General features: G+C 42.5%; 2 protein-coding genes across 2 annotated transcripts; both read right to left on the minus strand.

The window, feature by feature from the left end:
* Positions 1–6,078: 6,078 nt before the first annotated feature.
* On the minus strand, positions 6,079–13,788 carry LOC127550092 (uncharacterized). Its single transcript, XM_051978705.1, has one exon. The coding sequence runs from the start codon at positions 13,658–13,660 to the stop codon at positions 13,001–13,003; it is 660 nt and encodes a 219-aa protein (XP_051834665.1). The 5' UTR covers positions 13,661–13,788; the 3' UTR covers positions 6,079–13,000.
* Positions 13,789–17,979: 4,191 nt separating this feature from the next.
* Positions 17,980–58,308, minus strand: LOC127550093 (synaptopodin-like). Its single transcript, XM_051978707.1, is given in 3 exon segments — positions 17,980–21,893; positions 21,896–22,590; positions 58,180–58,308. Coding segments are annotated over 2 exon segments (2,109 nt in total). The 5' UTR covers positions 22,253–22,590; positions 58,180–58,308; the 3' UTR covers positions 17,980–20,141.
* Positions 58,309–72,089: the final 13,781 nt, after the last annotated feature.

Genomic DNA, 72,089 nt, shown 5'->3' on the forward strand with positions numbered 1-72,089 from the left:
AGCTGCAGGTGACACTCCTAAGATCAGCAGATGACATGGAAAAAATTTAGAAACTCATAAATGCATAAGATATATGTATGGCACAGCAACAACAAGATTATATGATGATCAATTCTGATGGCTGTAGCTCTCTTCAACAGTGAGATGATTCAAACCAGTTCCAGTTGTTCAGTGATGAAGAGAGCCACCTATACCCAGAGAGAATTGAGTATGGACCACAATGTAGCATTTTCACTCATTTTGTTGTTTGCAAACATTTTATTTTGTTTCTCTTTTTTTTAACTGGTTAGATTTGATTTATCTTGTGCAGTATGATAATTGTATATATGCATATATTGGATTTAACATATATTTATTTTTGATCCACATTTATTTATTATTTTTATATATTTTTTATTTTATTTTATAATAACTATATAATAATATAATTGACAGAATCCATGCCAGAGTAATTTTTTTTTTACAACATTATCCCTTGTACTCGCTTCTGTTTGGATTTTTTCCCCTCCCTCCCTCCACCCCCTCCCCTAGATGGCAAGTAGTCCTATATATGTTAGATATGTTGCAGTATGTCCTAAATACAATATATGTTTGCAGAACTGAACAGTTCTCTTGTTGCACAGGGAGAATTGGATTCAGAAGGTAAAAATAACCTGGGAAGAAAAACAAAAATGCAAATAGTTCACATTCATTTCCCAGTGTTCTTTCTTTGGATGTAGCTGCTTCTGTTCATCGTTTATCAATTGAAACTGAGTTAGGTCTCTTTGTCAAAGAAATCTACTTCCATCAGAATACGTCCTCGTACAATAACGTTGTTGAAGTCTATAATGATCTCCTGGTTCTGCTCATTTCACTTAGCATCAGTTCATGTGAGTCTCTCCAAGTCTCTCTGTATTCATCCTGCTGGTCATTTCTTACAGAACAATAATATTCCATAACATTCATATACCACAATTTACCCAGCCATTCTCCAATTGATGGTCATCCATTCAATTTCCAGTTTCTAGCCACTACAAACAGGGCTGCCACAAACATTTTGGCACAGGTCCCTTTCCCTTCTTTAGTATCTCTTTGGGATATAAGCCCAGAAGTACCACTGCTAGATCAAAGGGTATGCACAGTTTGATAACTTTTTGGGCATAATTCCAGATTGCTCTCCAGAATGGTTGGATTCATTCACAACTCCACCAACAATGCATCAGTGTCCCAGTTTTCCCGCATCCCCTCCAACATTCATCATTATTTTTTCCTGTCATCTTAGCCAATCTGACAGGTGTGTAGTGGTATCTCAGAGTTTTCTTAATTTTCATTTCTCTGATCAATAGTGATTTGGAACACTTCCATATGAGTGGTAATAGTTTCAATTTCATCATCTGAAAATTGTCTGTTTGACCATTTATCGATTGGAGAATGGCTTGATTTCTTATAAATTTGAGTCAGTTCTCTATATATTTTGGAAATGAGGCCTTTATCAGAACCTTTAACTGTGAAGATGTTTTCCCAGTTTGTTGCTTCCCTTCTAATCTTGTTTGCATAGTTTTGTTTGTACAAAGGCTTTTTAATTTGATATAATCAAAATTTTCTATTTTGTGATCAGTAATGGTCTCTAGTTCATCTTTGGTCACAAATTTATTTCTCCTCCACAAGTCTGAGAGATAAACTATCCTGTGTTCCTCTAATTTACTTATAATCTTGTTCTTTATGCCTAGCTCATGGACCCATTTTGATCTTATCTTGGTATATGGTGTTAAGTGTGGGTCCATGCCTAATTTCTGCCATACTAATTTCCAGTTATCCCAGCAGTTTTTATCAAATAATGAATTCTTATCCCAAAAGTTAGAATCTTTGGGTTTGTCAAACACTAGATTGCTATAGTTGACTATTCTGTCTTGTGAACCTAAGCTTTTCCACTGATCAACTAATCTATTTCTTAGCCAATACCAAATGGTTTTGGTGACTGCTGCTTTATAATATAATTTTAGATCAGGTACAGCTAGGCCACCTTCATTTGATTTTTTTTTTCATTAATTCCCTTGAGATTCTTGACTTTTTATTGTTCCATATGAATTTTGTTGTTATTTTTTCTAGATCATTAAAATATTTTCTTGGAAGTCTGATTGGTATAGCACTAAATAAATAGATTAGTTTAGGGAGTATTGCCATCTTTATTATATTCGCTTGGCCTATCCAAGAGCACTTAATATTTTTCCAATTATTTAAGTCTGACTTTATTTGTGTGGAAAGTTTTTTGTAATTTTGCTCATATAATTCCTGACTTTCCTTTGGTAGGTAGATTCCCAAATATTTTATGCTATCAACAGTTATTTTGAATGGAATTTTTCTTTGTATCTCTTGCTGTTGGCTTTTGTTGGTGATGTATAAAAATGCTGAGGATTTATGGGGATTTATTTTGTATCCTGCTACTTTGCTAAAATTTATGAATTATTTCTAATAGCTTTTTAGTAGAATCTCTGGGGTTCTCTAGGTATACCATCATATCATCTGCAAAGAGTGATAGTTTGGTTTCCTCATTGCCTACTCTAATTCCTTTAATCTCTTTCTCGACTCTTATTGCAGAGGCTAGTGTTTCTAATACAATATTGAATAATAATGGTGATAGTGGGCAACCTTGCTTCACTCCAGATCTTACTGGGAAAGGTTCCAGTTTTTCCCCATTGCATATGATGCTTACTGACGGTTTTAAATATATGCTCCTGACTATTTTAAGGAAAAGTCCATTTATTCCTATGCTCCCAAGTGTTTTTATTAGGAATCAATGTTGGATTTTATCAAATGCTTTTTCTGCATCTATTGAGATGATCATATGGTTTTTGTTTGTTTGGTTATTGATATAGTCAATTATGCTAATAGTTTTCCTAATATTGAACCAGCTCTGCATTCCTGGTATAAACCCTACTTGGTCATAGTGTATTATCCTGGGGATGATTCTCTATAATCTTTTTGCTAATATTTTATTTAAGATTTTAGCATTAATATTCATTAGGGAGATTGGTCTATAATTTTCTTTCTCTGTTTTCAACCTACCTGGTTTAGGTATCAGTACCATGTCTGTGTCATAAAAAGAGTTTGGTAGGACTCCTTCAATCCCTATTTTTTCAAATAGTTTATTTAGCATTGGAGTTAATTGTTCTTTAAATGTTTGGTAGAATTCACATGTAAATCCATCTAGTCCTGGGGATTTTTTCTTAGGGAGTTGGTTGATAGTTTGTTCTATTTCTTTTTCTGAGATGGGACTGTTTAGGATATTTACTTCTTCTTCTATTAGTTTGGGCAAGCTATATTTTTGGAGGTATTCTTCTATTTCATTTAAGTTGTCGAATTTATTGGCATAAAGTTGGGCAAAGTAACTCCTAATTATTGCTCTAATTTCTTCTTCGTTAGTGCCAAGTTCTCCTTTTTCATTTTTAAGACTAACAATTTGATTTTCTTCTTTCCTCTTTTTAATCAGATTTACTAAGATTTGTCTATTTTGTTGGTTTTTTCATAGAACCAACTCTTAGTTTTATTAATTAATTCAATAGTTTTTTTACTTTCAATTTTATTGATCTCTCCTTTTATTTTTAGAATTTCAAGTTTAGTGTTTGACTGGGGTTTTTTAATTTGTTCCTTTTCTAGCATTTTTAGTTGTAAGCCCAATTCATTGACCTTCTCTTTCTCTATTTTATGCAAATAGGCCTCTAGAGATATGAAATTTCCCTTTATTACCACTTTGGCTGCATCCCATACATTTTGGTATGATGTCTCATTATTATCGTTTTCTTGGGTGAAGTTATTAATTATGTCTATGATTTGCTGTTTCACCCAATCATTCTTTAGTATGAGATTATTTAGTTTCCAATTATTTTTTGGTCTACTTTCCCCTGGCTTTTTGTTGAATGTAATTTTCATTGCATTGTGGTCTGAAAAGGATGCATTTACTATTTCTGCCTTACTGCATTTGAGTTTGAGGTTTTTATGTCCTAATATATGGTCAATTTTTGTATAGGTTCCATGAACTGCTGAAAAGAAAGTGTACTCCTTTCTGTCTCCATTACATTTTCTCCAGAACATATGTTTATTTCTACCATGTTTAACATATATTGGACCACTTGCTATCTAGGAGAGGAGGGGGGGAAGGGGGGAAAATTGAAACACAAGTTTTGCAAGGGTTAATGTTGAAGAATTGTCCATGCATATATGTTTTGAAAAATAAAACTTTATTTTAAAAAAAGATATGTATATAGTATATCAATGCAAATTTTACAATAAGGTAAAGAAAGAAATAAAAAGAAAAAGAAAAAATTCAGACCTCTCTGATACGAATGGAGAGCCGGAATTTTTTAATGTTTTTCCCATATTGCAGGGGTGCTACATCCCTACCCCCCATTACATGGAAAGGATAACTATTATTCTGTTGTAGTTGATCATTTGGCTGACTAGCTGCCAGCAAATATTTCTAAATATCCTGTCACCCTAGGGAAATTTAAGAAAACTTAATTCCTGAAATAGTATAACTGAGATCCCAATCCTGGGCCTTAAGTTCTGTGAATGAAGACACCAACCCAGGGCAATTCTCTATCCTGATGCGTTATCCATATGTGCTTACACATCAGATGAGGTACAGATGTTAAAAAGCATCTAGGAGTGGGTTATTTTTTATAACTTTCTACTACTGGGTGACCCTAATAGAAGGGAAAAACCGGATGTGGAGTGAGAATGTAAGCTTGTGTGGTGAGGTTGCATCAGAACGGTCACTGTGTATGTGTTTCAAAGACAAAATGAAAAATAAATTTTGATTATCTGTTGTTTGGGATAATCCATGCCTCCATCACTTCCTGTCACCAAGCAAGGCACATGCGTGGGACCTCTGCCCCAGTAGATTGGCCCATATGATCAAACCCTGGACAGGCTAACAGGAGACCTGGCCTGAAGAATCTATACCTGATCCTTAAGCCATGTTGGTCTAAATCTGAATCCTAATGCACCAATTCCTCCTTTTAAAACTAGCCACTCTGCTAGAAACTGGAAAATGAATGGATGCCCATCAATTGGAGAATGGCTGGGTAAATTGTGGTATATGAATGTTATGGAGTATTATTGTTCTGTAAGAAATGAGCAGCAGGATGAATACAGAGAGTCTTGGGGAGACTCACATGAACTGATGCTAAGTGAAATGAGCAGAACCAGGAGATCATTATATACCTCAACAATGATACTATATGAGCATGTATTCTGATGGAAGTGGATTTCTTTGACAAAGAGACCTAACTCAGTTTCAATTGATCAATAATGGACAGAAGCAAAAGAAAAAACACTGGGAAATGAATGTAAACTATTTGCATTTTTGTTTTTCTTCCCTGGTTATTTTTACCTTCTGAATCCAATTCTCTCTGTACAGCAAGAGAACTCTTCGGTTCTGCACACATATATTGTATCTAGGATATACTGCAACATATTTAACATGTATAGGACTACTTGCCATCTAGGGGAGGGAGGGAAGGGAAAAATCAGAAGAGAAGTGAGTGCAAGGGATAATGCTGTAAAAAATTACCCTGGCATGGGTTCTGTCGATAAAAGTTATTATAAAAAAATATATTAAAAAAAAAAAAGAAAGAAAGAAACTAGCTACTCTGTAGTGGATAGAGCACCAGCCCTGAAGTCAGGAAGACCTGAGTTCAAATCCAACCTTAACACATCCTAGCTGTGTGACCCTGGGCAAGTCACTTACCCCCCAGTTGCCTCAGGGGAAAAACAAACAAGAAATTAGCCCCTCTTTGCGTCCCCAGACAAGCCAGGCCAGAAAGAGAAGTCATCATAGTCCCTGCTCCACACTGCTACTTCCAAACCCTCTCTCTGTCACCATCAATCAACAGGCCTGTCTTCCTTTGAAGTTCATACCATCCATTAATGCACTGTCCAGAACTTTGTTGTGGTCACCTATTAATCTCCACATTCACTCACTCTCTTCCCTCAATGGGTTCATGAGTTCAAACAGGGCTCTTTATTTCAAGTCCTGTTCTCTTCCCTCCACTTTCAGTATTCATAGAGCTTGGCTTTCCAGTTCATCAGTCTTCTCAATTCAGTTTGGCAAACATTTATTCAATGTGCACCGTGTACAAGGACTGGGTTTAAACAACAAAAACAAAACAGTCTCAGCTTTAAAGAAGCTTACATTCTACTGGTGTCAAACATAGAAACAAGTAAAATGCAAAATATAAATACAAATATGTAAATACAAATTATGAATACAAAAGCAATTTTAAGGAGACACTGAGGATAGTTCTGTGCTTTCAAGGAAGCTAGGGATTTACAAAGTAGAAATGAGCGGGAAGTGCATTATTTCAGACAGAGGAGACCACTTGAACAAAGGCTTAAGGTGAGAGACGGCCAATGGTGGGGAAGCAACAGCTAGCAAGTTCGTTTGAGTGTAAGAAGAGAAGCAATACCAAAGAAGACAAGAGAGGTAGATGGTATGGAAGATTGTGTAAAGCTTTAAAGTTAGGCTAAGAATTTTGTGTTTTATCCTAGCAGAAATTGCGAGGCATTGAAAATATGTAATTAAGGGGAATGACTTGATTAAATCTGAACTTCCATGACTTCTGTTCTCCACCACAGTCACATAGAGTTGTTACCCATTAGATCTCAACATTACCTAAAACTTTCCATCTCTAGTGTCTTGAACACTGAAATTCTGTTCTCTGATCACACACAATTTCCTATCCTCTTACCTCTCCATTATTCACCCTCCCAGTCTGTTACTCTCCTCCTATCTTTATTTGAGACCTTTCATAGTCTTTAATCCCTTATACCTTTGTGAACTTTGAGCCATCTCCACTCTGTGCATACTCCTGAACTACTGGAGATGTCATGAAACCGTGCAAATGTGTATCACAGATTCATGCTACCTAATCTTACCAATGCAAGCTGATCATTTTATTCATCTCTGACTGGTATCACTGATATCACACTACTATAGTGACTATTACAAACCTTCTCTTTACTCAATCCCCAACTCTACCGTGACCCACTTTCACAATAGAGGACATTATCACCTTATTGATAAATGAGACAATCAGATGTGATCTTCCTCATCTTCCTTCTGTCACATCTCAGAATCTCTTGCTCCCATCTCAGAATAAGGTGATCCTTCTTGCCAAGTCTAATCCTCCCCACCACACCTTCACACACTCATGTGCTTGATCTCATCACTTTCAGCAGTGCTGAGATCTGTTCTCTCCTTTTCGTCTCATATTACTCATACTTCCTTTACCTTCCTCTCATATAAAGAGGTAGCCCTTCTTGACAAGACCAGCCTCTGGATACATGTACAAAGTGATTCTGTTCCGTTCCATGTGTCCCCCATCCTTAAAACCCTCACTTGATCTGTCCACCCCAGTTAGCTGTCATCCCATAGCTCTATTCACTTCCATGGCTAAACTTGAAAAGGCTGTCTAAAAAAGGTAATTCCATTCCCTTTCCTCTCACTTAATTTTACAGTTTGGCTGCAGGGCTTAAAATCCAGCTGAAATTGTTTTCTCCAAAGTTTCCAATAATCTCTTAATTGCCAGATGTGATGGGCTCTTCTCAATCCTCATCCTTAACCTGGCTGCAGCCTTTGACACTGTAACTCATTCTAGGTGTCACTCTTTACTCCTCATTCTCTCATTCCCCCATATCCATTCTATTGCTAAGTCCTATCATTCTACCTTCAAACCACCTCTTATATACTTCTCCTTATCCCCTCTGAAACTGTCACCACCTTTATGATAGGCCTTCATCACCTCACACCTGGAGTATTGCCTCAAGTCCCCGCTCCAGTCAAACTTCCATTTAATTCCTAAGGTGATCTTCCTACTGATCATGTCATTCTTCCATTCAATAAATCTGTTACCTCCAAGAGCAAAAATAAAATCTTCAGTTTGGCTTTTAAAGTCTTCATAATCTGACCCCTTCCTACTTGTCCAGGCTTATAGCTTCTTCTCCACCTATTTTACAATCCAGTGATAATGGCATGTATTGTTACTCATACAGACTATTCCATCTCCTATCCCATCCATCCAACACTTGAAAATCTCTAATGAGGGAGTATTCACTAGCTCTTGAGGCAGCCCATTATGATTTTGGATAATTCTAATCATTAGGAAGCTTTTCCCAACATCAAGCTTAAATCTTTCTGTACCTTCCACCCATTGTTCCTATTTCTCTCTTCTGATATCAAACAGAATGTTTTTAAGCCTTAAGACTTTAAGCAGTCCTTGAAGGCAGCTGTCATGTACCACCTAAGTTTTCTGGAGGTTAAACATCACCATTTTCATTTAATTAAATGATTTAGTATAAATTTACTCTCAAAGATCAATTCATTTTATATTTATATTAATTTCAGTGAATGAAACATCATAAGTTTTCAATCACTCTAAATATTCATCTGGATTCTTTGTCCATTTCTTTTTATTTATTTTTCTCCTATGTGACCCTAAATGGTTTTTCTGGTTCTTAATTTTTCATTTTTCATTATTTCATAAAGTTCTTTTCCTATCTTTTATATTCCTCATGTATGTTTATTCAGTTACATTATATGATTCCATTATGCTAATGTTATCACCATTTATTTAACCATTTTCCTATTGTTAGATTTTTTTAGTTAATTTCCATTTTTTAAATGACATAATGCCACTGAAACTAATTTAACAAGGATTTTTGGTTATTTTTGATAACACTTCCAAAAACAAGATGTAATTATTTTTGTAAAGTTTACAATATATTACTAAAATGCTCTCCAAAAAGATCCTACAGGTTTGCAATTCCATTTGCAAGTACTATTTGGAATGAATAAGTACTATTTATTTCTTCACAACTCTACCAGCATTGCTTCATTCCTTTTAATTATTTTTGCCAATTTGACAGTTGTGAAATGCTACTTTAAACTTGTTTTAATTGGCATCTCAAAACTAGTGTGGTTGAGCATTTTAAGTGGTTATTAACAATTTGTTTTCTTTTTTGAAAATATTCAGTACATATTCTTTAACCATTTGTCCACTATGGACTGGAAAATTCACTTTTGTGAATTTTTAATAATTATATATACTTTAGATATCAAATTTTTATGTTATGTTCTACATTAACATTTTCAGAATCATTTTTCTCATTTTAGTTAAAATGTTATACAATTTTTTAATTTAATGTCATCAAGAATATCCATCCCGTTCCCAACATTTCTTCATGAGTAAAAAAAAAAAAATCCTCTAACCATCACATTTGAGATACATATTTTCTTCCTTTTTTAAGTGTTTTTTTAATGTATAATTCTGTCATCCAGCCAGAATTCAATAAGGTGTATATGTTTTTAAGATGTGAATCTAAACCCATTTCCATCCAAATTCTACCAACTTTCCCAACTCCATTTGTTAATTAATAAATTTTTCCCCAGTTTTAATTTTCTATAGCTTTATCAAAATATCTAATATTTTTTACTCATTTGGTTGGATTTTTAGCATATCTATTCTATTTCTTTGATCTTTTTTTCCTCATTTTCCCCCACACCAGATAGCTTTGATAATTAACTGTTTTGTAATATGTGCCATCTTTATTGGAAGGTTTTTTAGTGATCTAAAACTGCCCCAGGCATTGAGTCCCCAATTCAAGTCACCAAACCTATTAACCTTCCTAGTTCCTGAGCTTGCTTAGTTTTCTGGGTTCTGGCTCCACTTCATCCTTAATTACCTTTCCCATTCCATGGTCACAATTACTGAATGTTAAACTCATGCATGAGCCTTCTGTTCCTCTTCTCACTTTTCCCTCCATCTCCACACACTTGCGGATTATAAGAGTAAGTTTTCCAGTGTTTATTTACAAGAGAAAAGAATATACACTCTGAGAAATAATACACCGAAGTAAGAGGCGATTGGAAGAAAACTACCCAGTCTCAGACTGAGTGTCCCTTAAACTTACTGTGCTATTCTATACAGCTAAAGTTCCAGAACCCCATTTTGGCCCATGACCTTCAGCTCAGGAACCCCATATCAGGACATATGGTTCTCCTATGGCTCCAAAAAACTGACCTCTTTAGGTCTCATAGAAACTGACCACCTTTAGGTCACAAAATAACACACTGAAGTGATTGAGGCAATCAATCCTGGCTGACACCCCCAATTCCAAACAATCTGATTTATAAAGGGGGTGCATCAAACCCAGACTAGGAAGCTGCAACATTTTCTGATTGCTTTCTTTCCTCATCTGATTGGTAAAGAGCAAGATAATCCTTAAAAGGAGAATCTCAGGGGACCTGGACATGAGATAGATACCATGCCAGTATTCTAAGGAAACATACATTCCCACAATCCAGCATTCCCCAAATTCCTAGAATCCTGCAGGCTTCAGACCCCAGCATTCCAACCATCCCCAGGGCCTGTATGACATCCACTGATATCTAGCCAGTCAATCCACTTCTGAGCCTCAGTTTGCCAGAAAATTTTAGTCTCAGGGAAAAGACTTCCTCCCCAGGAGGGAGAGTCCTAACTCTCTGCTAGGTAGGCTGAAACCATATTGGATTTACCTACCTGGCTTGGAGGACCCAAATCCCCACCCTATTCCCACTTCTCCCTCTTTTTATTAACCCAACATTGAAATCAAAATAATCCCCTCTGGAAGCAATTCTTTTCTTGCCCCCAAAACTTCATAGACATAAAGTTTTAGGCCTGCAAGAGTTTAAATCGCTTACTTTGCAGATGGGAAAACTAAGGCCAAAAGAATTCATAGAGTTTACTCCCAGTCACACAAAGTTAGCGGAACCAGATCTCTTAATTCTCTCAATGTTTTTACAGTTCACCAAAATGTTAGGGTCAGCTAAGGGAGGCACTCACGGGCCAGAAAGCTTGTACTCCCGAGAGCCATCTCCCTCCATGCCTTTAGTCACACTGAAGGCAGCCAGAAGTATGCAAGTAAGACAACGTGCCTCCTCCAAGTCCCCCAGGCTGTCTCACCTGGCCCGAGCCCAGAGGAGCTGTAGTTCTTCCACCGGCCCTCCTGGACTCTGGGAATCTAGCAACAACCCAGAGGAAAAGCTAAGTCTTCCAGATGCAGCTATTAATTACACAGGAAGTGGCTGAGGTGATGCGAGTATTTATTTATTGAGCAGGTGAGAGCAAGACATGACAAGCCCAGGAGATAGGCAGAGGCATGGGATGGGGAGAGAGACTGGAGAGAACCAGAATACAGGGACAAATTTTCATCTCCTCATACCTTCTCAAAGGAACTCAGACCAGACTCACCTAACCCGTCTTTCCTCAGAGTCTTGGGGAAGGACAGACCCAGCTACCAGCACAAAGGAGAGAAAAGGCCCTGCTTCAGTGCCTTGTCTTGCCTCCCATTATCTGTCCTGGCCCCAGTGCCCTAATGTGCCCAGGGATTTCCAAAGCTTCCTCATTCCTGCTTTCTCTACAGGCTTTTGGGAGACCAGTGTCCTCCTAGGCTGGGTAGCCTCCAGGCAAGATGTTCCATGGTGCACCCACATCTTCCTCAGTTTGCTCTTCACCAGCTTCTGCCCCTCAAAAAAGCACCTGCCGTCCTTCCTGAGCAGGCCCCACCCATCCCTCTTAGCCTGCATCACTGGTATCCCACTACCCGAGTGGGAAGCCCTTGCAGTGGCCAGTTTATGCCCCCAGGAGGGGCCCTGGGCCTGGGTTTTCAAACCAACTGCTTCCTACCCTTGAAGGGCTCGGGGCCATACTGCTGGCACAGGATTTTGGATGCATGGGGCATCTGGCCCAGCGGGGTGGAAGAGAAACATGCCTGGGCTTACTGGGGCCAGATCTCCTGACAGGCAATCCCCAGGTGAATGCATCTCCCCACAGAGCAGAGTCAGGGGTGCACAGTTCCCTCCAAGGGGCATGAGACAGGGACTCACAGGGCAGAATGAGGCCTGAAGGAGAGAAGACCCAAAGAAGGGAAAGATACTCCTCATCTCTAGTCCTCTGCCCACCTTGATCTAAGGCCAATTGTCCCTTCACTCCCTCTTTAGCCTGTTAAGACTTGATTCTTTTGCTTAGGATGGGATAATGGGTATGCGGGTACTGAAGGGAAGGGTGGAGGTGTATGGGAGGTTTGGAGACCCTTTTGGGGTTAGACACTCTCTGATTTTATCTTCAATTCTCATGTTTTTGGTTTAAACTGCAGGGTTGGAAGGGGAAGTATGTTTTTCTTACACTGAGTGTGTCCATGCTGGAACTGGTACCCTACAGCATCTGGAAGGGAGCAGGTGGGCAGGGTACGCCAAACCCACCCAACAGTGCCCCGAGAAGGACCACTGTTCCTATCAATTTGGGAGGTTCCTACTTCTCCATTCTCCCTTCCCATGTCCCTTCACGGGTCTGCCGCAGCTCCAGAGCTCCAAGGGCAGGGTTTGGCACCTAAAGGACTAGCAGAAGCTAAGCTGCCTTTAAAGGTCACCGTGGTAAAAATAGAGGATGGGGTCATGGAGGGGATGGAAAACACCTGACACTGGCCAAACATGGCCCTGCCAAGCCCGCTGGCACCGCGTCCAGGAGCCACCTCAGCCTGGCTCCCCAGCTTCCCTGGGAGGGGCTGGCCCCCTTCACACTTGGCCCTTTGGGCTGCTAAGTTGTCTCCTGCCCTTCACACCTCCGGGTCTCTGAGGCCGGAGAGAAAGCGGGTGGGGGGGCAATGAATCTCAGTCCTTGGTCCCAAAGAGCCCAGAGTTGGCTTTTGGCGGGGACTAGCCAGGGACTGAGTGCTCCACTAGGTGGCAGAGTGATGGGAAAGAAACCCAGAAATACTTGGTTCTCCCCACTGGGGGTAATGGGTGCTGAGTCAGGAGTCCCCTCCCCAAAGGGGTTTAAAACTGGGGAAGCGGAGGATGCTCCCATGTTAGCTGTCCCCAGCTGTCCTCGGCCCCTTCCTGGGAAAGTATCCCACCCAGGCCGCCCACCCTGAAGCCCCCGACCCACCAGCATTTCTCCCTCTCCGCCCCCAGGCCAGGTGGCTCTTAGGAGGTACAGGAGGTCTCCGAAGGGAGGCTGCCTCTCTTGAGCCGCAGACTGCCCCCATTCCAGCCCCGGGGGCAGATGTTGTAGCCCCGGATACTGGGGGACTTGAGTCCAGAGTCCTCAGAGTCGACGTCAGAGTCCGTGGGGGAGCGGCTGATGTATGGCTTGGCAGGTGAGTGAGCCTGTGGGCCAGGGGAGGGCACCGGGCTCCTGAAGCCCAAGGGTCTGGTGGCACCGGGGCTCCTGGGGCTGGGGCAGGAGCCCCCCGCTGGAAGGAAGGGCTGGGGACCGTCCCCCAACGGGGGTGGGGGCGAGGTCAGGGGGCTCTTCAAGATGGGAGAGAAGGTACCACCAGGCAGGGAGGAAAGGCGATGGCCATCTCCCAGGGGGCTCTTCAGAGGAGGGCAGGGGCTGCCCAGCCCTCTGGGGCTGGCAGGGGGGAGGGCCTGCGTGGTGGAGAAGGGCCTCAGCCACTCTGACCCCGGAGATTTGGGGGAGGAGCAGCTCTTTCGGCGGGCCGCATTGATGATGTTCCTGGCTACCAGGGCCTGCATCTGGCGGCTGCTGACCTTGAGCTCGGCCTGCATTGGGGAAAAGAAGAGCTCGCTCCAGGAGGGGGACGTGGGTGGGGGTGGGGGAGGGCTGCTTGTGGTGACCATCGGGCAGAACTCTGAAGGGCCACGGCCCACCCAGCCGTCTAGGCTGCTGGCTGGCCTCGGCGAGCTGGGGGTCTCGGAAGGGGAGGTGGGGCGACATTCCCATCTTTCCTGGGGAGAAAGCAAAGGGAGCAGAGGCTTGTGTTAGTGTTGTTGCTCTCCAGGATCTGAGCTGGGGTCTGCTTACAAGCCCCGGGCAATACGATCGATCTATAGCCATAAAGTTTGTCAGACTTCCCCCACCCCATCCCTGGGAGTTTACTTTTTGTCCCAGTGGCAGAACCATATACAGTATTCGATTTAGAAGGGACCTTACGACTATTCACAGATGGTAAAACTGAGCTCTGGGCAGCTGGATGGTGCAGTGGATAGAACACCAGGCCTGGAGTCACATTGGGCAGGTCATCTAACCTCAGTTTCCTCCTCTGTCAAATGAGCTGGAGAAGGAAATGGCAAAGCCCTTCGTTGTCTTTACCAAGAAAACTGCCTGAATGGAGTCACAAGAGTCAGATACCACTAAAATGACTCCCAAAAAATATACCAAAAACCCTAAAGGAGGTAAGTTATCTTGCCCAATGTCACATATTGGTGTTACTCTACAAACTGTAATTCATCCCCAGCACCCCATTTCTCTTAATCCCTTGTCCTCCCCCGTAGTGCAGATGTTGATTAATAAAAGCTTCAAGTCTAATCTGACATAGCAAGAATGCTGAATTTGGAGTCCAGCTATTTTCTGCCCTGTGTGACCAGGAGGAGTCACTACCACGCTGAGCCTCAGGCTCCCCTTCCGTTTCTCAAACAATCACTAATGGTTTTTCTAGCTCTAAATCCCCTAGCCCTGGGCTATGCCTCTCAGGGGTGTCTGCATTTTAGAGCCCGTAAGAACTCACAGTACATCCTTGTTGGGGGAGACGTCAGGCACTAGGCTGGGCCTGCTCAGTATCCGTCCCGGCCCATAGCTTCCCCAGGCATTTTTAAGGGTAGGGAGAGAGGGAGGAGATGGAAGTGTAGTATGGGAGTAGCTGACATCCCTAGCATTCATATCTAAGGCCATGCCCACCAAATTCCTCTAGGCTTTAGTAAACATTGGGGAGGACTGGGTCTTTGGTGATATTAGATTTTTTTTTCTAAGGTTAAAGGGAGGGCCCAGCAGTGACCCAAGGTCCTAGACAATGTCCAGTGACTTCAGCTTCCTACCTATGAAAGAAATCAGGCACTCTCTCTCCCCTGCCCCCCCACACACACACCTCCAATTTCCACTGACATCATATTTTCCATCTTTTGAAGGACAATTTTATCCTTTCCTGCCCAGCCCTCCTCTATTGACCCAGTCACTTTGAGATCCAGGGGAAGATGAGAAAGGAGGGGCAGATCCTGAGCTGGCCTGTTCTTTTAAAAGCAAATGGGACTTGGGGTGGGATCATAATGGAACTGGAAGGGATCTTTGAGATCCTTAAGTTCAACCTAATTTTATAGATGTGGAAATTAAGGTCCTGAACGGCAAATCATTTGTCCAAGATCACCAGCGGACTAAGTAGGAAAGCCCTAACTCAGATATGGCATTGTAGCAGTGAGGGAAAAGGTAAACAGGACTGGATTATTTTTTCTGAGCAATGAGACACAACTCTTTCTTTTCATCCTCAGAGTCTATGACACCGTAGAAGCTTAATTGTTGCTTGATTGACTTCCCCTTCCTTTAAATGAGGGAGAAATTCCTGGTGACTGAGCAGGAATATGGATGATACCAAAAACTTCATCAGTAACCAAAAGGCTTCTTGATTGGCTGTGGCTGAATTTAGGACTATAGAGTGGATCAAACAGCTCAGGCCAAAACACTCAGTTAAGGGGATCTCGCATTGGAGTCTCCTCTGGAATAAAAGCTGTGATAGATGGAGACATGGGCCCTAATCATAGAGGCAAAGTAGCGAACTAGTGTACCATCCAATCCGTTCTAGGTTATCTTCTTTCATATTCACTCTCAACTACTTTCAGTCCTGTATCTGATGTTTTTGATAAGTATATTTTTCCAGCTCAAGGATAAACCTTAGAAAAGTCATGATTGTGATCTGGAGGGCATGATAGGTTAAAGAAAATAAAGGAGTAGTGCAAGAATAACTACCAAAATATGATGAGGTCAGATGGGCATAAAGTAATTAGGGGTCCAAGAGCACCTGATCTCTGACCAAGCAACTTCAGGAACAAAATGCTGGAATGAGGCAATTCCTAATCAGGAGAAGGCAAGAATAGAGAAAAATGGATAGTCTTAAGGGTCAACATTTTGCCACTAATCATTTCAGGTTATGGCTAAGAGCAAGACCTATACTATCATCCCTCACAATGTTTTGTAAAGCTACGAAGTACTAATTCTTGTGCTTTTGTTCAGTCACTTCAGTGGTATCCGACTTTTTGTGACCTCCTTTGGGGCTTTTCTTGACCAGTGATATTGGAGTGGATTGCTACTTCCTTTTCCAGCTCATCTGACAAATGAGGAAACTGAGGCAAATGGGGTTAAGTGACATAGCTAGTACATGAGTGGGGCTGGATTTGAACTCACAAAAATGAGTCTTCCTGATTCCAGGCCCAGTGATCTATCTGCTAAATATTATTAAGGATGATCATTCCTACCCCTGCCCTAACTCAACTACCATAGCACAGCCTGAGAAAACCCCAATCCTCAGGAGGAGGAGAATTTTGTACTAAGTGTGCTCCAATGCAACCCAATCAAACAAGAGCTGCCAGACCTTCAGCTTCTCACCCTATCAGGACCCAGTGGTGGAGGATATATTCAATTTTTTATGCAAAATTCAGGATCTGCCCCAAAATTGAATAGTCATAGATGAACCACAGAGGAGCTCTACTATTTAAGTACAGTACTGTTGACACAAGCCAAGTACTGAGGTTCCTCGGGGTTATGGCATTCAGGGTAGATAATAGTCTGGAAGAGATGACCTTAGTCACCTTAGGGCAGGAGCCCTGGGTCCTCCAGTCCAGCTTCTTGCTCTAATTCTCCCATTCCAGAGCAGCTGCTTCCCCAGAGCAGGGCTGCCTCCCTTTGGCTGCATGACTTCCCTGAGGCCGGAAAAAAGGATGCTCAGGAATATTTCTCCAGCAGTACCTTTAGTTACAAGCCTCTCCTGACTATAGAAAGGTCCTTAAGCAAGACTCACTTACACCCATGTGCTCACTTGGAGAACTGGAAGCTCCTTCTAGCCTCTGACTGGGAGCAGTCCCATGCAGCCATGCGGGCATGAGATGGAGGCTTCCATACTGAAGCGGGTATGGTTGGCACAGGGAGCACGGGGTACCTCTGACCTGGAATCCCCAGGGATTGCAGCGAGAGCTGGAGAATGCCTATGTCCTGAAGAACTCGGGGATCCTCCCTGAGCCGGTAACATGGATCACTCCCCGGGGGGCAGCCAGGGCGGTAAGAATTGAGTGCCAGAAAAAAGAGTGGGAGCATACAGGTCTGATTTGGCTCGCCTCCCAGAACAGGCAACCGCAGCGCTGCTGGGAGCTGAGAGGTGGATGCGGGAGGCCACCTACGGTATCTGAGGAGGCTCTGCCCGCGGGCAAGAATAGGCTGCCTGTGGGCTGGAGGTGTTTCTAGGAGTCCACAGACACATCCATAAAGCTCCGGGGCCTGCCTGGATGGGGAAGAGCACCAGGAGGGGAGAAGTGGATGGAGCCAGACCTCTCCTTTTAACCCAAGGACCTCAGAGCACTTACCTGCTCGGGTTCTCTTCCCCACCAATTCAAAGAGCTGCCCCGCTCCCCTATTGCACTTAGAGGGTCTAGCAATGCTACCTGGAGAGAGTGGGTCCCATTCAGTCCCGAGCCCTCCAACTTAGGGAACACAAAGCTCTGTGACCAGCTCAGTGCTTTGAGATCTTCAAGCATTCTCATGCTGAGAGCTCATGGATGAGACATAACCCTTTATAAAACTCTTTATAAAAGCCCTTACTCCAACACACACACACACACACACACACACACACACACACCATACAATACATGCATATTTCTTAGGACTCAGTTCAAGTGATGAGCTAGCTATTGGATTTTTCCCCTTGAGGCAATTGGGGTTCAGTGACTTGCCCAGGATCACACAGCAATTATTAAGTGTCTGAGGCCAGATTTGAACTCAGGTCCCCAGACTTCAGGGCTGGTGCCCTACCCACTGTACCACCCAGCTGCGCCTGGCTATTGGACTTGGATGTTTTGTTTTTCCTCCCCATCCTGAGCCCAATAAAGGTAGAACATGAGATAGTACTGGAAAGTCAGAAGAAAAGGGGACACTGAATCTACAGAAAATAGAGCAGAGGTGAGAAGTGAACCAGGTTTGAGATGTATTAAGAGGCAGAGGAGGAGGCCAACAGGAGCAGCACAAACCACAAAGCAAGTGTCTGTTCAGAGGGTGGGGGATACTTTGGATGGCTCCATGCCTGAAGTTCTAGGCAGGAAGACTTTCCATGGCAAGGTGGTCCTGTTCTCCATCCTGGAAGGGGCTGTGTGTATGTGCAGGGCCAGTGACAGGCTCTGAACCCTCTTCCCAGTTCTCTCTTTCCATTCCCTCAGTGGAATGAGCTCGTGAGGAAGGCACCCCCGGGTTCCCATAGAGACAGCTCAGGAAGCTCAGGCGTGGGCTCCCCAAGCTTTCAGGAGCCCAGACCTAGAGGAGGAGGGAGATTCTGCAGATATCCCTCCAGGTCATAACTCTGCCCTCCCAAAACTTCATTTGAGATAGACTCCCTAGGGGAGAGAACCATCCCCATGACACCGTCCCATCCAGGTCTTTGTGCACTAAAGCTCCATAAAATTATAGAATGAATTAGAATCATCTGCTCTATTTCCCTCCCATAAAAAATATTTAAGTTGGAAAACTCAAGCCCTAAGAAGGGAAGAAGTGGCTCCCAGTCACACTCAGGCTGAGGCAGCCCCCAAGTTTCCTGACTTCCTACCTGGCATCCCTACCGTTCCATTATCCTTCCTCCTGCATGCCCATGGAGCTGTCACTCCCCTGGAGAATCGGTAAGGCCACAGACGGCTTGCAGTAGTGTCTACTGTCTCCAAATCCCCTTGTCTCAGACACTTAAGCTTTCTACCTTCTTTGGCCAACAATGGACCCACCTACAATCTGGTCCCTAATCACCACATAGGGAAAAAAAGTTATGTGGCCATAATATCTCAGATTCCCACTAGCAAAGGCCATGAAGATCAGTGCCCTGGCTCCAGGCCTTAATTCAATCCATCCCAAAGACTAATGTCTGACTTGGACTTCTGGGCCCTTGAGGAACAAGACCATGTGACCTTCAGAAGCCAATTCCAGACCCTTCTTGTTTCAGAAAATACCCTCTGACTTCTAGCTTCAGTCCCTCTGATGGCAACATCCCTCTTCAACTCCTGCTGCCTCCTCAAGGGGCTCACCTTGCCCTGGGAATGTCTTTCTCCCAAGTTCCCAGCCCAACCTGGTCATCCTCCACCAGCTTCAGGCCCTCAAGCTGGATTGACTTGGCCACCCTTGCCTTGGGGGGCTTTGCCTACCACAAAGGAGTTGCTATTAGTTCCTACAGAGAAGATCCAGCTGAGCACACAGCTGGAAAAGCAGCTGAGATTTTGCCAGCAAAGTGCCCTTGGGAAATGAATGCCTGGGTTTCTCTTCCCCTTCTAACCACTCATTCACATCTGGCTCCTCCTCTGGATCCTTATCCCTGAGGCTTCCTTTAAGGGACCCACTGCTAGGGTAACATTTCATCCCAAGCTATAGGATGGGGACAGAGGCATGAAGAACACAGAGAGGATTCAAACTTGGGGAGAACTGGAGCATCACAGGTAGAGTCTTTAACATGCAGCTGAAGATGCCTCCCTTGCCTTCTGGCATTGTGCAGAGACAGTGTCCTAGAGGAGGGACGGATAAAGGGAAAGTCCCCCAGAAGAGAAAAGCCAGAGTTGCTCAGCCTCCCCTCTGTGGGAGAGGCAGCAGAGAAGAACAAGGCTGAGAAAACCAGAAGAGTTCTCCGAAGCTAACATGTAAACGGTTTCACAAAGCTAGAAGAGGAGAAGGCAGAAACAGGCCCCAGGAGGGGGGCCCAGCAGCAGCAGCAGCAGCAGCAGACAGGAAAGGCATCAGGACTTTCTGCTCCTTATCAGGTTCTTCCCACCGTCTGTCAGGCGATGTAGGACGACCCTGCCCCCACCCCCCTCGGTCTGCTGGCCCTCCGTGGGGAGGGGGGAACTGCCCAGCAGGCCCTAGCCGCTCCCTAAGCTTGGGGGTGCTAGCTTGTCTGTCTCCCAGCAAGACGCTGGCATGGGGCCTCCCCGAGACCCTGCATGCTCCCCGAACCCCCTCGGCTGGGGCGAGGCCTTCCCCTGCCGATTACTGGCTTTCCGGCCTCCAAACCGATTCATCTCCCTCATTCCTCCAGCACCCTTGATTGATGGTCTTGGTGGGTGGTGGGAACCCTACTCGGGCCCACAGCCAACCCCATTACTTGAAGCAAAAAGAAGGCTTCCACACCTGGGGCTCAATCCCCGCATTCCGTGTCGAGAAGGAGGGTCTGGGAGCTTGGCCCTTGGCTCTCGGAGACCATGCCCGGGAAGGAGACACCGGGGAGACTTCGCCTCCAAAGGTAGGGCTGCTTCCGCTCGTCTGGCTGACATCTTGGATGAGACCCACCGGCGAGGGGCACAGGCCAGGCGAAGAGCGGGCCGCCCGAGGCAGGGCAGGAGAAGAGCAGGGGGCCAGCCTCCCCACGGGTTCCAGATCGAGAGACACCGGCTTGGCGGGTGAGGCTGCTCTGGCCGGGGCCTTGGCCGGCTCCTTGGAGGGAGTGAGAACAAAGAGCGAGGACTGCAGCTGGTAAGGCTGCTGTTTGGGGGGCTCTGCCTCCCTGCGAGGAGTCCTGTTCTCCGGCAGGTAGCCGTGGTACAGAGATGCAGGGGGGGTCCGGGCTGGGCTCCGGCTCGCCACCCGGAAGCCCCCCGGGAACCCCGGAGCGTTGGAGTATTTCCAGGAGGGAGGCAGGGACATGGTGGGAGACGGGCAGCGGGCCAGCTCAGCGTGGCCTGGCGACTCGATCACGTATTTCTCCATCCGGGACTGACGCCGGGCGTACAGTTCGGCTCCCTTGCCCGTGGCCTCAGTGAGGTTTTGGTTCGGCTTTGGCTGGGGCTTGGCCCGGATGCTGGGGGACTTCAGGCATGAAGACCACTCTGGGAGGGCGTCCTCGGAGGTGGGGCTCGACCAGTCCCGGGGAGGGGGCTCGTTCTGAAAGTTGGACGCCTCAGCCCCAAGGGCAAACGGCTCCTCCTCGGGGCCCAGCTCCCCCTGGTCCCTCTGCTTCCGCTTCTCATCGGCCGTCTGCACCAAATCCAGGAGGTCCGGGTTGGGGGTGACTTTGGGCTTCTCCACGAAGGTGAACATGGACTTCCTGTTGCCCCGGCGGGCCATGGACTCCTCCAAGATGCCGGTCTTGGTCGCAGACGCGGATCGGCCCTCCCCGTAGCTCGGCCCCTTGAGAAGGGCCGGTTTGTGTTCGGTGCCGGGATACAGAACAGAGTACGAAGGGGGGGATCTACCCCTCGAGCCTGGAGCTGCCGTGGACAGGGTCTCCGCGTAGGTGGGGGGCGGAGTGAAGTTTGCCAGGGGACGCTTTTCTAGCACAGGACTTCTCTGGCCCATCCCAGGTCTCTCCATCCCCGGGCCCCTCTCCATGGCGGGGCTGCTCTCCCTCAGGGGCCTCCGCTCCACCATGGGGCTCCTCACCATCACAGTGTGCCTCTGCACCTGGGGGCTTCTCTGCGCGAGAGGGTGGGCCGGGGCTCTGGGGCCCCGCTCCCCCAGGGGGCGTCTCTCCAGCATGGGGCTGCGTTCCAGCTGGCTGTCGATCCCTTGGGACTGGACCCCGAACGGCCTGGCCGTCCTGTTGACCACCGACTGTGGCCTGGCCAGGGTGAGGTGGACTTCGCTGTGCTGCTTGGGGGCTGAGGCGCCAACAGCGGGTCCAGACGGCTCCGGCCCCGCTGCCGGGGCACTGGGCTTGACGTCAATGACCAAGATGCTGGACTTGACATCTGAGACGTTCGTGACGGGGCCGGGGAGGGCCTCAGAGTAGGGGCTGGCCCTGCTGTTGGGGGCCACGGCGCTCGGCTTTACTTCGTTAATCAGGGCACTGGGACTCGCGTCCGGGCTGCTGGGCGGGCTCTCTCGTCCCCGAGCAGAGCGCTGGGCTCCGAGTCGGCCACGGGGCTGTCCCGCGGGCCCCGGGCTTCGGACACGCCAGGCTGGGTGCCGCGGGCCGGGGCCTTCTGCCCCCCGTCCGTCACCGGGGGGTTCTGGTTCACATCACTCACCAGCGTGGTGGGTGCAGTCTCGGCCAGGGAAGGGTTCTGATTAACGTCCAGAGGGAGAGCGTTTGCCTCGGCTGCTGACGGCTCCTTCTGAGGCTCCTTGCTCTGGGAGAGGTGGAGCCCGTTGGCCGTGAGCAAGGCTGCGTTTTCCTTTAAGTAGACCACCAAAGGAATCTCTTCCTCCTCGCTGGCCACCTTCTCCAGGGGTCTCTGCGTCAGGACGTCTGCCTTCTCCCCAGGCCCCTCCATGGCGAAGCGAGGGTTCCCTGCCTGCGGGGCCCGGATTCCAAGGGGCGCAGAGGGGCTTGGGCGCGGGCTGTGTGTGGTGGGATTCAAGCAGAGTTCTGGAACATGGTCCGGACTCTCAGCAGGCAGGTTCAGGGAGTGGTGCCCGGGGAGAGGCGCCGGCCCCTGTTTCCCAATGCTCTCAAACGTGAACTCGTTCACTCTCTGCCGGCGCCTGTGGAAGAGCAGGACCCCTCGGGAGTTGGAGCTGGGAGGGGTGGTCAGCTGGGCAGCGATGCGCTGGCTCTGCGCCCTGGCCTCTGTCAGGTCCTTCTCTGTGAGACTGGTACTGCGACTCAAAGCTAGTCAAGAGGAGGAAAGAGAGAGCCCGGGTTAGTGCCCTCGTGGGCGAACAATCATTTATGAAACAGGCTATGGTAGAGTGTTGTGTTTGATCCTGGAGAAAACAATGGACGGAGAAGAAAAGGAATCCATTTTTACACTGACTTAAGGATTACAAGGCATTTTGCTCACTCAACAGGGGAGAGGAGGGAGGGAAGGGGGTGTAATTAGTCTAAGCACTGTACCCATTTTACAGATGAGGAAGCAACCTCAGAGAAGATCCCACCAGTGAACCTATAAATCAGTCAGTTCAATCCCTTCATTTATAGATATAAGGCACAGAGGAATTAAGTGGCTTGCCTGGGTTAGCAACACCCAATTGGGTTTTGTTTCCATATTCTCATCACCAAGCACAGCAGCAGGCACAAAATAACGTCTGCCAAAGCGAATTAAAGCCAAAACTAAAACCTGAACTTTTAATTCCAGAACCAGTTCTTCCCATGGAGTATATGCCCTCCCCAAACTCACAGTGTGAGCACAGACACAAGTAACTTTAAAATTGCACTGAGCTTCTTCTGTCCATCTTTGATCTGAATTAACTCTCTTTATTGAAGAGATCCACTTCCATCAGAAGCAGCTACACCCAAAGAAAGAACACTGGGAAATGAATATAAACTGCTTGCATTTTTGTTTTTCTTCTTATTTCTACCTTCTGAATTCAATTTTCCCTGTGCAACAAGAAAACTGTTCGGTTCTGCACACGTATATTGTATTTAGGATATACTGTAACCCATTCAACATGTAAAGGACTGCTTGCCATCTGGGGGAAGGGGTGGAGGGAGGGAGGGGAAAAATCGGAACAGAAGTGAATGCAAGGGATAATGCTGTAAAAAATTATCCTGGCATGGGTTCTATCAATAAAAAGTTATTATATCTTAAAAAAAAGAAAAAGAAAAAAAGAAAAAAATATTGGAAAAGTATTGAAAAAAAGTAATAACGGTTTGGACATGTATACTTATTTTGTATTTAATTTATACTCTAATATATTTAACATGTATTGGTCATCCTGCCATCTAGGGGAGGGGGTGGGGGGAAGGAGGGGAAAAATTGGAACAAAAGTTGGTGATTGTCAATGCTGTAAAATTACTCATGCATATGACTTATAAATAAACAGCTATTAATTTTTTTTTAAATGAATGTTTTAAAAAAAATTGCACTGAGCTTGGGAGAGGTCACTCGTGATACACAGCAGAAAGGAGTGGGAGCCATGAGACCAGGACAAATTGCTAAAGTCAGAGGGAAGAAGGCTTCAGGGAAGAGGTGGCATTTGAGCTGAACCTTGAAGGAGAAGTAGGGCAATGCAGCCACCCCCCAGGTTGGAGGAAATAGAGGAAAGCTCCGCAGGAAGGAAAGCTAAAGTGACTTTAGAGAATATCAAGTTTAAATCCTAGCCCAGTTTCTCTGATCTGTAGAGTTCATGGCAGGGATTAACTGGAGGTAAGACTGAAAAAGTATCTTGATCTATGGAGGGCTCTGAACGTTAGGCTGAAGTTTGGATTTTGGATTTTATGCTATAAATAACAAGCAACCAGTGAAGATTTTAGACAGGTGAGTGACATGATCAAAGCAATGAATTAGGAAGATAAATATAGCTGGAGGATGGCTTGCAAAATGAGAGACTCGAGGCTGAGAGAACGACTGCTGCCAAAAATCCAGGAGAGAGATAAGGGCTGAAACAGTAGAGAAAAGGGTGCAGGTGTATAAGAGATGCACAAAATGGATAGGCCGTCAGTGACTGAGGCCCCCTCACTGTCTGTGACAGACACAGAACCATGAGAATGGCCAGATTTCTGGCCAGTATTAATAAGCATGTGGATACTTCTGCTGTAGGTGCTGAAATAAGAGAAATTTCTACTTGGAAGGAAACATGTATGTGGTCCCATCAATGTCTATGAGAAGTCAGGTTGAAGTTAAAAGGCAGGGGCCCTGAATACATCTATTTTGTTACATCCCATCCTACTTTTTTATTCCTGGTTAGCTTTTTGCTTCCTTAGCCATCATAACATCCTTTAGATGGCCCCTGTATCCTGTGATCCTATGTAAACTACTAACTGCTTCACTGGACTTTAGGTTCCTCCTCTTTAAAATGAGGGGCTTGAGCTAATTGATCTCTAAGGCCCTAAAATAGAATATTGCATTATATTCTACATTCTAAAGTCTCAGTTCCAACATTATGTATTTCAAGTACCCAGACACTCTTTTTGCATCCTCTTTGCTAAGGATGCTGGGCTGAGAGGACACAAAAGAAGTCATTTGGAGGAAAGGACATTCCTACTAAGGCGATTTTGGAATTAGTGGTCCAAAGCCAGTGCTTCAGAGGAGTAGGGCCAGCCTGCAGACACCGGGGCTATTCGCAAGTACAGTAGCAACAAGAAGGAGCCACCACAACAGAGACCTTTGGAAGCAGCTCCATTGAGCTCTTTCACTCTGAATATCCAACTCTAGTATATTCAAGCTAATACATTCAAAGGAGCTTGGACTTCCAAAGTACACAACAGGTTGCTTAAGTGAAAAAGTGGGTACGGGAGCAGAAGGGAAGGCAGAGGAAAAAGTGAAAGTTAGGGGATCAAAACTATGCATGGAAAGCTCCCCAAAATGGTTAATCCATAAACAAAAAATGTATGAGTCCAGGGAAACTTTTAGAGAGTTTTATCTGTTCAAAATCCTTGAAGAGACTGTCAGACTGCAAATGTCTTTAGGGGAAGGGCCATCATTTCTCTGCTTTCACTTCAGAACTTCAGAAGATTCATCATTAATTCAGTGTGGTTACTTTTTCCACTGACACAGATCATGATCTCTCCACACCTTATATGGAGGTTTCAAAAGCTACTCAGGTCATTTACTCAAGATAAGCCCCAGGGTTCGGCTGGTCTGGCCCTCAGGTGTCCACCACCCCATCCATCACTGGGGCCCTTTGCAAAATCTTTCCAACTTGGTAGTAGGAACAGTGTGAGCTTGTCCTACATAGCATGTCTTTGAGACCCCAAAGTCTCTTCCATGGGGAGACATCAGAGGATGACAAACCTTAATGTAGAAAATAGAAGGTCAGAGCCAAGAGGGGCCAGAGGGATCAGAGTATTCTAGATTCAGAACAATGAAGAACTTCCAAGTTTATCTAGTCCGACCTTTCACCTTCTACACAGGCCCACAGCTATGAAAAGGCTTCTCTAAGGTTAATTAAGTGCCATCTTGTAGACCAACTTCCTTACTTTACAATACTGGAAACTGAGGCCCAAAGTCCCAGGCAGGGCTAGCAGCAGACCTGAGGTGTTCTTTAGTAAAAGTATGCACATAAGGGATGCTCAGTAACTGATGGGGATGCTGGTTAATCTACCCTGAGTCCCAGGAAGAAGTCAGATATCCACATCTCTATTTACACCAGAGGAAATGAGAGCCTGTAGTGGGGGAGTGCCCGACTGTAGGTCACAGAGCACAGACTACAGGGTGACTGAACAGGAAATCTCTAGCCCCAGTTCTAGGGTGTCTAGCTGAGGTTTTGCCCATCCTCCTCCCGCCTCTCTGAAGTCAACTTTTCCCCGAAATCACAGGAGGAAGTGATGAGGCCCTAGATGAATGTACCTTGCTCTTCCCACATAGCCTAGAGTGATTATATGGAAAAGGAATTCAATGAAAGATTTGGAAAGGACTTAGGTTGCAATTTATTTGATTTCCACCCCACACACAAATGTGCTGGAGGAAAGAAGTCAACCATAGAACAGCTCAGAGTTCCCCTTTTTTTTCTGGGGTCAAGTGGAAGGTCTCCAACAAACTGCCTTCTGTTCTACCCCTCACAGCCGATTCTGGAGGAAGAAGTGGCCATCCCTGGGCATTGACAGAGGGAGCAGCTCCATTCCTCTGGGGTTCCGTGCAAAGCCAAGGTGGGGTTCAAAGCTTCCTCCCTCATCGGGGGCCTAACTTCTGATGACAGAGACCACTGCTTCCCACAGATCATGAGACTCAGTGAGGGATGGGACCAGCCAGCTCCTCTAACTCACTGCGTGACCCTGAACCAGTGGGTTCCTTTCAGAGCTTTAATTTATCTGTCTCTGAATGTTTGGCACATGTTATTTCCAAAGTCCCCTCCAGCGCTGACACTCCATGTCCAGATTCCAGGCTCTTCACCAGAGAAAGACTGTGGCGGACCGGGAAAGTGTGCCAAAGAACGGTCCCTTGGGGATGCGAAGCAGGGAGGGCTGGGGAGGAAAGGCAGGGAGGTGAGCCCAGAGGGCAGCGGGAGAATTCAAGGAAATACTTCTTCACCGAGGCCTGCCATTAGCTGGGGGAGCCCGGTCAGCAGAGGCCACAGGGAGGGTGGGAGAAAGTCAGGTCCACCAACATCCAGTCGGTGACCATGGCATCAGGGTGGTAAACAGAGCCCAGGCTTGCGTTTCAGGGAATAAACTGACCACCTGCCAAGACTGGGAAGGAAGTGTCCCCTGTGCAACCTCCCAGGGGGACCCTGAGCCAGGGCTTCATTTGTTTTCCTTCAAACCCTCGCCCCCTCTCCCCCAAGCACTCGGACGGAGAGGGAGAGGCAGGATGCTGAGTCCAGACTGCCCTCTCGCCCTGCGGGCCTGCCCAGGCGTTCTCACCCCCACCCAACTTACTCTCAACAAGGAAATGACACATGGGCCTTTTCCCAAAGGGAGGCCTCAAGGCCAGAGGCCCAGCCCCTCCAGACTCCTTGGCTGCCAGGGCCTCCCGGAGCACTCAGCCTCGGGACCTCCCGAGGCTGCCAGGGAGGCTGGCCCGGATCTGGGGAGAGATGCCTCTGCTGATGAGGCTGCTCTCGGCTGCAGCTCATTAGTGCCTCGGGTAAGGGCTCCCCAAGCCCAAGGACACGGGTTTGACTTTGGGCTGGCTTTGTGCCGGCCCAAGGCCACAAGCTGACACCTCTGACCTCAGTCATTTTGCAAATATGTGCCACTGGTCACAGCGGGGCCTGGGTTACAGGGCAGGAGCACAAACCATTCCCACTACTAGAGACACAACATGGCTGTGTGTTGTAGTGGGAAAAGGCACTCAGGGCTCAGTCTTGGCTCCCCCCTTACTGTCTGGGGGACCCTGAGCAAGTCAGTCCCATTTCCCAGAATCTCAGTCAACTCACCCCACAATAAAACAGGAATAATTAGCTTTTTAAGTGTCCATTATGTGTCGGGCCCTGTTAGGTTCAAGGGATAAAAAGGCAATAACAAAACACATCTGGCCCCAAGGAGTCACATTCAAGAGAAGGGAGGGGAGGGAAGCAACAGGTCCACATGTCAGTAAATACAAAAGATGGATGAGGTTTAAGGGTCTTTGGAGAGAGAGCACTGAAAACTGGAGGGAATCAGAATCAGACAAGACTTCATGTAGGAGGTGACACAAGTCTTTTTTTAAGTTTTTATTATAGAAATATGTGCATGGATAGTTTTCAACATTCACTCTTGCAAAATGTTTTTTCCTCCCTTCCTCTCACCCTCTCCCTTAGATGGCAAGTAATCCAATATATGTTATACATGTGCAATTCTTCTATACATATTTGTATAGACCAGATCAAAAAGGGAAAAAATGGGAGAGAAAACAAAATGCAAGCAAAAAACAACAACAAAAACTAAGTTGTGGTCCACACTCTGTGCCCACGATTCTCTCTCTGGGGCACTTAAGTTTTGAAGAGAATAAGGAATTCCAAGAAATGGATGTGAGGAGGGAGACTTCTTCTGGCACAAGAAACAGCAAAGCATGGAGAGAGGAGGTGGGAATGTCCATCATGTACAGGGAACAGAAAATTGGCTGGAATGTGGAGTGTGTGAAGGAGAGTGTTATGAAATAAGGCTGGAAAGATAGGTTGGAGCCAGATTGTGAAGGATTTTAAATGCCAAACAAACTAATATTTTATCTTTACTGCAACAGAGAACTCCTGAAACCTCTTATTCAGGGAATGATGTGGTCAGATGGAAGAGGATCAATCAATGAATCATTTCATCTCCATGTCCATCCTCCCATGACTGGAATATACCATCACTTAATCATAAAATCCCTCACTTCCATCATGAAGCATTTTAAGTACCACCTTCTACTCAGTGCCTTTCTTTATACACCCCCTCATCTCTTCCTGTTTCCCTAATTTGCATTTAACAATCTCATATTTATTTGGATTTATATAATGCTGTCTCCCCTCACAAAATGTAACTTCTTGAAGGCAAGAACTATTTCACTTTTGTCTAATGCCTACTATATACTAACTATTTAATAAATTTTGCTCATTAAGAATGAACTAGAGAGGCAGCTGGGTGGAGCAGTGGATGGAGCACCAGCCCTGAGGTCAGGAGGACCCGAGTTCAAATCTGATCTCAGACACTTAACACTTCCTAGCTGTGTGACCCCAGGCAAGTCACTTCACCCCAATTGCCTTGGGGGGAGGGGGAGGAATGAACCAGAGAAGAAAGAGATAATACATGTTCTACCCATGGATCTCCAAATTAATGAATATGAAAACATTTGAAAATACTATGGAAATGTTAGTCATATAATCTAACCTTACCCCACCCCCTCATTCCCTGTTAAAAAAAATTGTTTTTTTTTTTGTTGTTGTTATAAACTTATGCCTAAATTATAGATCCAGAAAGTCTTTTTCAATCCACTTGGAAATTTCAAACCAAAAACTGTTTGCTATTTGCTGCAGATGAAGTTTCATTCATGGCCAGATTACCATTGGCCCTGCTCATGGTTTGTTCTTGTTAAATATTTATTATTTATTAGATACAATAGAAGCAGTGGAGTGTGCAATGGGTGCAGCATTAGCTGGTTTTGACTTTAACCCAGAGATACCCATTCCTAGCAATAGCAAGAATGAGAATCACTCAAGAATCCCGGATTCATTGCCCAGTTCAGCTGTGGCTAGAAGTAGAACAAGGCTAAAGGCCACAATTACGGTGTACTTCTATCAGCCCAGCCATAATGAAGGTCAGTGTTTGCTCTACTTCATGGGCAGAAAAGAGGTAGGGGACATCCAAATTAGGTTTCATCTTTAGAGACCCTGGTGGGCACAACTAAGCATGCACAGTGGTTAGAGGGTGGGGTCTGAGGCAGAAAAACCTGATTTCAAATCTGACCTCAGATACTACTATTTGCCTCGGTTTCTCCATCTGTAAAAGGAACTGGAAAAGAAAATGGCAAACTTCTCCAGTTTTTTTTTTTTTGCCAAGACCCCCCTTCCCAAAAAAAGGGGGTCACAAAATGTCAGACAGGACTAAAAATTACTACAACAACAAATTAGAGAGCTTAAGTTCCCTATTTCTGAATGTCAAAGCTTTCTCATTTCCTTGAGGTTCCAGCTGCTTTGTTTATCCATCAATTGTTTTCAAGACCAGGGGGTCTTGAACCCTAGACACCCCATAAAAGTGGTGATTGTGTAGCTTTTCTATTTGCCATCACATCCCCTCACCCTTCCATTTAAACTGATTAATTGACCTTTAAAAATGTACCCAGAAAATAAATTGCCTAATAAAATAAATTATCTTGTTAAAAAAAAAAAAAAGAAGAAGAAATGCTAGTCATCATCACTAAAAAGAACAGTCATGTCCTATTGAGACAGTACAATGTAGGTTAGAAGAAATTCATATTCTAATCCTGCCTCCAACATTTACCAGCTATTTGTAACCCCCTCTCTGAACCTTAATTTCCTTTTCTGTAAAAATAAGAGGCACTTAGCATGTGCAATGCACTGCCTGCCCTAAGGACTGAGGGTACAACTAAAAAGGCAAGACAGTCCCAACTCTGAAGGAGCTCACATTCTAATGGGGAGACGAAGCATAGAAAGTTCCATCTGCAAGTCAGGAGGAAAGATCCCATGGTCCTTAGGAGGCGCAAAGTAGATGGCCATGTCTCTTCTTTAATGTCACTTCCACTGAAAAAATGACATTAGTTCCTGAGACTAAACCACTGACAGAGCCAAGGAAGAAACATTTTTCTTGGGCTGCAGCTGTAGCCTCTGCAAGAACAGAAGCCCTGGACATCCACCATAAGCCTGACTACTGGACCCAGGAGGCTGGTGCTTAGGGATGTAGGTGTAGGATGAGATGTAAAGTTACCACGCAGCTCTCTGGCCATAATGGGAAGTCCAGCCCCAAAGAAAGCAGGAGGTTTGTGTCCACCAATCCCAATGCCAGAAAAGGAGAGAAAGAATTGCATAAGATCTTGCTTTGGTCCAAAATTATAATTTTAATCTTGGAGAGAACTCTCAGTATGAAAATTCCCTCCACTGAAGCAGATTAATGGCAATTCACTTTTAATATATAGATTTATTGGAGAGTTAGAGGGCAGCAAGATTTTATGAAATCTTGAGCTTCTGGGATCATGGATTTAGAGCGGATAGAGGCCTTAGAAGCTATCTAGTCCCTTGCGCTCATTTTTACAAATGTAAAAAAGGCTCAGAAGCTTGCATATGGCCACATAGACAGTTTGTGTCAGAAGCACAATTTGAATCCAGGTCTTATACTGCCTCTCTTACAGAAATTTATAGGATCATCTAGCACAGAGTGGCAAAAATGAGAACAGATTGGTAGAACTAGAACACTAAACGTCATGTAATCCATTCTATTTTATAGAGGAGGAAAATGAGATCTAGAGGAAGGGAAATGACTAGACTGCAGTCACCTAGCAAGCCAATAATGGAAGATGACTACAATGGAAATGATTAACCTCTTGCTTTCTATTAAGCTTGCTTGCAAGAAGCTAAAAGCACTCTAGCAACCCTTTCTCACCAGCTTCATGGGAGAATGGAGGAAAAAAGGATATGACTACCTAACTCCACCCTTCCCAAGAACAAATATGAACCAGAAACATGACATCACTGAGGGGGTGGTGAGGCAGGCTAGCAAGGTCATTTCCTCACCTCCTCCACCCCCCTTCTCATCCATGTGTTATTATTACCTCCGTGTTATCCCCCCTTTTAGAGCCTGCTCCCCTATCAAGGAATGTAGAGATATTTCTAATATGAATGGAAATGAAGTCCATAAAGCAGCTAAGTGATTCAGTGAACAGAGTGCAGGGTCTAGAGTCAGGAAGACTTTCTTACCAGCTGTGTAATCCTGGGTAAATCACTAAATCCTGTTTGCCTTCGTTTCTTCATCTATAAAATGAATTATAGAAGGACAAGGCAAACCACTCTACTATTTTTGCCAAGAAAACTCCAAATGGGAGTTAGATGCGATTGAGTAAGTTGTTAGTAAGAGGCATTAAATTTGGAAATAAATGAAAGAGAATGGACTGAGTCAGATCCCCAGGAATGTGTCTGTGTATACATTTTTTCAATAGTATTTTATTTTTCCAAATACATATAAAGATAGTTTTTAAACATACATTTTTGCAAGACTTTGTGTTCTAAATTTTTCTCTCTCCCTTTCTCATATCCCCCCTCACTAAGACAGCAAGCAATATGATATACATTAAATATGTGCAATCCTTTTAAACATTTCTACATTTGTCACATTGTGCAAAAATCAGACTAAAAGGGAAAAAAAAACATGAGAAAGGAAAAAAAAAACAAATAAAGCAAAAGTACTATGCTTTGATCCCTATTCAAGTCTCCATAGTTCTCTCTCTGGATGCAATTGATATTTTCCATCCCAAATGTATTGGAAAATAAAAATATATTTTTAAATGGATCAAACTAGAGAGAGAGAAAAACTGAGGATTCAAGGGAAATGATCAGTCCCTACAATCTGCCATCCCTATCTACAATGGATCAGGCTTCCCTTTGTTATCCACCTGTGTCCTACCAGTCACGCAGCCAAGAAATTGCCTCAGTAGCCATCAGATTAAGGAGAGATGTGTGGAGGTGAGTATCCATTGCATAAGCTTAAATCATATACTAAGTGAAATGAGCAGAACCAGGAGATCATTGTACACGGCAACAACAAGATCATACAATGAACAATTCTGATAGACGTGGCTCTTTCCATAATGAGATGATTCAGGTCAGTTCCAATGGACTTGTGATGAAGAGAGCCATTTACACCCAGAGAGAGGACTGTGGGAAATGGATACAGATCACAATATAGCATTTTCACTCTTTTTGTTGTTCACTTGCATTTTTTTCTCATTTTTTAAATTTTTTAATCTGATTTTTCTTGTGCAGCAAAATAATTGTATAAATATGTATACATATGTTGGGTTTAACATATATTTTAACATGTTTAACATGTATTAGATTAATTACTTGCCATCTAGGGGAGAGGGTGGAGGGAAGGGAGGAAAAATTTTGAACACAAGGTTTTGCAAGGGTTAATGTTGAAAAATTAACCATCCATATGTTTTGAAAATAAAAAGCTTCAATAAAAAATAAATAAAAAAGCTTAAATCATAATTTTCAAAGTTTAGACTAGAACACAAGCACCCTGATTCCAGAACCAGCTCTCTCACTTAAAGGCATTCTCTCTGGAGACAGTTTTAAGAAAATTGGCAGCTTTCTACTTCCCATGATAATAAAAGCTCATGGATAATTAAAATCCATGAGGAAATCCCAAAGCTCATTTCGGCTCATCTTTCCCCAAGCAGCTATTTCACCAGTTAGTGCACCCCTCCCATTTTAATATATTTTGTGTATATCTATCTATCATATATTTTGCATTTATTTGTCACTCCTCTCCTCTGACCCCACATAAGCTCTTGGAGGGCAGGACTGTAATTTTGTCTTTGTAACTAGAGCACCTGGAAGGTAGTAAACACTTAAAAGCTTGCTCAATTGAATACTTCTACCTACCATATGTCCTTTGTTAGACATTAAGGAAAAGAAACCTAAATGAAGAACAGTTCCTAGTTCTCTAGGGAGACAATCTAGTAGGGGAGATGGAACATAAATCCAAATATCAGAATCAGAAGTGTCGTTGAAAAAAAAAAAAAAGGCTATAGAACATCTGAGGAGGGAAAGGACTTCCAGACAGAAGAAACTTTAGGCTTTGATGGCCATTTAAAGTTGGAAGGATAGGAGAATAAATTGAGCTAAAGTGTAGCCTAAAGAACGCTGATCAAAGTCAAGAAGTCTAAGTTTGAACTCCAAATCTATCACCTGCCAGCTGTATGACTTTGAAAAAGACACGACTCTCGTTGCTTTATTTGTCAAAGCAGAATAGTTATTGCACTCTCCCCCTTTTTTGAACCAGATCTGTGGGGAAACCCTCTAACAATCCAGGTTAGTGGTTCTCAACATTTTGTTTTCAGCATCTTTATCCTATTAAAAATTATTGAGGATCTCCAAAGCGTTTTTGTTTATCTGGGATATATTTATAGACATTTACCATATTGGAAATAAAAGCTATTTTTGAATTTGTAGACCCTCTAAAAGGGTTTGGAGATCCCCAGGATTCTCTAAACCATACTTTGAGAACCACTAATCCAGGTCAACACCTGCTCTATAACTTAAAATATTCGAGAATTGGGGGGGGGGGACACTAAGAAGTTACTTACTGGGTCCCATAGTCAATATGAATCCAAGACAGGACTACAGGCCAGGTCTTGTAGACTCTAAAGCCAACTTTCCATCTATTCACTACACTACAGCTGCCTCTCAATACTTGGTTCCATCCAGAATCAAATGAGATAATGGTCATGAAAGCATTCTGGGATCATAATACACTATAAAACACTGTGATTTCATTGCTTTTATAAGTGACTTTTATAAGCTCTGGTCAAAAATAAATACAAAAATACAGATCCCTCGGTGGCCAGCACTCTGTGACCTTGTCAATCTTGTTCCACTCAGCTTTTCCTAAGGACCCTAAGTCCTCAAACACTCTGCCAGCAGTGCCCAGGTTCTGTGAAAGAATGGGCCTGGTAATGGCCTCTGTGGCCAAAGAGACGACTGTAGTCTTAAGCTAAGACTGACTAAGTTCAGAGAGGTTCCTTCAGTTTGGGGCTGGCCAGCCTGCAGAGATGCATGTTTTTCAAAGTAACTCGGGACCTCCTACTGATTTAGAGTGTGCCGGAAAGAACCTTAGAGTTCATCTCCCCTAAATCCCCTCCTTATTACAGAGGAAACCCCAGAAAAAAATGGGTGATTTTTCCCAAAGAAAGACAGGCAGTAAGTAGCAAAGCCGGCATTCAAACCCCTGCCTCTAGATCCTCTGGCCTTTTCACTCTACCATGGTGCTACTCTTGGAGGAAGCTCCCATACCAACAAAATTAAACATCCTTGAAGTAGTATTATTATTGTCATTGTTTTGACAGGTGGGGATGAGGGAAAGGCCCTTCCAGGGGAGAGGAATGCCATGAGTCAGGAAGATAATCATCAGGAAAGTATAAGATAATCTGTTCCTGAATCATTTGGACCAGGCTGGGAAATCAGTACCCAGTGAACAGTATCTGGCAAGGGGGGGATACTCCCAGAGCTTCAGGGTGACTACATCAGGGCATCCTTCCACTGGGAGTTTGCTGCCCCTAATCCTGACAACCAAGGAAGCCCGCTCTTCAGGGTAGGTTTGTCAGACCATTGCTGCGATGTCTGTGATGGTGCAGAGAGGTCTTGCTGATATTCTCTTCCACATGTCCAGTCCCTTGGGGCCGTTGCCAGCTGACTGCTTTCCCTCTCTTTGTGGTTTTCCCTTCTTACCAAAGCACCCTGGCCCTAGAAGCTGAGGCAGGGCACTGCGGTACATTCTCCACATGCTTTGCTAACAAAAAAATAAATAGCTGGAGAAAAAATGTAGGAGGAATGATAATGAGTTCTAGATGTGACCTAAACAGACCCTCTCCAGTATAAACAGGAGGGCCCGTTCTTGGCTGTGGGAGCACAGGACAGGCAGGGCCCCAATCCATGGGGAGGCTTCTGGCCATTCTTCCCAGGAAACAGCAGCACCCATAAGCCATACAGAACAAAACCAGAGGCCAGCCCTGAGTTTAAATACCACCTTAACACTTGCTGGCTGCATGTTCCCTGAGAATCCAGCTGCTGAACCTCCCTGAGCCTCTGCTTCCCACCTGCCCATTTGCAGTTTTCACCAGCTAAGAAGCTGGGCGGAAGGAAGGGAAGGCAGCTCTGCTGGATTCTGCCCTTCCCATTTCTCTATAAATTCAGCTCCACTGAATCACAAAATAATGGACTGAAAGGGCTCTTACAAGGTTACCTAGGCTAATTTCCCATTCAGCATCACCCTCAGGTGGTAACTGAGCACCTGTTTGCACTCCTCCAGTGACACAGAGCTACCAAGGCAACCCATTCCATTTCCTGAGCAGCTTTGTAAGAAAATTCTTCTTTATAGTCTGTGACTTCCATCCCTAAGTTCTGGCTCTTTCCTCAGGGCTCAGACAATGTTATTCCAAAATGACAGTCCTAACATAAAGGGTTTCCCCAAGTCTCAGGCCAGTTTAAAGCTTTAGTAGCTCAAAACTGTCCTCAGGCTTTGGGGACACCTGTGTAAAGAAAATGACCATATTACCCTAACTCCGATCAATCACACATAATAAAAAGCTTTGGAAAAACACGAACTGGGTCCTAGTGACCATACAACATAGCACTATAGTGATTACAAATGTCCAATGCTTCTTTCTCCGGAAAACAATGGGCCTGCGCCAGGGTGGAGATGGAGAGGGGACCGTACCTGCATGCAAGTGATAGAACCAGAACCTTCCATAAAATGTACAGAAACCCTTGAGATGGTTTAGTCCAGCTCTCTCCTTTTCAGAGGAGGAATGTTTAGTTCAGATTAAGAAAGTGACTTACCAAAGTGATAAGAACCAAAAGAACATTGTACAAAGTAACAAGAAGATTATGTGACGATTAACTGTGATAGACTAGACTCTTTTCAACAATGAGGTGATTAAAGGCAATTTCAATAGGCTGCGTTGGAGAGTCATCTGCATCCAGAGAGAGAACTGGGAAATCTGAATATGTATCAAAAATAGTATTTTCACCTTTTTTTTAATTGTTTGCTTGTTTTTTTTTCCCCCTTTTGATCTGTTTTGTGTGTGTGTGTGTGTGTGTGTGTGTGTGTGTGTGTGTGCAGCATGATGAACATGGAAATAAGTTTAGAAGAACTGCACATGTTTAACCTGCATTGGATTTCTTGATATCTTAGGGAGAAGGTAAGGTGAGATGGAGTAGAAGGAGAAAAATTTGGAACAAGATTTTGCAAAGATGGATGTTGAAAAAACTATCTCTGCATGTATTTGGAAAAATAAAATACTATTTTAAAATGTTTTTAATTAAAAAGAGCATTACACACAGCAACAATAAGATTATATAGTGATCAATTCTGAGGAATGCGGCTCTTTTCAACAGCAAGATGATTCGGGCTACTTACAATGTTCTTATGATGAAAAGAGAGGACTGTGGGGACTGTGGGGATCTCAACATAGTATTTTCACCTTTTTGTTGTAGTTTACTTGCATTTTGTTTTCTTTCTCACTTTTTTTCCTTTTTGATCTGATTTTTCTTGTGCGGCATGATAATTGTAAAAATATGTATAGAAGAATTACACATGTTTAACATATATTGGATTACTTGCCATCTAGGGAAGGGGGTAGGAGGGAGAAAAAAAATTGGAACACAAAGTTTTACAAGGGTGAATGTTGAAAACTATGCATATGTTTTGAAAATAAAAAGCTTTAAATAAAAAATGTAATTAAAAAGAAAAAAAAGAAAATGATTTACTCTAAGATTCTATCTACAATCCACAGGCCCCCTACATGTTATTGGAAGAATATTAGGAAGCTCCCACTCTATTCCACTAAAAATATCTACCTCAAAAATCCTAAAACTGCATCTGAGATTCATTCTTTTGCACTGTCTCCCCATTCATCATGTTTTTAAAATGCAAATTATGCTGGGGAAGCAGAAAAAAAATTTTTTTTCTTCCTTTGAGTCTGAATTCTGCTGAGGTAGCCAATCCCCCTGAGTACCCCAAGTCAGGTCACCAGAAGATAAGAGAAATATCCTTTTTAAATAAAGATGGAAACTACAACCTTGGGAATACCACAAGGCTGGGTATATTTGGGTGGGTAACTATAGGAGGGAAGAGTTCTGCAGTTCTGGGGGGTTCTCATTCCCCTCTCTTCCTCTTATCACAATTTCTAGGTTTCTGCTTTGGAGACTCTGCTCCCATCAGGTCAAAATGACATTACCAATAGTGGAAAAACCATTCCCAGCATGGAAGCAGATCTGAGTTATAGCCCCATCTATGATTCTTGCCAGCCACATATCTCCTGATCGAGTCAGTTTTAATCATTTTTTATTGTCATTGTTCAGCCATATCCAACTCTTCCTGATCCCAGTTAAGGTTTTATTGAAAAGATACTGGAGTGGTTTGCCAATTCCTTCTCCAGCTCATTTTATAGATGAGGAAATTGAGGCAAATAGAATTAAGTGACTTGCCAGGGATCAAATAACTAATAAGTATCTGAGGCTGCATTTGAACTCTGGTCTTCTTGGTTCCAGCTCTAGCACTCATCTATTGTGATGTCTAGCTGTCCATTTAACAATGTAGAACAGGGGTTCTTAAACTGTTGTCCAAGAATTTGTTTTTGCTAAATATTTATATAACTATTTCAATATAACTGGATTCCTTTATAATCTTATATATTTTATGCGTTTTAAAACATAATTCTCTTACAAAAATAAGTGTTGATTATTTTTACACATAATTGGAAAAATAAAATAGTATTAAAAATTTTAAGTAAAAAATGTTTTTTCTGAGAATTCTTTTTTTTCGGAGAGGTCCACGAGAACACACACACACACACACACACACACACACAGGTTAAAAAACCCTGCTTTACACCTAAGTTTCCTCACTTGTCAAGTAGATATAATAATAGTTGCATTATTTACCTTACAAAGCTATTGTAAGAAAAAGGCTTTGTCAACATTAGAGTTATATAAAAGGGAGCCACTATTAACTATCCTGGCTCCTGAGTTTCCTGGTGTCCGGAGGGGGGCACTAACTTCCCTATTCTAATATGAAAGCTGTTTATGGCACTTGGCTCAAGGCCTCCTGACAGGGCTGGGAACTAGAAACTGTTGTCACATGGACACACACAGACACTAGGGGCTTTAATGATTAAAATAAGGTCCTGGAATTGTCTCAGCACTGGCCAACTGTCAATGGACTTCCCAGCTCCTCTTCCCCAGAACCATCTAAAGGTCATGGGATCCATAACCAAGGGGATTAAACTGAAACTCCTATCAGATTATCCGATCTCACTATCTGTGGGATCAGCCCCCCTCCCTAGACACATATGCCCCAGCTCAATAGTGATCAAGTTTCCCTCACACATCCTACTGACTACAGAAGCTATTTGAAGGATGTGGAATCCAAACTTGTCATTTTTATAGAGAGGGAAACTGAGGGCCAGCATACACACTCACACTCACATACCAGATACCCCAATATAGCTAGAAAGCAGAGATCCACAGCAGGATATGTATTCACATGTACATATGATTCTCTATGTATTTAGTTGTCCCCCAATCCTTGCTCATGCTCAGATGTGAATCTCTGCTGTAGAATTAAGTAATTGTCCTATTTTGTCTCCTGGTATCACTCCCTGCTCCTACTTCTACCTACCCAGGCAACCCACTTTCTCCTTCCGTGGCTCCCCAAGAACCTGGAAAAACTATCTAGAGGAAGCTAGACTTGTCTGAAAAGGGTGTGATAAGAGTGGTCTCTGTCAGAGACTGGATTCCTTGAGAAAATAATAAATTGCTGGGGGGGGGGGAAACACTTATTCAGCCTTCTTCCCCTGTCTCCAGGTCAACTATTGGTCACCTCACAAATCTAGAAGAAAATACAATAAAAACAAGAAAAGGATCTCTGCTGAACTAAAACAAAGCAACAAAAAGGACCTTAGTTCAAATCTCAACAGGATTAACTCCATTTTTAGAGGAGTTTTCCTCATTTTAAAAAATGAACTCTAAAATCTAAATCTTAGGAGTCTCAGTTTCTTCATCTGTAAAATCTGGTTAATATTTGCTTGTCTGGGAGGTAGGTATGTCCCAGGGAAATTGTGAGGTTTCCCAGATTTTCCTATGACTTCATGCATAGATGCAGATTACCCCCCAAAGAATACCAAGAAAAATGATTTTCTTCCCCAAGCTAGTTCTGTTCACATGAGGGTCCCACACCAGGAACAAGAGATGTGCAAACGCTGGGCAAGAGAACTGCACCCCCAACCCCTGCCTGCCTCCCCCAGGCTCTCTGCCTCCACTAGAACACAGGCAGCCTGACTCATCACTAAACAAATCCCGACGGGCTTGGCCATGGATTTTCTGGCATTACAAATAGGTGCTTTTATTTAAAAAAAAAAAAAAAAAAAAGCATCTTTCACCGCAGGCATCCCCCACCCCCGGGCCAAATGCACATTGCAAACCAGTCAGCTGCCTCATCAGTTCGGCTTTTTGGGGATTGGTGAGTGCCCTAAGGGCTGCCCGTGGCTTTTTGGAAGCCACCCAGATCTAGCCCATCATTCGGGAGACCTGGAGCCCCAGTCCCTCTCCTCTGCCTCCTACCTTGTAAAGTACTCACCAGCCCTTCTCTCCCATCAATCCAAACCCATTCCCAGCTTGAGAGGAATGCCAGGTGCTCAGGAAGGAATGAACAAGGAAAGGCCTAGTGGGGAGCATGGAGCAGGGGGAGGGGATGAGATCTTCCTCAAGGAAAAGAAAAGCCTTCATCTATCTGTTGAGAAAAAGGGGCCATTCTGCCTGCAAGCAGAGAATGACTAAAAGGTTTTTGAAGGTCCTTTTGGAGTCCAAGACCCTTCATGGGGCTCTGTCACAGGACCCCATTCTCAAGTAGTAGAAAGTGTCCGGGACTGGGAGTCAGGGAATCTGAACTGGGCCACTTACTTCCCTTTTCTTCACTTCAGGGTCTTCATCTGAAAACAGAGGAGGCCAACCCCAGCTCCCAAGGTCTATAATTCACTAAATGTTCTATTTCTGTTTTTTAAAAGAAGGCCAAATCATTCTAGTGGTGGGAATAAGAGCACTGACAATGGAGGAAATGCTAAAGGAACTGGGAGATCTGGATTCTAATTCTGATGCTTTATCTGATTCATTTTCTCATCCATTAAATGAATGAGTTATACTTCCATGCTTAGGTCCCATGCAGCTTCTGACCCTTGTTCTCTCCTCTAAGGCTCTAGTGTTCTGTGATTCTAGGACTTAGAGCAGTTTATTTTCCCTTCTTGGAGGGATTTGTATTTTTAACAGAAAATAAAGTCCTACAAAAATATTTATAGCTTCTCTTTGGGGGGAGGGGGTATGAATTGAAAAATGAGGGCAAACAGGGAATAGATGAACAAACTGTGGCATATGAATGTGATGAAATACTTTTGTGCTATAAAAAAAAAAAAGGTGAAATAAAGGTTTCAGAGAACCCTGGGAAAATTTGTATGAACTAATTCAGAATGAAGTGAGCAAAGACAGGAGAACAATTACACAATAACAGACAAACAAGTTTGAAAGACTTAAGAACTCTGATAAATAAAATGACTGACCACAATTCCATATGATGCATGATGAAGCATGTCAACCATGCCTTCTGACAGAAAGGTAATGGACTCGGTAAAATTGAGGCAAAAATAATTTTTGATGTAGCCAATGGAAGAATATGTTTGGCTTGACTATCCCCCCCATTAGCTACTAGAGTTTTGTTTTTCTTTCTTTTTCAAAGGGAGAAGGAGATGTGAGGAAGAATGCCATTAATTTAAAAAATAAAGGACAAAGTCTTCATCTAAGGAGATGTTGTAATGATGGGATTTCAGGCTTCCTCAATGAATGAGGAAGATGATGCTTTATTTTTCAGGGCTCAAGTGAGGTGAATCTTTTTGGGCCTCTGAAATTATACCATGCACAAAGTTGCCTAAAGCCTGGCTGCCTATCACTGCTGATTCAGCACAATCTCCCTCCATAGGCCCCAGCAGTCCCCCCATGGAATGGACAAAGGTCCTATGGGCTGGGTCAGCAGTCATTCAGGACACTGCCTCCCTTGTGACTGTCATAAGGAGGTACACAAATGACTCCACAGTAAGTGTAGCATCCATTCTCACCCTGAACCTTATGCCTAGGCAGATGCAATCCCAAGGCCCAGTGGGTGATGAAGGGGGTCCTGCCTTGTGGGGACACTTCATGTGCATAGGAGAGAGATGCTTTAATTTAGAAGAGTTTAACAGGGGTCTCCAAAGAGGATGGGTCATGAGGCACAAGGAAGCCAGTCTCTGCCAGTCCTTTTCCCCATCCATTCAGGAATGCCCTTTTCTCTGCCTTTCCGAATCCCACCAGGTATGAGGTAGTAGGAAGTCTTGCAACTGCCACTACAAATCACTTAATACCTCAGTTTCTTCATCTGTCAAATCTTCCTAGGTTTGATAGAAGTTAGAGGTGGCTTTGTTAGTTGTAAGGCACTGAATGATATAAATGTAAACTATCAGTGTATCAAGCCTGTCTTATTCCCCATCCCGGCCTCTAGCTAAAGTACAAACCAGTCAGGACACTCCCTGAGTACCTGGATCAGGAGGTGCCTTGTCAGTCAGTTCCCTCAGGCAGAGCACCTGAGAGCTGAGTTCCAATCCTGACTCAAGTTCTTGACCATGTGGATTTTTTCCTTCCCTGTAAGTCAGGAGTTTGTTTCTGTTTGTTTATTTGTTCATTTGTTTGATTTATAAAGGCTGCTCTAGAGAAAGATTCCTAGCTGAAGAGATATGCTGCGAATGCAGGGTATGATTAGACTTCTTTGAGCTGGCAGGTGATGAGGGCAAGGGCCAGCCCAGAAGAGAGAGGCTTCTGCCTCCCACCCAGCCTCCTTTCTTGCTCCCTCCCTCAGAAATACATTTTCAGAAGCTGGATCAAACATACCCCCCCTAATGCAATGTCCGCCTCTGTAGGCTCTTGAAACAGCCATCTGTCTCCACAGGGGGAGGGGCCCTTCACTCCTGCACCAAGCTCCTTCCCTCCACTCTCCTCATCCCCACTCCCCATGAGCCACCTGCGGCTCGGCCTCCCACCTGGCAGAACAAGGCCCTATAACGAAGTGGATCTGAGAACCTGCTCCCAGCCAGCCAAAGCCCAGCTCCATCAAAGAACTTACTAAAAAATCTAGTGGGAACTGCCTTCCTGAATCCAGAAAAGGTCTTTTCTGAGGGGAGTATGGCACCGGGGAAGAGAAAGGCAATTCGGTGGGAGCCATCACTGACCAATAAGGACCCTAGGACTGGCCAAAGACCAGGAAGGGGAAAGGGCCAAGGCCTGAGTGCCCCCCCCCAAGACTCAGAAGGAAGCAACTCCCCTAGAGCCTACTTGAAGCAACAGCTGGAATGGGGGGGGGGTAGAGAGCAGCCTCAGGACATGACTGTTAGCATGGGACTGATTTGAGCCCCAGCCCTCCCTTTCCCCCCTCCTCCCAAACCCTGGGCTTCATGTTTGGCCAGTCTCCATCCTTTCTGAATGCCAGCATGACTCAGACTCCCAGGGACTGTGCTTGGGAACTCAGGAGCGACCCCCCTCGGAGCTGCCCACCACAGGCAGTGAGACCACCCAGCTGGTGGCACAATCTGGGTAAAAATGCCCATGCTCGCCACCAGCTTAGCGAAGGAACACGGCTTGCTGGCTGGCCTACAAAACCCCCTCACCCACTGCACCCCACCCCCATCTTCCACTTCACTCTAATTCGGCTCCCCTTCTTACCCTTTTGCTAAAACATGTGACAAGGTGTGGGCGCCCTCAGCCTCCACCCCCACACTGCAGCATTCACATGGCAAGCTGTCTCAGTCCCCAGTGGGCGTTTCCCCCGCCCCCTAAATAAACCTCCAGCAAGAGGGAAGGCTACCGCCGGAGGCTTCATCCTCCGACCCTCCACCCACCCCTCGGGATCCGTGCTGAGCTGGGGGGGTGGAGGGGGAGAAGAAAGTGTCACCCGGACCGATTTAAAACTCAGCCAGGTTATCTACGAAATAACGCGGCTGCAGCGAGGTTTCTGCCCGGGAAAGAGCCTATCCCCGAGTACTGCCCCAGACCCGCGGGAATCCTCCTCTCGCCGCCTCACTCCCGATCATCCCCATTCACACACCCTCCCACTGGGAGCTCCCCAGGAGGAACACTCGGGAATGTGATTTTCCCACCGGCTAAGTGACGGCCCCAGACCTAATGCACCCCGAGCTCAGAGCGGCTCCCTCCGGAGCCCAGACAGGACTGGTTACTAACACCCCCCCCCCCACGCGCAGCGGGGAAGTTAGGGGAAACTCTCCTCCTCTCCAGGCCGCCGCTGGGCGCCCGAAGGGCGACTCCCGGGCCTGAGATGACATCAGCAGCGCTGCCTGCTCGGGACCTCGGAGTACACCAAGTTCCCCTGGCTGCACAAGTAGTCTAAGTTGGGCAAACCCAGCTGCAGCCCAACAGGTTCTTCCCCCGGTCCATCGGAGCCTGGGCCTGAGGGTGGCGCAGAGTGGAGCACTAAAGTTCACAGGGACACCGTCAGTCGGGAAGTGGGTGACAGCCTCTCGTCTCACCTAGAACAAAGTGAGGTCCTAGGAGGGGAAGCCACCGCCGACCCCAGAGCCCAGCTCTCCCGACTCCCCAACTAGGCTTTTTCGGCTCCCCCAGTTCCCCCGGAGTTTTCCGTAGGACCCCAGCCCTTGGATAAAACCTCAGTGCCCCTCACTCCCTGCCGGCAGCCAGTGATGCTTCCAGGGCAGTTCCCCGACCACTGGCCTGTTTCTGGATTTCTCTCCCCCAGTGCAGGGCAGCCTGGCCCAAGGAAGACAGGTGAGGTTAGCAAAGAGATCTCAGGATGGAGACCTGAAAAGGACCGTACAGGGTGTCCGGTTCAGACCCTTTATTTTACAGACGAGGAAGGCGTTAAGGTGTTAAGCCACTTGCTCAAGGTCACACAGCTAGTAATTGCCGGCCCTGGGCTTTCAGTCCCAAGTTCTCAATTCTCTGATCTTTCCACTACCCCCACGGCCGCCCCCGCCGGAGCACAGCTGGAAAGCTGAGCTTGCCCTGCCCGGACTCCGCTGCCCTGCCCTGCTCTGCTGCCCCCCGAGGGAGATAACTTGGCAGGTCCCCCAGATTCCTCTTACCTCGCGTGCAGTGGGAAGGTGCTGATCTCCCGCTCCGAGAGGGCCAGCCGTCTCAGTGCACCTGGCCCGTTGTGTGAGTCCCTGGGCTGCTGCGCTCCCACCCCTGCCCTGCCCTGCCCCGCCCCGCCCCGCCCCGCCCCGCCCCGCCCCAGCCAGAGCCCCCGCTGGGCTGCGCTGCCTCCGCCCGCCTGGCTCCCGTTAGCAGAGAGAGCCCCGATTGAGCCCCAAGTGAGCCACGTTACTGCTCCTGTCCCGCCGTCTCCCCCAGGGCCCTAGCGCCGGCTAGTCGTCAGTGCCTCTGAGCCAAGTTCAGTAGCTCTCACGCACCTCTCTCTCCTCTCTGCCCCCCCCCCTTAGTGTGCCACCTGCCCCCCCTTCCGCCCCCGTCAGCTCTAAAGAGTTGCTTTTTCTTTCATTGTTCCCCCCTCGCGCGCGCCCCCAGGAGGAGTCTGTCTGATGATCTCTTTCCGTGTTTCTATCTCCCCTTCTTTTTCTGAGGGATCTCTACAATCTGAATAGATGTTAAGATCCAAGTCGATATCTTTATTTCTGTGATTCTGATTCTCTCTACCTCCCCGCTATTTCTCGGCTTCTCAGATTCTTTTTATCTCCCTCTGATTCTGCGTCTCTCTGTCTCTCTGTATGTTTCTCTCTGTGTATCTCTCTCTGTGTCTCTCTCTGTCTCTATCTCTGTCTCTTTGTCTCTCTCTCTCTCTGCCTCTCTGTATCTCTCTGTCTCTATTTCTGTCTCTCTTTGTCTCTCTGTCTCTCTCTTTCTCTCTCTCCCCCCTCTCCCTTGTGTAATCTCTGTCTCCCTCTTACTTTCTCTTTAATGTTCTTCTTTCTACTTCAGACCCAAAGTCACCAAGAATTCAATCATTTCTGGCTAATCCTCCATGACCTAATAGGCAGGGGGCTCCCACACAAGCACCCAATGAGAGAGGACAAAGAAAGCAGGGCTGGAACAAAACCTTTGTTCAACTGTTTGGAGATCGAAAAGAGGAATGGGAGAGAGAAGTGAAAATGAGTCTGAGTTAAAAACAAGTTAAACATGTCCCCTAGGAGGAATCCACATGCCCCGGGAGGCCTGGAGAGGTGTGAAGCATCCTCACCCTGGAATCTGGATTACAGTGGGTACATATCAGCTTTCCCCTCTCTGTGTGATCCCCCTCCCCCAGAATGCTGAATGACCTCATGGGCCCACATTGCATTCCACTGACGCAGAGTCGCTATTGGAGTGTCCTGTCCCTGGGAGGTGGCACTGTGCTACCGCAGCTCACGAGGGGGAGGGAGGCCGGGAGAGGGAGCCAAGCTTTGGTGATCTGCAAGGCAAAGTATATCACCCACCTTTTCAGGAGGCTTCTGGGAGACAACCAACTAGAAGCCCATCTCTGTAAGTGAGGGGGTTGGACTACATGATCTCCTTTCCAGCTCTAATGATCTATGAATCTATATAGGAAGCCAGGGAACAGCATGTGTCAGAGACAGGGAGGCCGAGAAAGAAAGAGAGCATGTGCTTTTAATGTGTGGGTGTGTTTGAGGGAGAAAAGAAGAAAAAAGAAAATGTTTTAATCTGGGTATATGTAGATGCGTGAGATTGTATTAGATTTATGCAATGCTCTTGTGCATCCATAGGACTGGAGGGAGTGTTTTCTTCCTTCTCCTGTCCTTCCCACCCTCTCCCACCTCCACCCCCCACACCATCTCAGGAACAGAGGAAAGGATGCTGGATATGAAGCCAGAAAACCTGAGTTAAAATTCCAACTTTGCAACTTACTATCTGACTGTGCATAATGGCATTTCCCCTCCCTGGAGCTCAGTTTTCTCATCTGTAAAGTGGGAAGACTAACTTTTCTAGTTCTAAATTTATGACATGGTCAGAACTCCACAAGGTAGCTGAAACAAATACAGAGAGGCTTGCTATTTCCCCTTAACCTTTCCTCTGTTAGCTTCTAGGGAGGGGATTTAGTGTTTTCAAGGCTGACTTTGGGTCTTAAGTGGAAAGAAGAACATTAAAGAGAAAGTTGTCTATGTTATCTCAACATAGGTCAAAGTCCCTGAGTCTATCTCTGTCTAGTAATTAGCCTCACACAGAGAAAAACTCAGTTCTTTAAGCATAAAATCTGATCCCAGGCTAGCCACAGCCTCAGCCCCACAATGAGCCCTGCCCCAGCCTGAGGGCACCCTTGACCCCTACCTCAAAAGGATTCACAGTTCTGGTCTTAGATTGATGATGCCTGATATGAGGGATGATGCCTTAGATCTTAGACCTTACTGATTAAATAGCTTTCCAGGCCTCAGATCTTCACAGCTAATCCAGCGCATTTGCCCCAGAGATTATCCTTCTTGTTCTTCCCTCATTTAACTGATCTTCAGACCTCAATTTGAAGAACCAGATCTCAGCACCTTCTTAGTCAATGGGCTTAATTGACTCCCTGCTTTCAGAAAACAATTGTGCCTGATCCTCTCTCCCCCTTTCCCCTCCCTCTTCCAATTTCACCATATTTTAGCACATGATTCTAGTACCCACCTTCCCTCTGACATGCATTCTTTCCATAGCATAAGACTGCATTTTTTCAAGTTTATGTCCCACAAGAAATGAACATTATCTAAGGAATAGGCCTGCAGGTAAAGTGTGCATTAAAGAAAATAAATCAGAACAGACTAGCTGGAGCCAGACTACCTAACTAAATCTTCCCCAGCTTTCTACTATTATCTGTGTGATCAAAAACAAATCACATTACATTTCTGAGTCTTTCATCTATAAAATAAGAGTATTGGACTAGATTATTTCTGAGGACCCTTCCCACCCCAAATCTAAGAGCTACAATGACAAGGACATACTTGGAGTCCACATCCCAAAGTATCATTTCTCTTTGGCTTACAACAGTTCCCAAACCAAAATATTCTCAAAATGAACTGTGATACACCCATTCAGGTATTCTTCTTCCTGAATTCAGTAGTCCATTCCACAAACCTATGCTCACTCTCAGCCAGTCAAGAAGGACGGCTTCTAATTGTTGGAGAGCTTCTGGAAACACTCAAATTCCATTTAATCCACTAGCTAACTAAAAATGTGGGTTCAATCATAGGCTCTTAGACTGCCAGAGCTGGAAAAGAATTTAAAAATTATCTAATCCAAAACCTTTATTTAGCAAAAAAGGAAATAGCATTATATTACCTCCTTCTTGACCCACTAGCTGCTAATGCCTCCCTCACAAAATTATTTTGTCTATATGTTGCATATATTTTGTATATATATTGAATGTTTTTAGATATACATGTTGTCTATCTTAATAGAATATAAATTCATTAATGGTAGGGATTTTTCTTTCCCAGCACTTAGTACATTATCTGGCACATAGTAGGGGCTTCATAAATGCTTGTTGATTACCTGATAAATGATATTTTACCCAAGATCACATGATCAATAAATAGCAGAGCATTGTTTTCCTGGCTCTCAGTCCAGTGAGCTTCCTACCATGCTTCACTGAACAAAAGAGTGTGGGATTAAAGGTCTCATAACCTGGCACGTAGATCATGTCTAATGTTAGAAAAGAGTCCTCTTTTTATCCTAATTTGGTCATAGCCTTGACAAAGACTTCACAGACAGCTGTCCTTGGTGCTGAGGAGAACCCCCTTTAGTGTAGTTCCTTCATCTCAGCTGGTCCCCTTGCAATGAATTTGGGACAACATGGCTTTAAATGATAAAACACTATACATAGCTGTTAGCTAGTATTATGAGAGAGGAGTTTAAGGTCCAACATATAAATATAAGTTATTATTATGAACAGTAGCATGGGTTGGTGGAAAGAGAACAAGCATCAAAGCCAGGAAGAAATGAAGTCAAGTTCTCCTGCCTCTGACATATTTTGACTTTATGACCTGGACAAGTTTTGGAGAAGATGACTTTCATTAGTAAAGGGAGTTTCCCCACCTGAAAACTCCTTATACCAGTGAAATCACAAAACCAGTCCCTAACCTTTTCCCACTGGCAAGGAGGGGCTTTCCATAGCATCCCTTGGTCATCCATTTCAGAGGGTGACAGAGGTGATGATAAATGTGTAAGAAATACGTATGATGTATATTGTATCTAGGGTATACTGTGACATATTTAACATGTATAGGACTGCTTGCCATCTGGGGGAGGGGGTGGAGGGAGGGAAGGGAAAAGTCGGAACAGAAGTGAGTGCAAGGGATAATGTTATAAAAAATTATCCAGGCATGGGTTCAGTCAATAAAGAGTTATAATTATTAAAAAAAAAAAAAAAGAAAGAAAGAAAGAAAGAAATGCATATGATGTCAATGACATCTTATCAAGAAAGCTTTATCTGTCCTACTAAGTAGTGTTATGGTCTTAGGTATATCACATCTTCTTTCTGGACCTTAGTGAGAATTCTCTCTGTAAAAGGAGGGGACTGGACACTATTGTTTGAAAGAGCTCTAAAGTTCTAGAAATACATAGCATCTGGAAAGGGGAGGCCCCTATTATATCTGCAAAGAAAGAATGACCTTGTGTTGTGAAGGAAAGGCATATGGATTCTGTTTCAGTTACACTAATTGTGATCCAATATGAGCCATTCCCCGTCCATGACCCTTAGTTTCTTCATCTTTATTGTTTGAGGTTGAAGAAGGAGTAGAGAGAATCAAATGAAATATATGCATGTGTGTGTGTGTGTGTGTGTGTGTGTGTGTGTGTGTGTGTGTGTGTAACCTTTTGAAGCTTATCTCCCATGAATATTGTCTTTCAGCCAGGCTGGCTTCTCTGACATCCACAAAAATATAAAATTATGAATTCATACATTGTTAGACATCTATAACAATCTTCTTCATCCTTTTAGATAGGATTAAACTGAAACTCATAGAAAAGTGATCTGAGGCCCCAGAAGGAAGATAATGGTAGAACCAATATTAAAATTCAGAACATTGAACTAGATGGGGGTTGTATGATTGGAGAAAAGGGAAAGGATGTGAGAGATGTTCGGCTGGCCCTGAGTCTCATGTTTGTTTCCCTACACTTATCTGGGCATTCATTCCTACTTCTATCTCCTTTCCCTCCTCTCCTTCTGTCCAAATCCTATCCATTCTTCCTCAAAAATCTGTTCTCCAGGAAGCCCTCCCTGATACTCCCAGGCTAATATCCTCTTTTTTCTCCGACCTGACTATCTGTGCCACACATTTTTTACTTTAATCTCCTCTCCTTTAGGTGTCTATTTGCTAACCATCCATGCCTTCTCAATCCTATGCAATTGTTGATCAAGTCCTTCAACAAAATCTCCATAGAGACACTCATAGAAAATACACTCATATAATAATAGACATAAAACTGGAAAGGTACCAAAGACTTATCTTTGATTCAACCCTGTCATATTACAGATAAGGAAACTCTTGTCCCAATAAGTTAAAAGGTCATGCCAGAGGTAATCTACTCCAACCCCCTAGTTTTATAGATGAACAAATAGAGGCTCAGAAGAGTCAGTGTTCTTTCCACTGTACCATACTCCCTTACCTCTAGATATTTTAATATTTTATGGATACCAGTGCAATACTTTCTAGTTCAACTTATCCTTTGCTCTAGATATATGACCAGCTCTTCTCATTTTCTCATAATTTACTGTCTCTGAGCCTCAGTTTCTTCTCCCGTAAAATTGAGATAGAAATACAGCATCTACCACATAGAATTGTTGTGGAATTCAAATGAGATAAAACTTTTAACTGCCCTATAAATGCCAGTTATTATGGGTTTCTTCAATGAGATTTACTAGACCAATCTCTTCAATTGCCATAGATATCTTTATTAGCTAAGTGAGAGAGTGCCAGACCTGGAATCAGGAAGACCTGATTCCAAATCTGACCTCAGATGATGATTAGCTGTGTAACCCTGGGCAAGTCACTTAACTCTGTTTGACTCAGTTTCCTTATCTGTAAAATGAGCTAGAAAAGGAAATAGCAAACCACTCTTGGTTTTGCCAAGAAAACCCATATGGGGATCATGAAGAGTTAAAAAAGACTGAAATGATTGAACAACAAGAGCAAAAGATATCATTGAAGACTGGCCCTCCTCTAGTGTTCTAGGACTTAATGTAGTGCTAATTCTAAGACTATAAATGTCATTGTCTCTCTCTTTCAGATGTCTATTTGCTAACCATCCATGCCTTCTCAATCCTATGCAATCTTGATCATGTCCTCCAACAAAATCTCCATAGAGACACTCATAGAAAATATTGTGTTCTAGGATTTAAAATAATATCATACACAAACAGTACTAACATCTTAAAGACCCTATTTATTTAAATGATTTATATTTATGTATCTGGATTTATGGACTCTTCATTTATAAATTCTCATCTTCCCCTTTATCAATTTCAGCCTTCAGCACAAGGCTAAATAAAGCAGCTTAATAAAATCTCGCTGAATAAAAAGAAATAGTTTTAGTCACTTGTCCCTTTACTCTCAGGAGATAAAAGAATTGAGGACTAGGGTTATTACAAATCAGCAGATAGATATGTGAAGATTTACATTCACCACCTGGCTTTTGGCAGGACATTAATTATATCCTCAGTAATATATTCATTAGCTCAAGGTTTTGTCAACTATTAGGATATAAATCTACTTGAGAGGAGAATGACTACTATATTGTCCTTTTTTCTTCTTCCTCTTCAGGGAAGTTAGGTGGTGCAGTGGATAGCATTGGATTTAGCAAACATGAAAACTTGAGTTTGAATCCTGCCTCAGAATCTTACAAGCTGTGTGGCCCTAGGGAAGTTCCTTAACCTGCCTGCCTCAGTTTTCTCTTCTGCAAAATAGGGGTAATAATAGCACCTGCCTCACAAAATGAAATTATTTTAAAGTTACTTTGCAAACACTAAAGAATCACATAAATGCTATTATTATTATTTCCTATATTTTCTCACTTTTTGATCTCATAAGCTCCCATAGGTTCAATTATTCCATGCTGATAATTCTCAGATCTATATATCTTGATCTAGTCTTTCTTCTGCATCACCAATTGTCTATTGGACATTTCCAACTGGATATCCCATAGGCATCTCAAACACACTATTATCAAAACAAAACACAGCTTTCTCTTCCCCAAATCTATCCCTCTTCCTAAGTTCTCTGTTACTCTGTTAAGGATCACCATCTTTCCAAGCCCTCAGATTCTCAACTTCAGAGCCATTCTTGACTCTTTCCTAATCCTGTCCCCTATATCCAATCAATCAATTGCCAAATCTTTTCAATTTTACTTCTACAACATCGCTAGAGAAGTCTCCAATCCATCCTCTTCATGACTACCAGATTGATATTCTTAAAGCACAGTTCAAAGAATGTCTTTCCCCAATTCAAAAAGCTTCCATTTACCTCTAGGAGAAAATATAAAAACTCCTCTGTTTGACATTTAAAGTCCTTCACAATCTGGCTCCAGTCTACTTTTTTTGTACATTAGATTGCACAAAGACTTTGTACATTTTTTACTCCCTCAGTGTTCCAGCCAAACTTGTTCCTTGGTTCTATCTGCTGCCACCTCCAAGATCAAATATAAAATCTTTGTCATTCAAAGTTCTTCATAACCTGATTATAGACACACACACACACACACACACACACACACACACACACACACACACCCTTATCTAGTCTTCATGTACCTTAAACCTCCCTCCCCAGCATGGATTCTTCAGTTCAGTGATATTGGCCTCCTAGCTACTCTGACAGCAAAACACACCATATCTTCTGGCTTTCTTTAAGTCCCAACTAAAATCCCACTTTCTATAGGAACCCCTTTCAAATCCCTGTTAATTCTAGTGTCTCATATTTACTCTGTATCAGATTTCTTGCTTTCTTGGGTAAGAGAGAGAGGTAAAGGAAAAAAGGAGAAAAATTTAGAACACAAAGTTTTTTTATGATTACTAAGGGATAATAATTGTTTAAGTACTGTTTTATTTTTATCATTTTATTTTTATTTATTTATTTTTAAATAATAACTTATTCTTTTCAAAATATATGCAAAGATAATTTTCAACATTCACCCTTGCATAACCTTGAAGAATACAAAGTTTGACAAAAATGATTGTTGAAAACTATCCTTATATATATTTGGAAAAATAAAATACTATTGAAAAAGGTTTTTTTTTTAATTTAGTATCTTCCCCCTGTTGATTATTTCCTATTTATCCTGTTTAAAACATGTTTGTACCTAGTTGCATGTTTGTCTCTCCATTAGACAATGAGATCTTTGATTACAAAGATTATCTTTTCCTTTTATTTGACTCCTAATGTTTAGTACTTCCTGGCACATAGTAGGTGCTCAAGTAACTAGCTCTGCCAGCCACGCCTTTGCACAAACTCTTCTCCATGTCTGTAATATACTTCTTCCTCCTCTCCAACTTATAAGATTCCTGACTTCCTTCAAGGATCAGCCCAAGTGCTATCTCTAACATATGAAGTCAATTTTAATTCCCTCCTCTCCACCCCCAATTGCTAGTGTCTCTCTATCTTTTGGAAATTAATTTGTATTTATTTTGTACATGTTTTTATTTAGCTATATTCATATTTCCCTAAATAGAATTTAAATTTCTTGCATACAGAGACGATTTCTCTTTTTATAATTTTTTAAATTAAGCACTTATTTGATCTTCCTCCTATCTCCCAACCCACACACACATTTTGGAAAAGAGAAAGAAAAACAAAACCCTGTTTTAAAAAATTGTATAGTCAAGAAAAACAAATCTCCTACTTTCCATATTATATGACTTTTCATGATTAAGTACATTTAGAACAGTATTATTGTTTTATTATAATATAGGAACATATATATTTTTTAAATCTTAGTATTCTTAGTGCCTAGCACTGTGCCCAGTACATAGTAAATGCTTAATAAATGTTTATTGCATAAGTAAATGAATGAATGAAGAGAACTCACTTAGATTTTTATAGGGAACTTAATCCTCTAAAACTTGGCCACTGAGTGACAAATTTTTGGCCATGAAAACATGGAACAAATAAAGCCACAAAATAGCTTTCAGGGCTATGTAGCCCTCTTCAGTTTTCATAGAAACAGTAATGGAGTAGTAGGGGAAAGGGGAAAGAGAGAGTTAAGAATCACTCCATTTTTAGACCATTCCATAAATTCCATTTATCTTTCTTCAGTAACCAACTAGTAAATGTCTATATTGACTTTTTCTCTATATGTGAAAGAAAAAACTTAAAGAAACTGCAGCTAAAAGGAAGATGGGCTCCTGAGTTCTTATCATAAAAGTAAATGGGGTAATTAGCAGAGTTAGTTTTCACAGGCCCAAAGGCAACAAGAAACATCATGTTGTGGGGAAATTTTATGATTGAACACAAGTAAACAGAACAGCATGAAGATAGCTAAAACTTGAAGGTAACATCTGTTGCAGAGGATGAGAAATTGAGAAATTTTATGAGAAAAAATGACAAAATTCTCCAGAGTAGATCAATCTCTTCAACATTAATTATATTGTTGTTGTTGTTACTCAGTTGAATCCAACTCTTAATGATACTGTGAATTATACTGGCCATGGGTTTTTCTTGGCAAAGATACTGAGGTGGTTTGCCTTTCTTTCTCCAACAGATTAAAGCAAACAGAGGTTAGTGACTTGCCAGTGACACACAGATATTAGGTGACTAAGACAAGATTTAAAATCAGGTCTTCCTAACTCAGATCTAGTGCTCTAACCATTGTGCAATCTAGGTGCCCCTCCATCATCAGTTATTTCAGTCCAGATGGGGAAGGTACAAAAGGGGACAAATAGGGACACAAAACTGTATAGGAAAATATAATTCAATATCAAGAAATAAAAGAGACCAAAAGCTTATATCATATGTATCATGTATACTTTCTTCAGAAAAAAGTTGAAAGTGTCTAGATGTGGCAAGTATTGGAACAACATCACACAAAAAAAAAATTAAATTGACTACATCTTAACAGACAGGAAACAACTGGTCATTTCAGAATTCACGATCTATTTATAGTCACATCATCTGACTAGTTAGAGTAAAGGTCAAAATCAATACTAAATGAGAAGAAAGGAAAAAGAGAAAAATAAGACACTGTAGGTGATGGTGGCAGCTCTAATCTAACATATTTGAATAAGGTTCACAAAATAAGGAAAATAGACGAAGAAAAAGATTATGATCTTCTATGTGATTTATCATTTCTTAGAGATGTTTAAAAGAGGCAAAACAATGGCCACAGTAAAGGTGGATAAAGGAGCCCAGTCGCCACTTTAAATAACATTCAACTTCCTTGCCAGATGGAGAGATATGACAGCCAAGAGCAACAGTAGATTAAATTATAAGCTTATTTGCTTTTAAAAAATATAGAGGAAGGTAAATGGCAAAAGATTACAAAGAGAGTTGTTCCACCAAAAAAGTAAAAAAAAAAAAAAAAAAAAAACACTTGAGGTGGGGAAAAGCCTAGTATGTGACCGGGCCAAAGACAGATCATCCTGTGACCATTTGTAGCTGAAACTAGAATGAAGAGAACAAAGAGATGAGAAATAAAACATTTTCTGGCAGTCGTGTACAAAGTGATAATCTCACTGGGGACTATCTTGGATCCACCACCCTACTGATAGATGATGTGAAGATGCAGAAATAGTACTTTACACAATCTAGACACAAAAAGTAACTAAATAAATACATACAGAAGAATCCACAGGGGAAGCAAGACAACTTTAAAGGAACTCAGGGATCAATTTGAAAGATTTCTTAAAGAAGGGAAGGCTCCAACAAATGGAAATTGTTACAGACAATACATTTATCCACAAAGGCAACTGAAAAAATATCTATATATAGATATAGACTATATAATATAGATGTGATAGATAGCTAGATAAAATAGGAAAATAAAAGGTAAAATTGAATCATCCTTCCTGCTCTGCAGAGTTAGAGGATTTTGTTTTTATTGTCAGATTCAATCAATGTATTGATAGGTTTTGTGAAACTGGATTTTTTTGGTCTTTCTTTTTTATTTTTTGTTATAAGGATGTCACAAAGGGTAGGGGGAAAGATATATTTGCAGAGTAAGGTGACATAAAAATAAAATAAATCAATAAAAAATATTAAGCTAAAGCTAGAAGAAATCCATAAGCTCAATGTTCATATGCTGCCTTTATATAAGAATATAAAATCCTATGTCTATTGTTTATTATTGTCTGTTGATTTTCCCAAGAATAAAAACAAAAACAAAAAAATTCAGCCAGAAAAGCTCTCTTCAAGCAACATACCTTCGATGCATATATCCTAAAATCTTATAGAATACTGTGACAGATACAACTATGGAGAGAATTTTCTTCTACTGAGTTAATATTTCCAGAGTATTGACAGTATTGTAAAATATAAAACAGAAGAACTCATCTAAGACTTTCATCAATGCCATAACCTGTACAGATGAGATACAAAAATTCTGACATCCTGAATTGTTATTGTTCAGTCATTGTGGCCACATTTGGAATTTTCTTGGAAGAAATACTAGAGAGATTTGCTATTTCCTTCTCCAGATCATTTTACAGATGAGGAAACTGAGACAAAATAAAATGACTTGTCCAGAGTCACACAGCTAATAAGTGTCTGAGATCAAATCTGAACTTAGAAAGGTAAATCTTTCTGATTCCATGCCCAACACTCTATCCACAATGCCAGCTAGCTGCCTTGGCAACCAGAATTACAGATTCCCCATTAAGGCTGAGATTCTCAAAATGCCTCTAGTAGCAAATGATATCGAACTAAGTGAATCAACCCCTGAGGCACTACAAAATCTCAATTAAATACATAATTTTTTTTTAAGATAATACATCTACATTGGAAAAACAGAATAGATAACAAATAAGTTTCCAGTAGCATAACTTGCAGTTGAATCAGCAAACTTATGAATCTGTCTTTTAGAATAGGCTACAGATGGTTAGACAGGCAGGAGACAGAAATAGGGACACAGAGACAGACAGATACATGCAGACAGAGATGTGGAGATAGAGAGAGAGGGTGGGTGGGGAAGAGACAGATATATAAACAGAGAGAGATAGAAACAAAGAAACAGAGAGACAAAGAAACAGAGGCTGAAACAGAGACTCAGTGAGAGAGACACAAAGATACACACACACACACACACACACACACACACACACACAGACATACAGAGAGCCAAAGAAAGAGAGATGGAGAGAGATGATAGAGATATTGGCAGGTAGAACAGCAGATAATAAACAAAATCATGATTTGTCTTGTGCAGCATGATAATTGTGGAAATATGTACAGAAAAATTCCACATGTTTAACATATATTGGATTAATTGCCATCTAAGGGAGGGAAAAAATTTGGAACACAGTGTTTCACAAGGGTGAATGTTGAAAATTATCTATGTATATGTTTTGAAAATAAAAAAAAAAAACTTTAATAAAAAATAAACCTTAAAAAAGTCAAAGAAAAATGCAATATTACCTCAACAGCTTACATTCTATCAGAAAGACAATAATACATATTTATATAGATATAAAAATTTACAAAATAAATGCATAATGGAATTTTTAAAAAAGAGAAATGAGAAGATCAGACCAAAAGACATTTAGGCAACTCCCTGGTCCATCTTCCTTCTTGCCACTCAAAACTGCTTTTTAGATATCCATATTCTCCTATTGAGGCTATATGGCTTATAACCAACAGTGACACCCTGCAGCCCAAAAGTTCATTTATAATTGGGAGTGCAGAGCAGTGTTTGTTTTTTGTTTTTGTTCTGTGGGTCCATGTGCACACACATGTATGTATATGTGTGTACACGTGTGTTTTCTCCCAAAAGATGAGTTCCTTAAAGCAGAGCTTTTTAGAATGGGATTTTAAAAATACATTTGAAAAATATAGCTTCTAAACAGTAATCTTCATCTTTCCGATTTCTGCACCCAAGACAAGCCATCTTCCTTTGTATACCACAATCCCAGAGGAAGCAAAATTGCTATTGTCCCAAGGACATCGAATAGCTACCTTGCAAACATAACAGGCTACAGCATATTTCCAACAGTAAATTAAGCAGAGTAAATAAGCATAAAATACATCATCTGAGATGTGCAGGATTAGAAAAGGAAATGTCAATCATGTAGTGAGATAGAGAGATAATAGTTTGACTGCCTGAGTACTACAAGTTTCTTTGAGCTATTAAAAGCAACCTAGCAAGGTCTGTAGCATAGTGGATAGATTCTCACAGAGAATGGAGGACTTAGTAGAAAACATGGATTAAAACTGCCCATGATGGGAAAATTAGATAGTGGCAACCTGCAATGGAGGGTATATCCCCGCATTGAGGTCCAAGAGCCCCAGTGAAGCAGCCCAATTGGGCTTGGGCAGCAGATTGAAGAAGAGATGGATAAAGGAGTTAGGAAAAAGAGAAAAAAAAAGTAGCCATCAGGACTTGGGAAGATAAATCCCACCTTTCTCACTGTTTTGCCAGATTTAACTTGAGGAAAGAGGAAAAGGATCTGACTTACCTGGTTTCTGGGGTGAGCTGGGGCTAGAAACTGTGACAGGTTGGACTCTGGCTACCTTCCAGTCCTGGTCGGTGCCACATGTCTGATGGGATCTTCCAGGGGCTTGTCTAGGACCACAGGCCAAATGCGCCAACAGAGGATTTGACATTTGGGACCCATCTTTTTTCATTCCACAGGATATTCTGCCTAAGCCTTTTTCCTCTTCCTCATCTAGGTGCAAAAGACTGGCCTGGCCTGGACCTTCCAGCATGTTCAAGCTGCCCTCCTTGGGTTCCACAGCTGGACACTTGTAGCCTTCCTCAGAAAGCCCAAAGTCACCAGAGTGAGCTCTTCCTTCATTGGGTCTGGTCCCTAAGGGTGGAGGCTGGAACACCTGAGTGCCAAACATGGTATGCTCTCTTTTTACTCCTTTGGGAAAGCTGGTTGGCAATGCAGCTGAGGGAATGTCCCGCTCTGGGTCCTGGGGACCTAGGAGACCTCTGGAAGAGGGACCCTGGACCTGGGCAATATCACAACCTCTGAGACAGATAGGAAGTCACTTCACTTCCGTGGAAGGTCTCCCTGCACTGTGGATCTCACAGAGATAAAAGTGAATGCTGGCAGGGGCAGAGTAGAAGTAGATTTAAATTGCTCCGAGGTAAGCTATTCTGGCCCTCCTTTACCAATGGTGGCTCACGTCTTTGAACACTGGTTTTAGAATGAATCCACCTGTACAAGGAGGGAAAAAAAAGGGGAAAAAGTCAGGTATTAGCAAAGGACAAACTGGAAGGGACCTTAGTACAATCCTATAATTTTATAGATGACAAAACAGACTCAGGGCAGGAAAACTTGACCAAGTTCATACAAGGTCCTTGTTCTAATTAGTGACAAGACCAAGATCAGATAGTCAGGTTTCCTAATTGCTACTCTGGGTCTGCTGAAATAGGTCCAGATTCTTTGGAAGGGTCAGTCTCTAAACCAGGGGTCTTCATTCTCTTTGTGTCTTGGATGCCTTTGAGAGTCTGGTATCTATGGAGTCTCTTTCAGAACAAAGTTTTTTAAAATAATTAATAAACTAAATAATTTAAATAGTTAAATACATGCTATATTGTTTCTCATCAAATTTCACAGCCCCCACAAAATCTATTCACAGATTCCCTTAGTAGTCTGTGGACCACCCCACTTAAGAACATCTGTTTCACAGAATCTCTCCCTTCCATTCTCTCTCCATTCACATAGATTCAGGGTTTTATCACTTATCCAGGGATACCATACTAGCTACCTAATTACCTAATCCCCTTTTCCTCTCTTTCAGCGTTCCAATTTATCTTCTAGTTATCGACCAAAATAATCTCCCTAAAGGATGGATTTTCTGAGGATTTTCTGTGCACTCATTCATAGCATACATTTGGTTCCACCAGGCTTGAAACAAAGGGTACCGGCATCCAGATGTGGACGGTTCTGTCCCAATAGAAGCCATTTGGAGCAGAGACCCCGGCCAGTGAAGTAGGAATTGACCAGCATGGGCCCTCTACATCCAAGTCTCTAGGTAGCAGCCATCAAAGAGCAAGGAGTCAAGAAGTGAATGATAGGGGAACTTAAAGAAAAAAGATTTGAAATGACCCAAGTTCTTAAGAGAAAGAAAACTCAAAGACATTGAGCTAAGCACAGGTTTAACCATATCACTCTCTAGTGAGAACTGAGAATCATTATTGGCTTCCTACTGTCTCTAGAATAAAATACAAGTGAATTTATTTGACCTTTGAAGTACTTCTGGCTCAGCCTACCACTCTATACCTAGTTCTCACAACTCCCATTCAATCCCTCCATATCTTGCCAAAGTGACCCCAGGCTAAGATTTCTCTGCTCTAACCCTTCTTTCTTTACATGTCTACTCCTGTCCTTGTAAAAGCCTCTTCCTAAACATTGTAGAAGTGGAAGACAAAAGATTACAAGTAGTATTACTTCATGAAACAGGAAAAAGCAGCTGAGAAGAAAAATAGCTTGGTATAAGACCCAGCTAGATGTAAAACCATCACAAGGTAGTTTTGAACTTTTCAGGATTATATTTTGTTGGACATTTAATGGTGCCTTAGGTGGGATGAAAATAATCAACTTTTATAGAGTTTTCTCACAATGTGCTGGACACTGTGCATAAAGTATTTTACAAATGCTATCTTATTAATAACAATAATAATATGAGATAACATTTATGTAGTTCTTTCTAAGTGCCAGGTACTGTTAACCTTAGTTCACTTTACAAATAATCTCTTACTTGATTCTTACAATAATCTTGGGGGGTAGTAGGTAATGTTATTATCCCATTTTACAGAAGAAGAAACTGAGACAGACAGTGATTAAGTGACATGCCCAGATTCACCCAGCTAGTAAGTATCAGAGGCCAAATTTCTATGCAATATTGAAATTTTTCAATAAAATAAAATTGAGACCAAGGTGGGGGTGGTCACCAGGACTAGGACTTGAAAAAGGCAAAAAGGCAGCAAAAATGAATGACTGAGTAGGGCCCCCCTCCACCTTTATTCTTTCTGTGCCCGTGTCTAGAAGATCAGTCCTTTTAACTATTGAGGCCAGTGTTTGGGGTGGGCTAGGGACGTGGCCTTGGTAAGCCACAGACGAACTGTTCTCTGACCAAGAGAGATTCTTGTAATCAGTCCAAGAAGATAAGAGTAAATCTGATCCCTGCAGAAAACTCATGCCAGCTGCAGAAGGGCCCATGTGTGAATCCCAAGAGTGACTAGCCTTAATGGATGGAGTATTGACAGCTGGTGAAATTAAGAAAGGAGAATCTGAGAAGAAGGATACCTGTTGTGGTGAAAGAGTGTCACCGCAAGGACTGGGGCTTTGGCTTAAATGTTCCCCTCACACACTCTCTGTCTCTCTGTCTCTGTCTCTGTCTGTCTGTCTCTGTCTCTGTCTCTTTGTCTCTCTCTCTCTCTCTCTCTCTCTCTGCGTCTCTCTGTTTCTCTCTCTCTGTGTGTGTCTCTCTCTGTCTCTCTCCTTCTCTGGGAACCCATCCACTCCTGCTATTGAAACTAATCAGCACTTCAGTTTTAATAATGTTAATGATAACAGCTAGTATCCCCCAGCCAATTCTACTGTACACTCATTCTCCTAAACATCCTTGATTGCCTCATTCATTCATCCATCTCTGTCACAAACCCAGCTTTCAAGAAGTCAAATCTACAAAATATATAATTTAGAGAGGGATCCAAAAAGTACAAGAACTTCTGGTAGGGCTATCTAGAGAATTCCTACACTAGTTATAGGAAAGAGCATTGGGTTTGGTAGCAGGAGATCTAGATTAGAATTTCAAATCCGTCTATAATCTTCTCTCTGCATGAAATAGGAGAAATCATTTCACTGTTCTGGTTCTGTTTGTTCCTCATCTGTAACACATAGTGCCCTTTCCAGCTCCAAGCTTATGATTCTATAGTCCAGATTTAATGGTAATTCAATCTATGGTTCTCTATGGTAGATCATTTTCTCATCTACAAAATGAGGCAGGAAGATTGAACTAGAAAAATCTTTAGGCTGTCTTCTATCTCTGATTCTTTGATTTTATTCTCCATTTGTATCTCCTACAAAGTCAGAACTTTTCAGGATCACAGATTCAAAGCCAAGTTTGAGAAGCTGAGGCCTAGAAAAAGAAGAGGTTTATTCAAAATCATAAATATGAGGGATTAAGAGGGAGACTGAAAGAGAAAAAGAAAGAGAAAGACAGAGAGAGAGAGAGAAACAAAGAGAGAAAAAGGCAGAGACTGAAAGAGAACAGAAAGAGACAGTTCAAAGGAGAGACAGAAAAAAGAAAGAGACAGAGAGACAGAGACAGAGACAGAGAGAGAGAGAGAGAAGGTTGTTTCCAAATTTCCAAATTTAATGCTTTTCAAGGTTCATTTCTAATGACAAGTCAGTTTTTTTTTTTGGGGGGGAAGCCAGAGATCTAGGGGCTTAGACCAGGGCAGAGTTGTTCCCTCCTCAACCCCAACCCAAAGAGCCCCAGTAATCCTTCCTAGCCTGGCTTCATCTTCAGTCTGGCTGGAGGAAGTGGGGGAAGAGGGGCCCAGGAGAAGGGGATTGCTCCTCATTCCCTCTTTCCCTCCCTTTCTCCCTGTGGGCGGCTTCCCTTCTATTCCTGCTTCTGTGTTGCTGTATTTGACATGACCCTGGTTTCCAGGAAAGAAGAAAAAGGCGGAAAAATAAAGTTAACTTTCCTCCACCCACACAAATATTTTTGGCTGGCCTAACCTTCCTCCTGCCAATCTGGAAGAAGAAGGATGGCTAGCAACAGAATTACCATTCAGATTCTCCTCCCCAGAGAACTGCTGTCTGATTACCAATAAAGATAGAGTCTAGACATCCTAAAATGAAATATTGTTCCATGCTACCCTGGGGGACCCCTTCTTCCATCCACATGGTCATTGGAGTCTGCCTGAAAATGGCTGCCTCTCCCAGTTCCTCAGGTCTCAAAGGCCTAAAATGTCAGAGTGATGTCCAATTTTCACTGAAGCTGAAACCACTGATGCTCAGGGAGCTCTGGAAGACATATTTGACCCATCTCAGGGAAAGGAATTAGGAGCAAACCTGAAGCAGGTAGGTAGCTCTTAGATACAGCACTAGCCTGAAGGCAAGAAGACTTGAATTCAAATATCATACCTGTATGATCCTGAAGGAATCACATAATTTTTTGTCTACCTCAGTTTCCTAATCTGTAAATTGAGGATAATAATGGCACCTAACTACCTTGCTGTTGTGAGAATCAAATGAGATAATATTTGTAAAGCATTATACAACCCTTAAGGAACATATAAATGATACAAATTATTATTTTGGGATTAGAAGAAATCACCCAGAAACAAAGGATATGTGGCTATGCCTAGAGATAAATGTATTCATTCATTTATTTGTTCATTTAACAAATATTATCTACTACATGCAAGGTCCAGCATAAGATGCTGGGAAATACAGAGGTGAATAAGATACAGTATTTGTCCTCAAAGAGCTCATAAGGCTAGTAAGACTACATGAAATATGGATACAAATAATTATCGCAGCAATAGAAGATGATGCAGATCATAAGAGGAGGACAAAGTAATGGTAATTCAGAAAAAGAAGGGATCCATTGCTGCTTGGTGAGAAGGAAAAGGGGGGAAAAGTTCAGGAAGAGGGGAAATCAGAGAAATTTCATCTCAGATTATGTGATATCAAAGTAAAAGTTGCCTTAGAGATTATCTAGTTCAATCCTCCAATTTTACAGAGGAAGAAACTGAGACAGAGAGATAGGACCTTGAAATTTATTGGCTTGCCAAAGATCTCACAGTCAGATTTCAAAGAGTATTCTCACTTCAAATCCAGAATTCATCCCATTATACCATGATTCCTGTGTCCCTTATGGCCTTGGCTATTATCCATAAAATTAGAGGGTTAGATCAGATGCTCTTTTTATCATCCTTCTAGCCCTATCATATGATTCTATGAGCCCAGAGACATAAAACTTCTGGAAAAGGTGACATTTGAACTGGGTTTTAAGAATAGATTGGATTTTGGCAAGTGGAGAGAATGAAAAGGAATACCAGATAGAGGGGAAAAACATGGGCAAAGCCAGTGTGGTAGGAATTTAGTTCATTTTTGTGAAACAGTGAAGATTAATTCCAGATTGGTTGTGCAGGGAGAGCAAGAGTTGGAACAACCTCTTCTACTATAGATAGCATGAGACAAAATAGTGAGCAAAGTGATCTCTGTTCTTTGAGTGGAATTAATAATCCAATCTGACTTCCATATTCCCATGTCAGTTTACATTTGATTAGGTCCTTCCAGTGGGTCCTTAAAGGCCTTATCTCTTATGTGGTATTGATGACTTCCAAATATATGAAAGATTTCCCTGGATTTTCCTGGCCTTCTCCCTTTGGGAACAAGAGAGAAAAGGAGCCACATATTTGAGATTATGGAAAAGGAGGATATTTTTGTTGTTGGTGAAAACAAGTAAAGGGTTTATCATGGAACCAGCACAGCACTGTCTATCTGGAGTCAGAGAAGCTAGTCTCAAACCCTACCTCTGAGGTTCAGTTCCTGTGTGATTTGGGACAATCTCACCTTCATGATTTTCAGTTTCTTCATCTGCAAATAAGGGATTTGGGCAAGATAGGCTCTGAGATCCTTCCAGCTCTAAACATGAGAACAAAGGATGAATAATACCAATGACAATAAACGTATCACTGTAGGATCATCCTAAGATTGGGGTTATGTTAGAAATGGTATAGACTTCCTGGAAAGCTGGGAGGAGAGACTCTAAGAATATGCCATAAGGACCAAAATAAGAGACTGGGGGCATTTGTCTAAGAAAAGAAAAGATTTAAGGAGAACATGCTTTGTTTTCAAATGTCCAATTACAGAAACAGATGGCCTTATGTGGTAATGAGTTTCATTGTCACTGAAGGTGTTCACACAGAGGCTGGATGATCACTTGTTGTTGTTAATACCACAAAACTATCTCCTTTTATTTTTTCAATTGGGGTTTGATGGTTTGCCTAAACTTATACAAATAGTAAGTGTCTGAAGATGAATTTGAATTCCAGGACTGGTGCTCTACTACTAGCTACTTCTAATACTACTCTTTTTATATATAATAGCCTTTTATTTTTCTAAATACATGCAAAGATACTTTTCAACCTTCACCTTTGCAAAACCTTGTGTTCCAAATTTTTCTTCCCTAGACAGTAAGCAATTCACAATATCAATTCTTCTAAACATTTCCATATTTGCTAAGACTACTACTTTAAGTAGGAGTTTGGATGAGAAGACTTTGGAAAGTCCCTTCTAGCTGTGAGATGAAATCATTTTAGAATTTTTTAATATAGAGTCAAGGATGAAGTTCCTGGATTAAGAGAGAAGATTTAGGAAGAAGCAGAAAATGGGATGCTGGATAGAAACCACTGAAAATTCTCTCCAAACTTGGATGTACTCTTTTTTGGATGCACAGTTGCCCAATCTGTAAATGTTTGTTTAATTGTTCTTATCTATAATAGCCTCATTTCTGCTGCCCTCAAGAAGATAGAACCTGCCCAGCTAAGTGGTACAATGGATAGAGCACGAGTCAAGAGGACCTGGGTTCAACTTCAGGCTCAGGTACTTACTAGTCAAGTCATTCAAGCCCGATTATCTTTCTTGAAAGAAAGATGGATTCAAATATTTTCTATGGGAGTGACTCACTACAATGAAAGAAGTAAAAATGAAGGAGGAGGTCTGATCCCAAAGACATGGCCACAAAGAAGAAGTCTTCAGGTGCAAATACAACCAAAGTCCAGAATTAAGTGTATCCAGAATTTTCCCTGGGAATTTTAGGGACAAATCCCCATTAGATAATAGAGTTTCAAAACATTAGAGCCTTTCGGATATAGAACAAAAAAAAAAGGTAGTACAAAAGTCATAACCCTCAAACCTGGAAGAAAACTCAGATACCATTTGACCTTCATTTTAAAGAAGTGGAAGAAAATAAAATAAAATATATATTTTTTAAAGAAAAGAAGTGGAAACTAAACTCAAAGAAATGAAATGACCAATCCAGGTAGTTATGTAGTAAGTTAGTTAGAGCCAGAACTTGAACTGGCATATCCTGGGACCAAGGTCAGTGCTCTCTCTACTCTGCCATCACTAAGAAGGCAGTGAACTGTTTGGGTTTTGCCTATTATTTACCAACTGTTTGCCTGCCACCCTCATCCCCCTACTACATGGCAAAATGACCCCATCTGACTACATCTCAGCCAAAATATCCTTTAACCTACTTTCCCCCACCTGTTCCTCTTTGATTTCTTTTCCTCTTCTATGCATCTTCCCCCTCCTACCATTTACCTTTCTCTTTTCCAGTGGAGGGAGAAAAAAATCCAATTACCCAATAAATAACAAGAATTTCTGTTTGAAAAAGGTAGTATAGTGGAAGGAGATCAAAACTTAAAAAAACCTGTGCTTAAATCCTGACCTCTATCACTAAGTGACTGTGTGATCTTAGGGAAATCACTTATCCTTATAGAAAGTCCTTATACTTGTAATCCTTTCCTCACAAGGTGCTTTTAAGAAAAGTCCTAAGTTTTAAAGTGCTATGTAAACGTATAGTCTAATTATTAGACCCAGATGATAAGCTAAAGCACTGAGTTATTCTTTAGCACTTTGGCTTATATTACCCTCAGCTTCAATTCTTCCACTTTTTCCTCCTCTGCTCCAGTCTCAGAGGACAGGATTTTTTACTCTTGGCATCATCTTGTCCCATTTCCCTCAGGTGCTTGCCCTTGTGGTCATCCCTTCTCTTTGTCTCTGTCTCTGATTCTGCTTATAGTTCCTCTTCCTCTCTCTCTCCCCTTCTTCCTTCCTCTCTGTCTCTCTCGTCTCTCTCCCTGTCTCTCTCTCTCTGTCTTTCACTTTCTGTCTCTTTTTCTCTTTTTTTCTTACTCTACCTTTTACTTTCTCTGTCTTTCTGTCTCTATCTTTCTCCCTTTGTTTCTACCTCTTAATCTTTTTCTCTTACTTTCTCTCTGTTTCTCTCTCTTTTTCAATCTCTCTCTTTATATATACCTTTTCTAATGCTTGCAAATATGTCCAGATATCCCCCATTCCAACCCACCTCCTAAAAAAATCCTTGACCCTCACATATCTCTTCTCTTTGTTACAGCCAAACTCCTAAAGAAAGTTGTCTATAATCATATTGCTTGCTTTCTTAAGGAAAGGGGACGTGAGGGCAGGAGGAAGAGAATTTAAAACTCATTTTTTAAAATGTTGTTTAAAATGTTTGTTTAATGACTAATGACTAAAAATGGAAATATCTTTTACATATGTATAGCCTATATCACATTGCTTACTGTCTCAGTGAGTGGGGTGGGAAAGGAGGAAGAGAGAAAATTTGGAACTCAAAAAAAATTTTAAGTGAATGTTAAAAAATTGTCTTTATATGTAACTGGAGGGAAAACAAAATATAAAATATATAAAATCAATGTAATAAAAATATTTTAAAATTTGTTATATCTGAAAAAAATTTAAATGAGAAAGCTTTCTATACTTATTATCTCCACTTTCTCACAAACCTTTCACTTCTCAGGCCCTGGCAATGTGACTTCCAACCCTAGTAATCAGCTCACACTCTTTCCATGTTCACAGAGATTTCTTTATCTTACAAGTTAATAACCTTTTCTCAGATCTTATCCCTGACTTCTCTGCATTACTTCACACTGCTAATCACCCTTCTTTTCCTCTTTTTTTTTTTTTGAAGCTCTCCTCACTTCCCGTCATACCCACTTATTTTGGTCTCCTTTGCAAGGATTATTATCATCCGTGCTCTACTCCTATGCTTTGATGCACCAGGACTTTTCTCTTTATATGCTTTGAACATCTGCCTTGGAACCTCTAGTTCCCTTCAGGGTCAGCCCGAGAACCATCTCCTTCAAGAGACTTTCGGATTCCCCCACCTGTAAGGGTCCTCTTGCAATCTTCATTTTGTGTCTGAACAAATCTGCGAGCACGTGATATTCCCCCTCAGAAGAATGGAAGCTCGGTGAGGACAGACGTTCTCCACTTCTCTGGTCCTACCCAGCGCCTCCCACAGAACAGACACTGGAAGCTCGTTTGAATGCTGTCTCCCCCGCCCCGCAGGCAGCTCCTTGTTCATAGTAGCAGCGCGAGGCTGATGGATGAATGAATGAATGAAGGAGTGAATGAGAAAATGCTGGAAAGGGCTCATTGTTGGGAGTCTGGGCTCACTGAATGCCTGCTGGACAAAAAACCTAGGTAGGGCCCAGGGGACAATGAAAAACCGTGGGACTCTCTTCTAGGAGAGTCGGACTGCTCGAGCAGTAACCCTACCCTGGGTTTTTCTACCAGGAAAGGGAAGTGAGAGCCTTTGAAAACAGGGCCGCACAGTAGATAGGAAAGTGAGCAGTCCACATGGACTCTGAGGTATTTTACAAACATTTGATGAATTAATGAACCAACAAAGAGACAGATGTTCTCTCTTGAGAAATAACAACCCAAGAAAGGAGGTGACGTCACAAACTAGCGGCCCTATAATTGGCTCTCTGCTCATGAAGTCACTGATAGCCAGGGCAGAGCCACAGGCTGCCAGCAGATTCAGGGTCGGTTCCAAATGGATTTGTTGCATCCAACCTGTTCGTGAAGCTTCCAAACCCTCCCCTCCCAGTGTCTATTTCTGCCTCGCCAGATTTATAAATATTCAGGCCATGGAGAAGGTTTCTGGAAAAAAGGAGGAGAAAAAAAAAAGAACATGAAATCATGGCTATAAATACGGCACTGAGCCCCGGGTGGGGGACGCCCCCATGAGGCTTTAGGAAGTAGTTACAAGCCAGAACAAAAGTTGAAAGAAGTCTTCCTCTTCAAGCAAAAACAACTCTCCTAGCTCCAAAATCCAGCTGACCCGTTATTCTCGGTGACGGCGGCTAATTTTAATATTACCCTTCATGGGCTTTTTTTTTTTTTTTGGACATTCATGAAGTATCACAGCTGGCAGGGGGGCTAACTTTAAACAAGAGACCTCCCAGAATGTTAAAGAGATTTTAGAACATAAACTATAAGAGCAGGAAAGAACCTTAGAGACCAGCTGCTCCTATCCCCTTATTCTCTAAAGGAGGAAACTGAGGTTCCAAAAAATTTGAAAGGAAACAAGCATTTATTAAGTGCTTAATATGTGCTAGGTACTTTACAAATATTATCTTTAATATCTTTATCTACCTTACTACTGAGGGCCCCTAGCTATAAAATGAGCTGAAGAAGGAAAGGCAAATCACTCCAATATCTTTGCCAAGAAAACCCCAAATGGGGTCACGAAGAGCTGAACAAAACTAGATGATGCAGTAGATAGAGCACTGGGCCCGAAGTCAGGAAGAACTGAATTCAAATCTGGTCTCAGATACTTATTAGTTATATGACGCTGGGCAAGTCAGTTAAGTACTACTGCTGCAAAATGGGGATAATAACAGTACCTAACTCCCAGGATTGTTATGGGGCTCAAATGAGATAATTATAATGCATTTAGTATAGTGCCTGGTACCTAGTAAACACAAATATATGTTAAGTATTATTATTATAATCATCTCATTTGATCCTCATACCAACCTTGTGAGGGAGGTGTTATTATCCTCTCCATTTCACAGTAGAAAAAGCAGATTAACAGAAGTCTCTAAGATCATACGACTATTATTGGGTAATATTTTCAGTTAACCCTTCTACCATCTACCTCACAGGATTGTTTAAAAGAAAAGTATTTTGCAATCCTCAGAGCTATATAGAAAGAATGGTTATCTATATTGGATTGTTTGCTGTCTTGGGGAGAGGAGGAGGGAAGAGAAGAGGGAGAAAAATTTGGAACACAATGTTTTGCAAAGGTGAATGTTAAAAACTATTTTTGCATGTATTTGGGAAAATAAAACAATATTTTAAATAATTTAAAAAAGAATGAGTGGTTGTTATTTTTACAACAAATAGGACCAAATCCTTCAAAGAGATCAGGGAAGAGAACTGAGAAAAAGCCATTTAATCCAGTAATTTAGAAGTCTGACTGGAGAGGGTAGATGAGGATGCAAACCAGACAGCACAGGATGGGAATTTCTGGATGAGGAGTCAGTTTATGTTCTGAGAAATCTAGAAGTGAAAGGGGGAAGAGAGAGATATCACTGACTCACTATGTGATAATGTTTCACATCTCTGGGTGTCTGTTTTACCATCTATAAAATTAGGAGGTTGACCTAAATAATCCCCAAAGTCCTTTCTGGCACCAGCATTTTGTTCTATGTCTTAAGATCTCTTCTGTTTGTGAATCCTATGATTTTAAGTCACTCTCATTCTCTGGATCTTAGTGTCCCCATCTGTAAAATAAAATGAATGCCATCGATGATCTCCAAGTATTGCTCCCAAATGCCTTTTGTATATAGAACATTGTCATTGTTTGTCATGGATCAAAATAGATGATTTAAGACTCATCTTCCTGAGTTCAAATCTGGTCTTAGACACTAACTATGTAACCCTGGGCAAGTCACTTAACCTTGTTTGCCTCAATTTCCTGATTTGTAAAATGAATGAAGAAGGAAATGGCAGACCACTCCAATAGCTTCATCAAGAAAAGCCAATCATTGAATTGCTTGCTGTCTACAGAAGGAGGTAGAAGGAAGGGAGGAAGAAAAAATTTGGAACACAAGGTTTTGCAGGGGTGAATGTTCAAAACTATCTTTGCATATTTTTAAGAATAAAAAGTTATTAAAAAAAGAAAATCCAATCATAATGTAATAAAAATTACATTCAATAAAGGACCAGGGGAAGATAGACTAAAAACCAATTGGAAATTAAATAATCTAATTCTATAGAATGAGTAGGTCACTATATGATAATCAATTCTGATGGACATGGCCCTCTTCAACAATGAGATGAACCAAATCATTTCCAATAAATCAGTAATGAATTGAACCAGCTACACCCAGCAAAAGAATTCTGGGAAATGAGTATGAACCACTACATAGAATTCCCAATTCCTATATTTTTGTCCTGCATTTTTTATTTCCTTCACAGGTTAATTGTACACTATTTCAAAGTCTGATTCTTTTTGTACAGTTAGACATATACACATAGATTGTATTTAACATATATTTTAACATATTTAACATGTATTGATCAACCTGCCATCTGGGGGAGGGAGTAGGGGGAAGGAGGGGAAAAATTGGAACAAAAGGTTTGGCAATTGTCAATGCTGAAAAATTATCCATTCATATATCTAAATAAAAAGCTATAATAAAAAAATGGAAAAAAAAAAAAAAGAATGAGTGGGTCAAACAACAAATCATAAAAATAATTAATAATTTCATCCCAGAGAATGACAATAATATACAATATACCAAAACCTATCAGATGCAGCCAAAACAGTTCTTAGGGAAAATTTTATATCTCTAAATAGTTACATGAATAAAATAGAGAAAAAGGAGATCAATGAACTGTGCATGCAATTAAAAAAAAACCTAGAAAAAAAGACAGATTAAAAGTCCTCATTTAAATACCAAATTAGAAATTCTGAAAATCAAAGACATTAATAAAATTGAAAGTCAGAAAACTATCAAACTGATTAATAAAACTAAGAGTTGGTTTTATTAAAAACAACAACAGCAACAACAAAACAGATAAATCTTTGAATAATTTGATTAGGAAAAGGAAAGAAAAAAATCCCAAGTGGGGCCATGAAGACTTGGACATAACTGAAATGACTCAACAAATGTTCAGGAAACATTTTTTCCTAGCTTGGAAAGACCTCAATGACCATATTTGCAGACAGAGGGGTAGAAACTTTGGAGAGGGAGAAATTGAACCTATAAGAGAGAGACAGAGAAAGACAAAGTCAGAGACAGAGACAGAGAAAGATGGTGACAGAAAGAGAGAAAAAAAGAGACATACAGACAGAAACAGAAACAGAAAGTGAGACAGAGACAGAGTAGTTCTTCATTTATCAGCTACCAGTGTCCAAGGATGCTAAAGTCAAAAAATAAAGAGGCCATTATATTTGGTGACATTATATTTGGAGTTCACTGGGGACTCCAGAGAGAATAAGAATTTGAGCTGAGGCCAAAAAAAAAAAAAAAAATCCCTGGGGTTCTTTGGGCAATGTGATATAGGAGTACCAATCTAGACATAATCTGTTCTCATGTATTAGCTGTGTGAGAGCTAATAAGTAACTTCCCCTTTCTAAGGTTTCTTTTTCTCTTCTGTAAAAAGGAATACCCTCACTGGCTACCTAACACTAGGAAGAAAGAGTTTTGTGAAGCTTCATACAGAAAGGGAAGTTATTATTGAGCAGATTTTGGCATGTTCCAAAGTCATTTAGCCACAGGTTCTCAAGGAACTTATAAATTTTGTGGAGTTGTTTTCCAACCTCAGAG

This window comes from Antechinus flavipes, chromosome 2 (assembly GCF_016432865.1).
Source record: "Antechinus flavipes isolate AdamAnt ecotype Samford, QLD, Australia chromosome 2, AdamAnt_v2, whole genome shotgun sequence".
NCBI classification, from domain to species: Eukaryota; Metazoa; Chordata; class Mammalia; order Dasyuromorphia; family Dasyuridae; genus Antechinus; species Antechinus flavipes.

What these genes read in the sequence shown, in the direction of transcription:
- LOC127550092 (XM_051978705.1), bottom strand. Translation starts at nt 13,660, where the DNA reads ATGGTCACCACAAGCAGCCCTCCCCCACCCCCACCCACGTCCCCCTCC.